Consider the following 72089-nt stretch of genomic DNA (forward strand, 5'->3'; position numbering starts at 1 on the left):
TGTAACCCAATTTGAAATAATAAGAACGTATTATTTGAGTATTATGTGTTTCATGCTTAATTGCTTAATTATGTGATATGATTAATTAAGAATAAAATGAGCGCCAAAATTTAAGTGTAAAATAAACTCGATATCTTTGGATAATGTTGTAGTAGTTGTAACGAGGTTTCCGAATATATATAGAACGCCCAAATCTGACTTCGTATGAGGAAGTTATGATTTTCTGAAGTTTCGACTTGGCAGTATGCAGCCCGAATACTCGATTTGAGATTGAGCGGTTTTTAGCGGAAACAATCTAAACGAGAATCGAAGCTGTCGTTGTTAGTAGCGAAACGATGAAAAGTTAGGCGAGAACGGACGTCGGACGAAGAAGTTATGAATTTATAACGAAGTTTTTCTGTCCAGGCCTCCTAAAAATAAATAATAAAAATAAATTCAAAATTAGTCGACAGAGTCTAAACGAAAGTTGTAGAGCGTAGTCTTACCTACGTGTGGATATAAAGAATGTCAAAAAATGAGTTCGTATGAAGAAGATATGAATGTTCAAAGTTTATTAAATAATTAATATTTAAATTTATTTATTATAAGCGATATTATCCGAAGGGGAGTCACCAGACTCATCCGAAGTACGCCCAGTGTACCACTCGAGTGTTCGGAGTTTGTATGCGATGACGAAGAGGGTCGATGATGCAAGCACTGATGATCCGAGGCGTATGCCCCATGTAGCCCCGTACGCCCAGCGTACGTGCGAGGCTCAGCCTCTATAAAAGGCATGCGAGGGCATCCGACTTCTTTTGCAAAATTCTCTCCTCTTTCCCCCGTTTTGCATCGATTTACGTGCAAGAAATATGTCAAAGCCCCAGTATCAACCCCGAGCCTCGAAGAAAGTTCCGAAGCCCCGAAGATCCCGAGAAGTGCGATTCCCGAGCCGAAGCTCTGCCCGCGAGGAGTTTGATTTTTGTGGAGATCTTCCAGATCTACTGAAGAATACTATTTCAACAAATCGTAGTGCTGCCCGATCATCTTCTGATCAAGTGAGTGTGTAGTTACTTTCTTTTAACGCATAATTATGAAGTATTTTATACGAAATACGTGTTATGTGTATAATTTTGTGGTTATGTGTGTGAATGTGTATTCAATTTCTTCTATCTCGTAGATATGATTTATTCTCTATAAAATACGTGTTATGTGGGTGTGCCTCATCTGTTAGGTGGAATATGTATTGAATGAGAATGCTATACAGGTTTTAAACTATGTATAAAAATATATATATTTTTATATACTAATATGTTTGGTCGAACATGGGTAGATAGTTGGTGTGTGATAAACAGATGAGAGGCCTCAATGTTGTTATTGTTGACTTAGTTATTCAGCGGAGTATGGATAGCGACCACAGACTCCTTCTAGATAGTCTTGTGGAACGCTAGTAGGTTCATAACCTGTAGGTGTTGTGAACGATGTGTTCACCGGTGTACTCTATCCCCTACATGGTTGCCTTTAGGATATCTATTGTTGAGGAAACCGCTTAGCAGTAATGTCCGTCCCGATGAAAATCCTAGATTAGGTCCTTTGAGATAGACGTTGTTTTAGGGACATAAAGTGAGGATAACGGGAATGGGTAATCGGGTTATTGTTGGTTGGTGAAATTAAATATCATTTATTTATTGTGGGTTGAAAACCCTATATGCTCACCAGACTCCCAAGCCTGACCCACTCAGTTTTATTTGTATTACAGGAAGTGGCGCAAGGGCATTAGATGGATGAATCATCGGGTTGTTTTGTTTACAAGTCTGTATATGTATATATTTGTTGAATTACTTGTAATGTTATCATTTATGCTTTATGGTCTGTATCGGAACATGACATCCCGAGTTTTGATTATATAATGAAAAAGCATCTCTTGATGAAATGCTTTGATAAATATCATTTTATCATATTTTGTTTTTGGGAACAAATTCCGCAACTCTTTTAAATAAAAAGGATTTACTCTGAAATTATTTTAAAAGCATAAATGAAACCGGTCTTTTCTAGCAGTGATTTTGTGGATGGCACTGAAACCCCAACAACCTTCCCTGTCTCTGCTTTCGTCTTCCTGAGGAGCTCTAAATCCATCTCCCTCTCCCCCTCCCTAGCAATCATGGAATGTAGGGTCGGGCAAGCAGAATAGCTGACATGCTCCCGAATGTCAGCCCTCCACATATCATGATAGCGGGTCTTTCGCATCTCCTTATTTCCTTCATATTGAGGTACCAATAAGGCCATCTCCAGGAACTTGGCAACGATCTCCGCCAGAGTCTCAGTAGTCTGCCTCATATCAAGAAACTCCCTAGTCAGCTGCTGAAGCTCCACAACTAGCGCAAACTCATCCTTGAACCTGGTCACAAATTCTGACCAATTCATAGCCTCAATGGCTGGGGCCCCAAGTGAATAACCCACTAACTCCCACCAATCTCTGGCTCGATCCCTCAAACAACCCGCAACAAAGCATACCTTCGACCCCTCTGGGTAGAAGCTTGTCAACTATGTAGACTCAATGTCTAGAATCCATCTCCTAGCTGCAATCGGGTCCTTCATCCCGAGAAAGACTGGAGCACCACTACCCATGAAGTCGTTAATGGACACTGTGCGCGAACCCAACTGGCTGGACGACAAGTCACTCTTGAATGTCTGGAGGCGGTCCACCATCAGCTCCATAATCTCCTCCTTGATCGACCTGAAAATGACCAGGGTCGCCTCAAGATACCTCTTGTGATCTTATACACGATGAACTCATGTAGCTTGTCATCAACCTGCTCGGATCTTGCACCTGAACCCCCTACTCCATGTTGTGTAACCACCATACTGAAATAAACACATAAACGTGATGGTCATTCATACTATTGAGAGGTCCCACACACTCTCTAAGTTTCCTAGTTCTATTTTATCCTTTTTTGAATCAATTATGGATCCTCTGCTTCCAGTAGTAGAAGCCCATACTACCTTCCACATCTATCCGTACTTTCCTCAAGGATTGCTACGACCTAACCAACTGCCTTCTACTAATATAGCTTTCCAGACTAATCTCATCCTAGGCTTGTCCTAGGGCACTCTCCGGTCTACTCTCCGCCATCAGCTGCACTAAGAGTCCCTACCATCTTTCCCAAACTCGCTTGTAGATACTGTTACATATCCTCTTACTAGTTAGTTAAAGCTAGCTGGAACCCCTATCAGCACAAAGCAAGCAACATTTGTGTAGTGAGTAACCATTACCAAGCATAACCTAAGTAGGCTACTATACTGCTGACTAACAGGCCCTAGATATAGCTCAATAAACTCATACAATAGTAATATAAGGCAACGTTCCTAGATCCTTAGCCCTAATCTAGTATACATTTCTCATAATCATATTATTTAACATAGCATAGCATGTATGGGTATCTTGGGGAAAACTTACTTGAGCTCGACCGGTCGTACGCATCACACACCTTATTCTTTCCCCAGCTCCTTATTTTTAAATTTTAGAAAACTATTTTTCTTGTAAAAATCCATCAAGCCCTCGGTTTGAGTCCATACACCCCTGATGGTGTACCCGAATCACTCAAACCAAGGATCTAATACCAACTTGTAACATCCTAAAATCGAGACCCTAAATATTTTGTTTTAAAGTATATTACTTGTAAAATAGTTAACGGAAAATAGCATTTAAAATCCTTTCAAACATAAAGTTACAAATCACAAGTCTCAAAACCATATTAGTAAATATTATAATATCAAGGTACAATCCTAGGTTTCTCAAATATGGAATATCATGTGTGAACGTGTGATGCGCTGCTACCTCGCCGGCTCCTTCCCTTTAGATGAAGAGGTGCCTGAAACCAAAAATAAAAACCGTAAGCACAAAGCTTAGTGAGTTCCCCCATCATACTCATACCAAATAATGCATACTCCTCAGTATCTTTCAACCGGTAACTGTCGGGCATAACCAGGAGCCGGGGTCCTACTTGGTATCTTTCAATGGGTAACTAGGAACTAACCTCCCCTTCGGTATCTTTCAACTGGTAGCTGGAAGCCACCCTCCTGTTCTGTATCTTTCAACTGGTAACCGGGGACTATTCACCTCTACTACTGCTAACACATATCAAGCATAATAAGCATATCAAGCACAATAATCATATTGGGCACAATAATCACATCTCATATCAATACTAGATAATTATCAAAAATAGAATCATCTACCCAACACTCTTACTTGTGGGCTGGCATTGTGATCGTAGACCCAATCCTACTATGAGAAAACTCACCTCAAAGTCATGTAGTGTTTGCACCGATCTTGGTATGAAAAACAAATCTCCTTAAATCCTTAATCCCTACACAACAACTTTTCTAACTTATCAATTCATACCCGTAACCCTTACAAGGGTGAACTCAAGTCTAAGACAAAGTTAAGATCAACACTTTGGTCAATGGTCAATCATCTGGTCAAAGTCAACATCTGGTTGACGCTCCACCAACTCGTCGAGTCCCCATATCCATAAAATGACATAATCCCGTCCCTACTCGTCGAGTGTACCAAGAGCTCGATGAGTTCGCCTTCAACAAGACATCGGACTATGTTCAACCGACTCGCCAAGTTTTTCCTTGAACTCATCGAGTTCATCTTCATCCATAAAAAAGTTGTTTAGTCTATGACTCATCAAGTTCCCCTTGAACTCACTGAATCTGTCTTCATGTGGTGGGGACATTTCCTTGAACTAGCCGAGTTTGTTCATCCACTCATCAAAATCTATGATTTCTAGGTCCCTAGTGATCCTAAACAACTAAGGGACCTTCGATGTTAACATATGTTCCATCAACAGAAAGGATTTGGTGGAAAATTTGCCCCGACTCGCCGAGTCGCACGAACGACTCGCCGAGTCCCTCTTTGTGCAAAACTATACAGTCGATTATAAAAGGTCTTAATGAATCAAAACCATAGATCTGGCCTCCAAGGGTCCATTTTATACGTAAAGCTACAAACTTGATGTCCATGCATGGTGCCTTTGGCTCAGAAAGCCATAAAAAGAGGTCTACAAGATGCATGGGTCTCCCATGGCCATAAAGTTTTCACATTTATGTCATGGGAACCCTCAATGGTTCCAGATCTGAAGCACAAACCCACTTCTACACCCAATCTTGAATATAACCTCACTAAGGGTTAGAAAAATGTAGAAAATAGCCCGAAATCAAGATCTAAGTAATGAATAGCCAATGTTTCAGCTTTATACCTCAAATAAGCTAGAAATGTGCCCAAAACTCTGGATATTCTTACTTTTTCTTGATCGCACAAGCTTTCTTCCCCTCCACAAACTTCAACCACACAAAAATGTCACCACAAAGCTCGAGAACACTCAATAAATGGCTACGTTTCAAGTTAGGGTTTTCACTGGGTTGGGAGGGACGATGTGAAAGACCCCAACTTTCATATTTTTGAAAGACCCAAACTTTCATACTTCACAATATTATTACTCTAAAACATGCTACTTGCATATTCATAAAAGCAATATATCAGATTGATAAAGAGATTACAAACTACTGGATACAAACCGACTATTACAATTTGTTATATATTACATTACTACCCAGGGTATTGTAATTTATACAAACATAAACTGATGTACACAAGTACTATTACAAACTAATCTAAATCTTTCAACAGTATAAGATCATACCGGTTACTTATCACCTGCAATTGTTAAATACAGATAGGGTAAGCGGTGATGCTTAGTGAGTTCACTAATAGATACAATATAACGTTATGCCATATATATACATCAATATGGCAGAAGCAAAGAGGAACAACAAAGACATATGTGAAATCATGTGACAAGCGTTCATATCAATCAAAGACTTTATTCAAAGATATACTTTTCAATGCTTGATATACATCAATAAAAATTTGGCCCAAATGGCATAGAATGGAAGTCATTCTCTTACGGAGAGATGCTCTACATGGCCAGAGGCTACGTACCAGTACCAATGTGAATCTAAGTGCTTTCACTGATCACATGGTCAAAGGTATTATATTTGCTATAAAAATAGCGAATAAAATAACACGGGAAAATAACCCGGAATAATAACACTGAAAAGCACATAGCACATATAACACATAACATACAATTGTTCCTATATATTGAACTCACCTGGAATTAACCGGGGGTAAAAATAGTAATTTGGCAGCACTTCGGCTTTAAATATGACTTTCTATGTTGATAACCGGGGGCTTAATTGAAAACCGGGCTCTGCGAAGGTAGAGCTTCAAAACCACAGAGAAATTTTTTTTGGGCTTCTCGGGAGCTTCGGGACGTGTTTCAGGTGCTAAAATTGATACCGGGGCTTCGGGGAACGTCAAAATAGTGAATATATGGAATTAGGGTGAAAAAGTGTCAAAAATTAAAAGATACCCGGGAAGACTCGCAACCTCCCTTTATATAGGGTGCAAGAGTTTGAACCTTGTGGCTGAGAAGGGTCCACGTCGCATCTGCGAGGCTCGGTCCGGAGGGAGAGGCGTGGCTCATGCGAGCTTCGGACACACGGCAGGAGAAGCGAAGTTCGGAGGCCAGACGTCGCACATGCGAGGCGGCCAGGTGCGAGGATCGCAGGGGTGATACGCTTCAGATGCGAGACTCGGACAGGTGTCCGACACGCTTTGCTCCTCGGACGCACCACGACTTCGATGACACAGCTACTTCATGCGAAGGGCGTGGCCGGATCCAGACCACTCATGCAAGATTTTTTTGGAGATTGAGCCCCGAACTTCTAAATTCCATAACTTTCGCATACTCCATTTTTGACGTTCTTTATTTACACGCGTAGCTAAAATTATGCTCTACAACTTTTGTTTAGACTTCATCGGGTAATTTTGAATTTATTTTTAATATTATTGTTTTTAACAGACCAGGATAGGAAAATCCGTTAAAAATTCATAACTTCTTCATCCGATATCCGTTCTCGTCAGACTTTTTACCATTGTACCTCTAATGACAAGACCTTCAATTCTCATTTAGGTTGTGTCGGCTAAAAATCACTCGATCTAAAATTCCAGTTTTTAGCTGTCTACTGCTAAGCTGAAACTTCGAAAAAACATAACATTCTCATACGAAGTCAGATTTTGGCATTCTTATTATCGAACTTCTCGGATTAAAGAATACTATGACTTTCATTTAGATTAATAAGGCTAAAAGTAGTTTATCAAAAACTCACTTTTTACGTCATTCGGCGCCGTGTCGGTTTTATCGCGGATCTTCGATTGATCATAACTTCTTCGTTATAACTCGGATTTCAACGAGGTTTTCGCCTACAAGTTTCTAACGAGATTATTTACAACTTTCAATAATAAAATTTTACTTATTTAAAATTTTATATTTTCACTAAATTTCACTATTTGGCTTTTAATTGGAATCTCATAAGATTTCCAATATTTTCTGAGTGATTCTAAACATAGTTTTACTTCATTTCTAGTAATAACCATCTGTTAGAACTCAACACTGAATTTCACATAGTATTTCACAATTTTATTCATTACAAAACACGATTTCAAAATGTGGATGTTACCAATACCTCATCCTTTTGAGGATTTCGTCCCCGAAATTACATCAATTAAAATAAATGGGGATATTTTGCTTTTATCTCATTCTTATTCTCAGAAGTATAGTTTGGGCCTCGATGGTGTTTCCACTTGACAAGCACCAATTCTACTTCTTTATTGCGTAGCTTAGTTGTTCTTTCATTTACGATCTCTTTAGGCTCTTCAATATATCTTAACTTATTATCCAATTTCACATCAGATAACTGGACCGTCTCATCATAGATGCTTAAGCATTTGTGCAGATAACTCACATGAAACACATAATGAATACCTATCAAATCTTCAGGCAATTCTAAGCGGTATGCTTGCTTTCCAATTCTCTGGATGATTTTTAAAGGACCAACAAATCTAGGACACAACTTTCCTTTCTTCCCAAATCGCATAAGGCCTTTCCATGGGGATACCTTCAACATCACGAAATCAACCACTTGGAATTCTATAGGACATCTTCTCTTTTCTGTATAGGACTTCTGTTGATCCTTGGACACTTTCATTCTTTCTCATACAATTTGAATCTTGTCGGTGGTGTCCTGAATCATTTCAGGGCCTCCAAGGATCTTCTGTCCTACATAACGCCAACATAATGGCGTACGACATTTGCGGCCATATAATGCTTCATATGGTGGCATTTTTATTGAAGTGTGGTAACTGTTATTATATGAAAATTCGACAAGTGGTAAGTATTTATCCCAGTTACCACCGAAATCCAAGACACATGCACAAAGCATATCTTCTACTGTTTGGATTGTTCTCTCCATCTAACCATTTGTCTGGGGATGATAAGCAGTGCTAAGAGCAACTTGAGATCCTAATTCACATTACATACTCGCCCAAAAGTGAGAAGTGAAGCGAGTATCGCGATCGGAAATGATATTTAGTGGCACACCATGTCTTGCAACAATTTCATCCAAGTATACTTGTGCGCATTTCTCCATTGGAGCCGTTTCACGCATGGAGAGAAAATGTGCACTCTTAGTCAGGTGGTCGACGATTACCCAAATGCTATCATGCTGTCTAGCAGTCTTTGGCAATTTGGTAGTAAAATCCATGGACAGCTCTTCCCACTTCCATACAGGAACAGTAAGGCGTTATGGAGTTCCGTAAGGTTTTTGGTGCTCTGTTTTGACTTGTAAGCATACCAAGCATTCCTGCACATATCACCCAATGTCCCTCTTTAATCCATGCCACCAATAATTAGCTTATACATCATAGTACATTTTACTTGTACCAGGATGTATTGCCAGCTTAGACTTATGAGCTTCATCTAAAATCTTCTATCTTTATCCACCAATCTTTGGAATCCATAGCCGATTCTAAAATACTTTTAATCCTCGTGGATCATCAAGTAAAATATCAGCATAATGTATCATTCCTTCCTTCTTCACATTTTCTAGCATTAAGGCCTCAACTTGCCACTTCTCTAGTTCATCAAGAATACTGAACTTCACCGTAGTGTGAGTAATAGTATAACACATACTATTACGATAAACCTTCCTGCTAAGTGCATCTGCAACTACATTAGCATTTCTAGGATGGTATAGGATTTCGCACTCATAGTCTTTGATTAGCTCCATGGCTCATTGCCGTCTCATATTCAGAGTTTGCTGACTGAATATATACTTGATACACTTGTGGTCGGTAAACGATTGGAATTTCGTACCAAAAAGATAATGTCTCGAAAGTTTTAGGGCAAAAACCACTGCAACGAGTGCGACATCATGGGTGGGATAATTCTTTTCATAATCTTTCAGTTGTCTTGAGTGTAACGACCAAAAATTTCAACAAATTTTAAACTTTTCAAAGCATCCGAATTTCTTTAAGTTTTTACAAAAAAGCTTTCAATACATTTATTATCAGAGTATTCCCAGAACCATAACATAAATTATAAACACGAGGAGCGGTACGATCACACCTTTGCCTTGCCACGGTCTCCTGAAGAACCTGAAAAACATTAAACCACAACTGTAAGCCATAAAACTTAGTGAGATATCCCCAAAATACAAACCACATATACCATACACATACCATGCTATATCATAACAAATCACAAAATAGCCATGCATATCGGGTCTACTGTGTGACTGATTCGCCATGATGGGCCTTCAGTCCACCTGGTCCGGCCTCCGAGTCTAGTCATGTCCTTTAAGTCTACAGTGTGGTTGGTCCGCCGACACCGGGCCTTCAACCCACCTGGTCCACTCTCTGAGTCTACAGTATAACTGGTCCACCCGCATCAAGCCTTCAGTCGGCCTGGTCCACTCTCTGAGCCTCGGCACGTCTCGTCCGCCGTCGTGGGGCCTACAGCCTATCCGGACCGCTTGCTGGGCCTTCGGAATAACCAGTCCGCCTTGGGTATGTTGGCCTACAGCACAAAGCAGGTCCCGCCTCAACCGAACCCCAGTCAAACAACCATGTGCACATAAACATACAATCATATAACAATTCACATTCAATCAAACCGATCTAGCAGATCACGTAACACGACATACTCTAAGCAGGATACCGACCTAATCTGTCACTAGCACAGCATTACCCTATATACCAGGATACCGACCTTAACCAGGTCTCTAACATATACCATCCTAACTACCAGGATGCAAACAAAGTAAAACAACAGCATAACAACAATACCCGGATTACAATCCGATAAAGGGCCGGCCTTGGTGCCTTAGACCCCGTTGATATAGTGAGGATAACTCACCTTGAAACTGCTGACTGAAAAGATAAGATCACGCTGCTCCAACCTCCGACACGAACTCCACCCCTGATAAAGTCGAAAGACTAAACCCAATAAATACCACAAAATACCAAAATGCCCTTAGAAGTCAACTGGTCAACTCTTGATCAAAGTCAAAGTCAAAGTCAACACTAAAAAGACCCATCTCAACTCACCGAGTCATCCCTTGACTCACCGATTCATAGCTTAACCAGGAAAGGCTAACACCTCAAGACCAGACTCGCCGAGTCCAAGAACAGTCTCGCCGAGTCCAAGGATATCTTTAACCAACTCGCTGAGTTGTTCTTCCAACTCGTCGAGTTCCTACCCACCTTCAAGCAACTCGCCGAGTACACCCTTGTAACTCACCGAGTACCACTAGCTCTTAACCCATACAGAAGCCTTCCAGGCCATGCAGTCGATCCAAAATGTAGATCTACCCTTCTATAACCCATCCATCACGTAAAGTGGCAAACTTTACGTGAATCCAAAGAGATCTAGGCATTTTACACTCTAGGGCTAGGGTTTGGGACAAGATGGCTTCACCAAACATGCAATAACAGGGACTTTAATGCACTCTAGACCTTCTCCATACCAGATCTGAGGTAGCAACCTCTGATCTAACCTTCAAACTCAAAATACCACAAGCTAAACTTTCCACACATTCCAAGATGATGAATCTAGATGAATAACAACCCTAGAAATGAAGTAATACCTCAAAAGGAAGCCCCAACAGGAGAGAAATCCGATTCTTAGCAAAGCCCCTTGCTCCAAGCCACATATCTCTCCAAGATCTCCTCCATAATCTCTTCTCCAAGGTTTAAATGCACTCAAATCACTCACAAACACACCTTAGGGTTTTTTGGACTTCAAGAGAGGGTAAAGAGGCTGGGGAGAGGGTATAATGTCCTTTATATAGGGCTCATCCCCCGAAAGTAGGGTTTTCTTCACTCAGCGCCTACTCGCCAAGTCCAGCTTCCGACTCGTCGAGTTGGCCACTTAACACGCGACCTGAGTCACGACCCTACTCGCCGAGTCCACCCATGGACTCGCCAAGTTTCCCTTTCATATTTAGACTTTGAACCCTGAACTTGCACTACTGGACTTGGGATGTTACATTGAGGCATACACTATCACTTTACCACGCTGCATCAACACACAACCGAGTCCCAATCTTGAAACATCGCTATACACGGAGAGATCATCATCACCTTCTGGGAGTGATAAGATTGGAGCATGAGTCAAAAGATCTTTTAGAGTTGAGAAAGCTTTTTTTTGGGCTTAACCCCATTCGAACTTCACTTCCTTTTGTGTAAGACTCATTAGAGGTACGACTATACGAGAAAAGTCTTTAATGAATCTCTGGTAATATCCCGCGAGACCTAAGAAACTTTGAATTTCAGAAGCATTATGGGGAACTTCCCAATTTTGAATGGCTTCGATTTTGATAGGAATCACGGATACACCATCACTAGAAATAACATGGCCGAGAAATTGAACTTGGCGAAGCCAAAATTCGCATTTCGAGAATTTAGCATAAAGTTTCTCTTTTCGAAGAAGTTCTAAGATTTCACGAATATGAACGACATGATCAGCTTCAGACTGAGAATAAATTAGAATATCATCGATGAATATGATGACATACTTATTGAGCATTGGGCGGCATACTCGATTCATCATATCCATGAATATAGCAGGAGCATTTGTCAAACAGAATGGCATTACAAGGAATTCGAAATGCCCATAATGAGTACGGAAAGCAGTCTTCGGTACATCTTGCTCTTGTACTTTCAACTGATGATAACCAGATCTCAAATCAATCTTTGAGAAATAGCTAACACCCTAAAGTTGATCAAACAAATCGTTGATGCGAGGTAGCGGGTACTTGTTCTTGATAGTCACCTTATTCAGCTCACGATAATCAAGGTACATTCGCATCGATCCGTCCTTCTTCTTGACAAACAATACTGGAGCACCCCAGGGAGAGGTACTTGGTCGAATAAAGCCTTTGTCATGTAATTCGTGTAGTTGGATCATCATTTCTTTCATTATGGTTGGCACAAGACGATAAGGAGTCTTTGCAATCGGAGCAGCACCAGGCACAAGGTCAATTCGGAATTCTACTTGTCTGTCCGAAGGAAGTCCGGGCAGATCATCAGGGAAAATATCAGGATATTCATTAACGATGGGAATATCATTTACAGTTTTATTCTCCTTTCTTGAGATGCCAACTATATAGGCCAGATAGATAGGACAACCTTTCGATATAAATTTACGAGCTTTGAGGAAAGATATTATTTTTAAGATCCTTTGTTCACCATATACATGAATAGAATCTTACCCTTCAACAGGAATGCGTACCATCTTTTCGTAACACAAGAGTTCTTCATGTTTCTTTGCCAGCCAATCCATGCCAAGAATACTATCGAAGTTGCGCAAAGAGATAGGGATTAGGTTAGCAAGAAAATTATAGCCTTCAATTTCTATGACACAATCCTTATAGATTTTATCAGCAAGTAATGATATACTTCCCGCAGTATCTATGTGAAATGGTTGCGCGAGTTCATAACAAGCAGTTTGAAAAGAATGCGCAAATTGATAAGATACGAAAGAATCTGAGGCACCAGAATCAAATAAGATGTGAGCATGTCTAGATTTGACAAGAAATGTACCCGTCACAACATTCGGGTCCTCACGTGCTTCCTCTGTGGTAATTTGGAATGCATGACCCTTAGCTTTTGGCACCTCCTCCTTTTTAGCTGGAGTATTCTTTGGTTGTTGGATAGGGACTTGACTTCTCGCCAGTTGTTGAACAGAAGCTTGACTTCCCATCACTTGGCTGGTAAGAGTAGGGCACAAAAGCTTCTTGTGGCTAGTAATACCACATGCATAACAGCTCACATCTTTCCTTGGGCAAGCTGGCTTTATATGACCCGTTTCTCCACACCCATAACAAACAATTGATTCCTTGTCTATTTTGCATTGACCCGGATGATTCCTTCCACAAACGCGACATGAAGGCGATTGAATAGAAAAAGATTGTGACCTACCGCGGCCACGAAAAGCACTTTGTGATTGCGGTTGCTTGCTATGATTAGTTCGAACAGTTTGAGCTGGTGGAATAGTGGAAACAGGAGTAGTTCTTTCAGTACATGGATGCTTTGGAACAGTAAGAGTGGCACCACGTATCTCTAAGTCATGCTCATGCCTTCGAGCATACTCAACAACTTTATCAAATGAGAGAACATCCCGATTGGCTACAAAATCGTGGATTTCATGTCGTAATCCGTCTAAGAATAACTGAATTTTCTCATCTTCAGTTGGGATATACTTTGTAGCAAACCGTTCTTTTTGATTGAACTGAGTTTCATACTCATTCACAGTCATTCCTACTTGTTTAAGCTCCAGGAATTCCTTCTCCAATCTTCTCCTCATATCTAGAGGAGAATACTTCTCTAGCACACGATTTTTGAACAACTCTTAGGATAAGTTCTCCTGGTCACATCCGTTGAGAGATTCATATGTTGCTTCCCACCAGACCAGGGCTTCTCCGATCAGCATTGCAGAAGCATAGATAGCCTTGTCTTCATCATCCACATGAGAGAAACGAAATACTTTATCGTTGTTCTGAATCCAAATTAGAACAACTATAGGATTAAGGACACCAGAAAACTCCGTAGCACCACTACTCTTGAAATCTTTGAACGAGGGACGCTTCACCTTTCCGCTTGAAGATTCTCCAGTGGCTTTCTCTTTTACTTTATCACCATTCTTTTTGAGTTATTCGAGAGTCTATCGAATAACAGCGATAAGTTTACCCAAGAGTCGCTCCTCACGAGGAGATACTGAAGTATTCACTTCCTCGGGTGAGGATCTCCACCAACCTCAGGGGTATGGCTACTTACTTGTTTAGCTATCAATCTGAAATACGGAGTAACATTGTATTTTAGAATATTAGGATTTATTATTTCCTATAACTTTTACTAATATATTTCCTATGGTTTGTAACCCTATACTTACAACGATTAAGTTCACATATTGAACTTTCAATAGTTTAAGTCTAAATACCAATCTGTGGCATTTACTTCACTCAAACTACTGCTCTGATACCATGGTTGAAAGACCCCAACTTTCGTATTTTTTAAAGACCCAAACTTTCAGAGTTCACAATATTATTACTCTAAAACATGCTACTTGCATATTCATAAAACCAATATATCAGATTGATAAAGAGATTACAAACTACTGGATACAAACCGACTATTACAATTTGTTATATATTACATTACTACCCAGGATACTGTAATTTATACAAACATAAACTGATGTACACAAGTACTATTACAAACTATTCTAAATCTTCCAACAATATAAGATCATACCGGTTATTTATCACCTGCAATTGTTAAATACAGATAGCGTAAGCGGTGACGCTTAGTGAGTTCAATAATAGATACAATATAACGGTATGCCATATATATACATCAATATGGCAGAAGCAAAGAGGAACAACAAAGACATATGTGAAATCATGTGACAAGCGTTCATATCAATCAAAGACTTTATTCAAAGATATACTTTTCAATGCTTGATATACATCAATAAAAATTTGGCCCAAATGGCATAGAAGACATACAATTTCTGATTAATATCTTGTTAGATTTCAGGCTTATAGTCCTGTCTAACCATTTGACAATGCCATAGAATAGAAGTCATTCTCTTATGGAGACATGCTCTACATGGCCAGAGGTTACGTACCAGTACCAGTGTGAATCTAAGTCGTTTCACTGATCACATGGTCAAAGGTATTACATTTGCTATAAAAATAGCGAATAAAATAACAAGGGAAAATAACACGGAATAATAACACTGAAAAGCACATAGCACATATAACACATAACATACAACTTTTCCTATATATTGAACTCACCTTGAATTAAACGGGGGTAAAAATAGTAATTTGGGCAGCACTTCGGCTTTAAATATGACTTTTTATGCTGAAAACCAGGCTCTGCGAAGGTAGAGCTTCAAAACCGAAAAGAAAAAAAAATTGGGCTTCTTGGGAGCTTCGGGACGTGTTGCGGGTGCTAAAATTGATACCGGGGCTTCGGGGAACATCAAAATAGTGAATATGTGGAATTAGGTTGAAAAAGTGTCAAAAATTCAAAGCTACCCGGGAAGACTCGCAGCCTCCCTTTATATACGGTGCGAGAGTTCGAACCTTGTGGCTGAGAAGGGTCTACGTCGCATCTGCGAGGCTCGGTCCGAAGGGAGAGGCGTGGCTCATGCGAGCTTCGGACACGTGGCTGGAGAAGCGAAGTTCGGAGGCCAGACGTCGCACATGCGAGGCGGCCAGTTGCGAGGATCGAAGGGGTGACACGCTTCAGATGCGAGACTCGGACAAGTGTCCGACACGCGTCGCTCCTCGGACGCACCATGAATCGGATGACGTAGCTACTTCTTGCGAAGGACGTGGCCGAATCCGAACCACTCATGCGAGATTTTTCGGAGATTGAGCCCCGAACTTCTAAATTCCATAACATTTGCATACGAGCTCCGTTTTTGACGTTCTTTATATGCACGTGTAGCTAAAATTATCACAACCCGAAACCGAAGGCGGAAACGTCTCGGGGCGGAGGTGACTTCATGTGAATATCATAACCAATGTACGTAGTAAGCGAAGTAAAACACAAAACATTAGATTACATAGATTTTATTACATCAGTTGAAAAGTAAAGTGTTACAAGTTTTCATAGATACATAAACTTAAACAAAAGAAAGACGTGACTTCCATTCGCTCCGTCTTCTGCAAAAGGATGCGGGTACCTGTCTAAGTAGAACCTGAGAATACAAGCATTTTAAAAATCAGCATAATGCTGGTGAGTTCATAAGCAGTTTGTTTTTATGAAAACGTACAAGATTCCTTTAGATTTCTGAAAATGTTACAACCCAAGGAAAATCCCAAATTTTCGTAATGTGAAAGGTGTATACTGAAAGTAAAGGTTAGTTGTTCTGTTATGTTACATTGTTCGGGTTATGAATTGTGATTACCCATGAAAATCCTATATTTTCCTAATGTGAAAGATGTATATTGAAAGCCTGGTTACCCTTGTAAAGTGTGTGTTAGTTTACAGACCCGAAAAATAATGTAAAAGATGTATGCTAAAAATGTATTAGTTTTAACACGTTTATAAAACTAATATATATTCCAAGTAAACTGGTTACTTCACCCATTATTACTATAAAGTAAATCTTTGTTATCCAAATTGCGAGTTCTATAACCATACTAAAGACTAAATATGGCAAAGGAAGGCCAATATCACTATGACTTTTGTCACCCTTGAACCTTTCGGTTCGGCTGTAGCTAGCTGCCAGGTGCAGGATAGTCAGTCCCGTATAGATCTATACACTCAAGTCACGCTCTCCTCTGATAAGAAATTCTGGTTACAGGGGTGGTCCTCCACTCGCTTATCTCTGTGGAGTGTTCTCCGAGGACGTGTATCCAATTTATTAGAATAACAAATCTAAAAGATGATCCTCCACTCGCGTATCTCTGTGGAGTGTTACCGAGGACAAAATGATATACTAAGTTTCTAGTTCAATGATCAAAGATTATGTTTTTAACTATTATAATGTCGAAAACCATTTGTTAAAATATAAGGTACAACATTATATAACGTTTTTCACAAATAATAAGATAATGTGATCTGCAAGTTCAAACGGTTATCTGATATGATTAACAGTGTTAAAAACATATGTAGTATGAAACACAACACATATAAAATAAGTTTTGAGTACAAGTATTACTTGTACTTTGCTTGTATTCCCCCCTGAAAACAGTGAAAAACATTGAAAAAGGGTAGGGGTATGAACTCACCGGACGAGAAATGTGTCGACGGGGAAGCCAAACGTTGGAGCAAGGCTTGAAAACATGCGAGGTTCCTATGTAATGTTACATGATACATGAATGCATCTAATTATCCCTTAAAACACTAATAAGATACAGTTATTCACTCCAAGACGTGAAAACACCTCAAAATAAGTGTTTGGAGTGACCCGGGTGACTTTTCAGGACATGAATGGCTAAGGTATGGAGTTTACTCTTCAAGAGTAAACTCTAGGGAGTGTTCACGGCCCTAAACACCTCATCCCCATGAGTTTATGTCCGTAAACTCATGGTGGGGTGTTTTATGTGCTAAATGGCCTTAAATTAAATGAGGGGTGTTGCTAGGTTTGGTTCTAGAGCATTATCAAGGAATTAAATCAACCATATGGACCAATTTATGAGTTTATGGCAGTAAACTAAGTGTTTATGGCTGTAAATGCTCACCCACATCATTCTTAATTGTTTTGAAGGTCATTGATTTATTCCAAGTGATTCTACTCAAGTTTACTAGCCAATGGGTGAGTTAAAGGCATCATTTGATATGCTTTTTAGGAGTTTACGGCCCATGACTACCCTCATGGCTGTGAACTCCTTAGAGGGGTGATTTCTTTATGTTTTAGGCCTCTAATTTGTTCATGCTTTCTTCTAGATTTTATTCTAGTGCTTATGAGGTGTGTAAGTTGCGTTTTAACACCCAAAAAGGAGTTTACTCTCCATGAAATGGTGTTTATGGTCCAAGCTTGTTCTTGGGAAGTAAACTCATGTTTACTCCCCAAATGTTGAGTTTAAGGTGTCCTAAGTCCAATCCAGTAAGTCCTTAAGCCATATCTAAGCTCTAATGGTGATTTGGAAGGGTTTTGAGGCTCAAAAACACCACTTATGTGTGTTCACGGCCCAAGAGTGTTCCAGGGCCGTAAAGACATGTTTTGAGGTCCAAAATAATGAATTAAACTCGAATTTGAAGGCTAAGTATGTTGTACAAGAAGCTAGGATGTTTACCTTGGTTTTTTGAAGCTTGAAATGGATGATTTTTGGACCAAATTCTTGAGTTGAGGAGAGAGGTTAGAGAGAGAGTGAGAAGGCTCCAAATGAGTCTTAATTTACTTTAAATATGGTTTGAATTTGATACACAGTGGAATTTTACCCGATACTGATGTTAACCGAGGCTTTTGGTCGCACCCGATTAAGTTGTCGCTACCCGATATGGTCGAAACTAAATTTTTTGTAATTACTAGTTTGGGATGTTTTCACATGTTTCCAACATGTTTGGATTCTTACAAGGTCAAATAAAAGTCTTAACTTAATTGACCTAATCCAAAAACGAAATCGGAACAATTCGCTTAAAACGAGTTTTACGGATGAAATGGGCTGCGGCGATGGAAAAACTTCGGGTTGTCACATTATCCCCCCGTTAGAGGGAATTTTGTCCCGAAATTCAAAGATTAAGATACAGGTTATGGAAAAGGATGTGGATGTGTCTGCTGTATCGGGTCTTCGCACTGCCAAGTGAATTCAAGTTCTCGTTTGGAAGTCCAGCTAACCTTCACTAACGGGATATGGCTTTGTTTCGTACGTTTTGATCTCTCGGTTTATGGTCTCGATTTGTTCAAGAGGAATTACTAAGGTTTCATTGGACAAGTATTTATAAAGATTCGGAACGTGGGAGACAGGATGGATATTTCTAAGTTCTGAAGGTACTCGGAGTTCGAAGGCTACGGGTTTGATCCAAATGAGGATCTCAAATGGTCTAATGTACCACGAGTTAAACTTTCTGTGCTTTCCATAGTGTGTCATGTCTTTCCAGGGCGAGACCATTAGCAGGACACGATCTCCAACCTGGAATTCTAGAGGTTTCCATTGTACATTGGTGTAACTCTTATGTCGATCTCGGGAAGTTTTCAATTGTTCTCGGGTCTGGATGATCTTCTAGACGGTTCCGCGGATGGTTTCAGAACCAATGTGGGTACTACCGGGGGAATTGACTCTAGGTTAGTTGCGTGTCTCCCATCTTAACCTAACACAAAGAAATCTGTACTTTTGACTGTAGAGGGTTCCAAATGGTGTAGTCTGGATACTGGTGTGATAACTGTTATTTTACGAGGTCTCGATCAAAGGTAAAGGGGTATCCCAAGTTGCTTACTAATTTATGACACATGCTCCCAGCATGTATTCCATGACCTGAATAACTCTCTCACTCTGTCCAATTGTCTGAGGATGATAAGTTATACTCATGTCTCGCTTGGTTTCGTGAGTTTTCGAAAGGAATCTGCCTAAATCTTGAGGTAAACTTGCTATCTCAACCAAAGATAATGGATGCAGGTATACTATGCAGTCAGACTACTTCTTGGATGTGGGTTCGAGTGAGTCTTTCCATATTGGATGATTCTCTGATCGGAGGGAAGTGAACGGATTTTATCAAAGGATCGACCATTCCCAAATGGTATCATAATCACTCGGGATAATTGTATAAATTGATTGGGAAGTCCATGTTGATTATTTACTATTTCTATTCGGGTATCTAGGTTGTTGGGACAGTCTCGAGGGTTTCTGACTAGGCTTCTCAGGTCTGAGCGAGTAAACGGGTCTAGATGGTCATTGTTAATGTCTTATTCTTGCTGTCTAAGCTTTCCTTTTCGGTTAAGGGCGCCTCATGTTTATGTCTTTCTGATCGAAGCTATGTTGTAGTCTCTCAAGGTTAGTGAAATTCGTGTACTTGGTTCCATTGAGATCATGTCTCACATTCTTTAGTGCAGGGACTGCTGCTCCAAATTTTAAGTCGTGAGTTGTATAGTTAACTTCGTGTGCCTTTTGTTTGTCTCAAGGCGTGAACGACAACTTTTCCTTCTTGCCTAAGCACATAATCTAAACTCTGATTGGATGTACTGCAAAGGACAATGAAGTCCTTTGTTTCTTCTGGCAGGGAAAGGTTAGGTGTGATGTATAAGTTTTACTTCAATGCTTGGAATGATGTATCTCACCCTTTTACTACAATTCAAAGGGTACACCTTTCTGTGTCGGAGTGGTTAGGGGTTTGGTGATTCTGGAAGAATTTTCTGAATGGGTCTGCAATACTAGCCGGCGAAACCCAAGAATTGACAGGTTTTCTATGTGTGTCTTCGGTGCCGACCAATTCTCTATTGCTTCGATCTTATGAGGATCTACGCGTATGTCTTCATCACTCACTATGTGATCAAGGGAAAATGGTTTGACCGAAGGATATCAATACGAACTCTTAGTGATCCTATCGAGTCCTGAATACTGTCTTGGAAGCATTATCCTCACGAACTCGTAGCTGATGGTGTCTTGATCTAGGGTCTATCTTCGAGGAGTAACCAACTCCTAGATATTATCGAAGAAGTCATCTATTCGGGAAAGAGGATATCGGTTTTGACGGTCAACTCATTAAGTCGACTGGATAACTCCTGCATTTCTGTTGGGGCAAAAATGGTACGGAGATTTGGCTGCGAAGGTAGTTCCAGGGATTAAGTCGATACAAGACTCGACTTGACGTTCGGGAGGAAGTCTCGGGAGCTCTTCGGGAATATATCAGTAATACTACAGTTTTCGGGGATGCTCTAGAGGTCTTTAACTTCTTGTTTCTTGCTGATTGTATGGACTAGGAATACCCGACACTCCTTTGCAGACATTTTCGAACTTTAATACAGGGAATGATGCGAAAATTTGAGCTAAGCTTGACATCATATATCATGAGGGTCCAGTCAGAGGGGAGATTGAGATGAATTTTATAACAAAGTGTATCAGTATGATTAGAACTCAACTAATACATGCCAAAGATAACATCAAAGCTCTTTATTGAACTGACATCAACTGAATGAGGAAGGAATGATTACTCAATGTAAGGATACAACTTGCGGATAAGTTGTTAGTGCACTCATTCTTACTGGTAACCATATTGACGGTAAATGTTTCGGTTATTAGACGAGGGCTATGTTTACGAAGATATTTGAATGAATGACTAATAAAACTTTCTTGACATTAAATTCGAAAAGGATGCGAGCATAAGAATTGTCGAAAAGAAGTATACCCGCGGCGGTCGTGGGATCAGTGGCTGCCTCCTCATCTTGCTTCATGGCTAAAACCATCTCGGTGTTGTTGACGTTGTTGGTGGTTGTTGCTTTTGGACAGTTTTGCTTGAAATGCCCGGTCTCTCGACAACCATACCAGGCTCGAACAGTACTCGATCCGGAAGCTTGATTGATTAGATGAACTGGTGTTCTGCAGGTTCGAGCGGAGTGGCCCTTTTTGCCACATCTTTTGCAGATCAACTCACGACATGGGCCAGGGATACGATGGTGATAACTGCAACTGTTGCACCAAGGGTGATTGCCAGCATACCCAGTGATAGGTTCTTGAGTTGTAGGCGCAACAACTGGAGTAGTGGTAGCTTGAACTATAGACACAGCAACAGGAGTAGCGGCAGCTTGAACTGCCATAAATTCATGCCTCTTGGAGGGTCCTTGTGAACTCTGATCCTTTCGCTTTTTCCAGAAAGCCTTCTTACTCTTTTTACGCTCGTTCTGATGCTCCTGAACATTTTCATGGTTTTGGGGGTTGGTGATACTTCCTGGTCCGCTGAACCGGTTAGAGCACAAATATGTTAATAGGGTAGTCACTGTGGCAGAAATAGCCAACTGGAACACGACTAGGTCAACTCGAGAAGGAGGTGGCAATGGAGGGTTGTTGTTACTTGAATTGGATCCTTCCATTGAAGACATTTTGATCTAAAGTGATTAGGAAAAAGAGGATGGTAAGTCCTTTGCATTAAATCAAGAGATATGATAGAAGGGATATCTCCTTAAGACAAACATATAATTCTATTAAGTGGTAGAATTTTCAAGGCAGATAAACTATCGGTAAAGGAATGATCGAGGGGCAACGCTTGAATGAGAATTTTCTACAACAAAGTTGGATCTAGAAATACTCCCATAGTATTTCATGATTCGCTGCGACGACGACTCATTGTTTGGGGTATTTGGGTAAGTTTTAGGCATGTCGAACACCACTGTCACTCTCGGACACATGTTGGCCGTGTCTCGAATGAGTATAGTTCATCAGGATATATTGACCCTAGACACGACTACATAACTACCCAGGTTTAACCGCGACGTACAACACCCATTTATTTATGTTTTGTTGTACTTGTAGTTACGGATCTCGACGGTTAGGTATACTTGTATGTTTTTAAAAATACTTATATTTTGAAATATACTTTTAGTTCAGAGCACTTAGGCCCCTTAATGTTTATAGTCTTATACCATGTAAGGTTTGGTATACTCAGTTCACTATAAACAAGGGCTCTGATACCAATCTGTTACACCCCGAAACCGAAGGCGGAAACGTCTCGGGGCGGAGGTGACTTCATGTGAATATCATAACCAATGTACATAGTAAGCGAAGTAAAACACAATACATTACATTACATATATTTTATTACATCAGTTGAAAAGTAAAGTGTTACAAGTTTTCATAGATACATAAACTTAAACAAAAGAAAGATGTGACTTCCATTCGCTCCGTCTTCTACAAAAGGATGCGGGTACCTATCTAAGTAGAACCTGAGAATACAAGCATTTTAAAAATCAGCATAATGCTGGTGAGTTCATAAGCAGTTTGTTTTTATGAAAACGTACAAGATTCCTTTAGATTTCTGAAAATGTTACAACCCAAGGAAAATCCCAAATTTTCGTAATGTGAAAGGTGTATACTGAAAGTAAAGGTTAGTTGTTCTGTTATGTTACATTGTTCGGGTTATGAATTGTGATTACCCATGAAAATCCTATATTTTCCTAATGTGAAAGATGTATATTGAAAGCCTGGTTACCCTTGTAAAGTGTGTGTTAGTTTACAGACCCGAAAAATAATGTAAAAGATGTATGCTAAAAATGTATTAGTTTTAACACGTTTATAAAACTAATATATATTCCAAGTAAACTGGTTACTTCACCCATTATTACTATAAAGTAAATCTTTGTTATCCAAATTGCGAGTTCTATAACCATACTAAAGACTACATATGGCAAAGGAAGGCCAATATCACTATGAATTTTGTCACCCTTGAACCTTTCGGTTCGACTGTAGCTAGAAGCCAGGTGCGGGATAGTCAGTCCCGTATAGATCTATACACTCAAGTCACGCTCTCCTCTGATCAGAAATTCTGGTTACAGGGGCGGTCCTCCACTCGCGTATCTCTGTGGAGTGTTCTCCGAGGACGTGTCTCCAATTTATAGGAATAACAAATCTAAAAGACGATCCTCCACTCGCGTATCTCTGTGGAGTGTTACCGAGGACAAAATGATATACTAAGTTACTAGTTCAATGATCAAAGATTATGTTTTTAACTATTATAATGTCGAAAACCATTTGTGAAAATATAAGGTACAACAATGTATAACGTTTTTCACAAATAATAAGATAATGTGATCTGCAAGTTCAAACGGTTATCTGATATGATTAACAGTGTTAAAAACATATGTAGTATGAAACACAACACATATAAAATAAGTTTTGAGTACAAGTATTACTTGTACTTTGCTTGTATTCCCCCCTGAAAACAGTGAAAAACATTGAAAGAGGGTAGGGGTATGAACTCACCGGACGAGAAATGTGTCGACGGGGAAGCCAAACGTCGGATCAAGGCTTGAAAACATGTGAGATTCCTATGTAATGCTACATGATACACGAATGCATCTAATTATCCCTTAAAACACTAATAAGATACGGTTATTCACTCCAAGATGTGAAAACACTTCAAAATAAGTGTTTGGAGTGACCCGGGTGACTTTTCAGGACATGAATGGCTAAGGTATGGAGTTCACTCTTCAAGAGTAAACTCTAGGGAGTGTTCACGGCCCTAAACACCTCATCCCCATGAGTTTACGTCCGTAAACTCATGGTGGGGTGTTTTATGTGCTAAATGGCCTTAAATTAAATGAGGGGTGTTGCTAGGTTTGGTTCTACGGCATTATCAAGGAATTAAATCAACCATATGGACCAATTTATGAGTTTACGGTAGTAAACTAAGTGTTTATGGCTGTAAATGCTCACCCACATCATTCTTAGTTGTTTTGAAGGTCATTGATTTATTCCAAGTGATTCTACTCAAGTTTACTAGCCAATGGGTGAGTTAAAGGCATCATTTGACATGCTTTTTAGGAGTTTATGGCCCATGACTACCCTCATGGCCGTGAACTCCTTAGAGGGGTGATTTCTTTATGTTTTAGGCCTCTAATTTGTTCATGCTTTCTTCTAGATTTTATTCTAGGGCTTATGAGGTGTGTAAGTTGCGTTTTAACACCCAAAAAGGAGTTTACTCTCCATGAAATGGTGTTTACGGCCCAAGCTTGTTCTTGGGCAGTAAACTTATGTTTACTCCCCAAATGTTGAGTTTAAGGTGTCCTAAGTCCAATCCAATAAGTCCTTAAGCAATATCTAAGCTCTAATGGTGATTTGGTAGGGTTTTGAGGCTCAAAAACACCACTTATGTGTGTTCATAGCCCAAGAGTGTTCCAGGCCCATAAACACATGTTTTGACGTCCAAAATAATGAATTAAACTCGAATTTGAAGGTTAAGTATGTTGTACAAGAAGCTAGGATGTTTACCTTGGTGTTTTGAAGCTTGAAATGGATGATTTTTGGACCAAATTCTTGAGTTGAGGAGAGAGGTTAGAGAGAGAGTGAAAAAGCTCCAAATGAGTCTTAATTCACTTTAAATATGGTTTGAATTTGATACACGGTAGAATTCTACCCGATACTGATGTTAACCGAGGCTTTTGGTCGCACCCGATAAAGTTGTCGCTACCCGATATGGTCGAAACTAAATTTTTTGTAATTACTAGTTTGGGATGTTTTCACATGTTCCCAACATGTTTGGATACTTACAAGGTCAAATAAAAGTCTTAACTTAATTGACCTAATCCAAAAACGAAATCGGAACAATTCGCTTAAAACGAGTTTTACGGATCAAAATGGGCTGCGGCGATGGAAAAACTTCGGGTTGTCACAAAAATTATGTTCTACAACTTCGTTTAGACTTCGTCGGCTAATTTTGAATTTTTTTTTAATATTATTATTTTTAACAGACCGGGACAGGAAAATCCATTAAAAATTCATAACTTCTTCATCCGACATCTGTTTTCGTCAGAATTGTTACCGTTGTACTACTAATGACAAGACGTTCAATTCTCGTTTAGGTTGTGTCCGCTAAAAAGCACTCGATCTAAAATTCGAGTTTTTAGCTGTCTACTGCTAAGCTGAAACTTCGAAAAAACATAACTTTCTCATACGAAGTCAGATTTTGGCATTCTTTTTATCGAACTTCTTGGTTTAACGAATACTACGACTTTCATTTAGATTACTAAGCTAAAAAATAGATTATAAAAAACTCACGTTTTACGTCATTCAGTGTCGTGTCGATTTTATCGCGGATCTTCGATTCGTCATAACTTCTTCGTTATAACTCGGATTTCGACGAGGTTTTCGCCTACAAGTTTCTAACGAGATTATTTACAATTTTAAATAATATAATTTTACTTATTTAAAATTTTATATTTTCGCTAAATTTCACTATTTGGCTTTTAATTGGAATCTCATAAGACTTCCAATATTTTCTGAGTGATTCTAAAGATAGTTTTACTTCATTTCTAGTAAAAACCATCTGTTAGAACTCAACACTCAATTTCACATAGTATTTTACAATTTTATCCATTACAAAACAGGATTTCAAAACGTGTATGTTACACGATGGGGGTTGGGTTTGGGTGTTATAAGGTGTTTAAATTGGTTGCAAACCTAAATATTAGGGTTTCATACAGACAGTACTACTCGTCAAGTCGGTCTGCCGACTCGTACAGTAGGTCACTTAACCCCCGGATCAAAAGTCGAGTCTACTCGACGAGTTGGGCCTCTAACTCGCCGAGTCTCAGAATAAATTAAAAAATTACTTGAATTTAATACGTAGTAGGAATCGGGTATTACAGTTAGTGTGTCGGTAAACCACACAAGCTCCACTAATGACATAGCAAGGTGCAAAGTGTAATTTCATAGGTTAGCATCAATTTCACATTTTCCTAAAGTATCTAAGATTGGGAATTTATAAAAGGTTTAGTTACTTTATAATTATCAGTATACTTAATGAGAATGAGTGTCCTATCCTACCCGTTCGGCTAACGACCCTCCACCAGTCAAGGAAGCGGTGGGGAGAGTGCACACCCATTAAGTTGTCATTTTATAGGCAACAACCTTATACCCCCTTATGGACCGGCTTTGTGAATGCGGTCTACTAACGATAAGACTGACTTATTATTATTATTATTATTATTATTATTATTATTATTATTATATATATGTATATATATCTATATCTATATATATATATATATAATTATTAGACTTTTAATGATATAACAGTATAAGGGTTGAATTTTAAACTTCTAAAATTCTATGGTTTGGAATTAAAGTATTCTAAATTGACTTTCCAAATTCCAAAACTTGGGGGAATGTTTTGAAACTATTCAAAACCTTTCATTTCTATAACTTATGAGTTTTAATGATTTTAATGGAAAAAACACTTGGAATTCCGTAACTTGAGGACAAGTTATGGACTCCATTAAAAACTATTTAGATCAACAATTAAACTAAGAAGCATGTCAAATAATTTCTATGATATCAACAATTTTCATCTCAATAATTATCAAGAATCATATAAACTTAATATAAAAATTTAAACTTTGACATTTATCTTTGAAATTGGATAAGCACAATCATTACCACATCAAAAACAATTTGAACAATCTAAAAACAGTTTAAGGTAATGATCCTAGTTTCAATTCCAGCATTCAAACCCGAAATTCTACACTCATGGCCTCCAACTCATCGAGTGCATGGAACAACTCGATGAATTGGATGATTTTCAACATGGACTCGTCGAGTCCCCTAATGGACTCAGCGAGTTCACTAAACAGTGAGCAAAACAAGCCTAGGCTTTGATACCATTGTTGGGTTTTGAGCATTCAAACAATCCTATTGTGTACATACAGCCCTAAAAACCATGGATCTATGTTTTCTGTATTATATGTGCAAACTTTCATTTTGCAAGGTTTCATCTTAACTAGCATATCATGGGGTATATGTAATACAAAATTCTAGTAGAATGGCATACCTTTCTTGTAGCTCTGATTCCGTCAGAGTTTGTGAGCCTAGCGCCCAAAATGTGATGCATGAAATGCTTCACACAACACCACCAACAAATGAAATAAATTAAGAGAAGAACACCTGCTTCACAAATTGGCTAGCCCTCACTTCTTATCACTTAAAGGTACCATTTCATGAACTATGAGGCTTCTTATATGGTGTGCACATTAGGGTTACACTATGTAACTCATGACTTTCCACATTCCTCATTATCCATGGGTTTTAACCTCCATGGAGTATCCATGGGTCACCATATGGGTTAAGCCCAACACGAAGAACTATGGATCATAAGCCTAATTTATAAGAATGAATGATTTACGAAACCAATCCCCATTTATTTAATTAGTCTCTTTTGATCAAAAAATTATTTCCAAACTAATTATTGATCAATACTAATTAAATAATATGATTTCATATTAATATATTAGAACTTATAATATATTAATAAATCATAAATATCCTCTTCTCACAAAATTCATGTCATGCAACCCAAATGGACCATGCTAAATCGGGTCAAGTACATACCAAATATAGTTATAAACTTAGACACCTTATCCAACACTTTTGGATGTAAATTCCGGACTTTTTGTTGATGGGTATTCCTGATATAAATGTTTTGAGTACTGCTATGCACGATTTAGTAATGTTCCTGGTTAAAGAATCGGGGTAAGGATAACGAGTGGATGATCATCAACCATAATGTTTGTCCCTAGAGTTTAGGTTGATAGATTCCTGAATTTGTAAGGTATGAGTAGGTTCTGTTGCAGCTTCGAGATTATCCCTATTTGTGTAGTTCACTTTGTATGGGGTCGGACCGTTCGGGAAGAGAGGATATTTGTTGCAGATGAATGATTTGAAGCGTTTGGATTTATGTTGGCATCAGTTGGGTTCTGCATGGTGTCTGAAGTTTTTAGTTTAGATGAGTTGATAATATGAAGTGATGGGAAAGACAATGTGAAATGGTGCTAGTACAGTTTCTAGAAATTCTATCCAAGTCAGATTTCATGGACGAAATGCAGTTTAAGTGGTGAAGAATTGTAACACCTACATTTCATGATGTTCTAATTTCAGTACTTCGGGTCAAAATTTGCTTGAGTAAAGGTCTTAGGCTTCAAGGAAATAAATCTTAGACCTTATTGAATGTTGATAATGGTAGTTCTTAGATATAATCCTTTGATTTGGGTGTTGGAACCAAAGAGGTTAAATGGGAAAAGTTGTATCTTAGTCTGCTTAAACAAATTAAATATTTATACTTTGATACTCTTCTAGTCAAAAGTAAGTAAATAGAATTGTGGGGATTGTCAATACCTTTCCTTATATATAAAGAATTCTGAAAACGAAGTTGAAACAAAGAAGCTATGGCCATTTGAAGTTGAACTAGAAAATGGTAATTTTGCGCTACATTGGGTGTAGGAAAGCCCCTACACTAGGCATAGCTGCTGAACTCTGATAATGAGTTTAATGAACTACCTGGCCGTAGGTTGTGATACACATGTCCTAGCTGCTATAGACCAAAACCCTGACCCTCATGTTTTGAGCCATATTTAAGGACTCTAAATCCTGGAGATCACTCCCCATGATCAACCTCCACCCTCCTAAAATGTTCCTTTTAGACGTTGGTCACTGATTGTGAGTTTTGAAACTTTGAGAGAGATTTGTGTTCTCTTTATAGGAAGAAGGTGTTTGTAGAACCAAGTGGAAAGCTTGAAGGTGTGTAGATATGGGATTTGCAAGCCACCGTGTACCTAAGGAAGGTATAAAGTTTCTGCCTTGATGATGTTTCATGATACATCTAGTTATTCTTGAGAATTCCAAGGTTTGTCCTCCTAACCTTCGTTTATATGAGTATGAGCTACTCCAGACCATTTATGTCACACCCCAAAACCTGAATGGCGGAATCGTTCGGGGGTGGAGGACGTCATGTATAGTATCACAACAATGAATAGTAGTAAACAAGAAAAAACATCATCCATTGCATTAATAATATAATTTCATACATGTGTGTTCTGTCAAGGTTATAGACACCAAAAATATACATATCCAAATAAAAGATGCGTCTTGAACGAACTCCATCTTCTCAAAATCCCATCACATGTACCTGTCTAGTGGTTACCTGAGAATACAAGTTATTTTGAAAGCGAGTATCAGCTTAATGATGGTGAGATCATAAGTATATTAGTGTCTGCGTTCGTATGAAAGCATTTGTAAGATGTTTATAAGATGTACTGTATAAGTTTTGTAAAGTTTGTATTTGTTTGAACTATCCCAGAAAAACCTATGTTTCCTACTAAAACTATCCTTCTACCAAGGCATCTAGTAACTGTGTGTGTCTCTTGTAAGAGTGTGTATTTTCCCAAATCCGACATCATTAACCAAAAATATAGTTTCTACATTACTGTGCATCGTGTGAATGTTCACGAAGTGAATGTAATAGGAAAATATTATAGTACTGTAGTGTTGTATTAAGTAACTATTGTTGTACTAACTACCTTAAACCAATTGTTATTTAAAGTACCATGTGATCGGCCTGTACCCTGCTACCGACTCAATAGTAAAACGACGATGTAAGACGCCGTAAGCAATGACATTTGGCACCCGTAGACTTGCAAGTCCCACTGTAGCGAGCAACAAGGTGTATGACAGTCAATCCAGTATAGATCTATACGCAAACTCATACGCTCCACAATTAAGGAGATTCTGGATACAAAAACGGTCATGGCAGGTAGTGCCATGACCCATTGGATGGCTCGCATAACTGAATGTAATGTATATGTAATGTATGTGCCAGCTGTAATGTGTGGTCTTTCTCTCTCTGCCCGCACGTATGTTTCTCACCACTATGTATTATGTTTGTTTCTCATCACTATGTATTAAGTTTGTTTCTCATCACTATGTATTAAGTTTGTTTCTCATCACTATGTATTATTTTTGTTTCTCATCACTATGTATTAAGTTTGTTTCTCATCACTCTGTTCTATGTTTGTTTATCATCACTATAAGTTATGACTCATTTATGAACCGACTCTTTGTATGAATTATTGTTCTAGTATTAGTATTAGTAAAACCCTAAACTACGCCTATTGTAGTTTACTAGTAATATAACTTGTACGTATGAACATGGGAGTATCCCTTGCTACCCAAGGGTACTGAATGAACTGGAAGAACCTTTATGACTATATATGTACACATGATATAGAACTAATATTTAAATGACATTCGGACGGATACCCGATATCCCACCAGACCACATCTCAAGCATGAAAAGGAAATAGGGCGGGCAAGCCTTCCTAAACCTTTTAAACATTTCTTATATAACTATACATACATAGACATGCAATTGATAATATAAAAGTATAAAAGAAGTTTCATAAAAGCATTTGATATGTAAAAGAGTTTTTAAGACAATTTGAAGTAAAACAGTTTGAAAGAAAGAGATTCACTTGTCGATATTTATTAATCACATGTGATTGAGATAATAACTATTGTAACTTTACTTGTATTCCCCCCATAAAATTATTTATAAACATTTGAAAACATTTAAAAGATTAATTTAGGGGTATGAACTCACCTGTAGTGAGTGGTTCTGATGAAAATGTTGGATCAGTTGCTAAGTGCCAAGTGGTGACTTGAGTACACACGCAAACCCTTTTTAACATATATTGATACATATATGAATATAATTAGTGTTATGAATAACTAATTAATGAATTGGGACCACTTTAGGGACTGGTAAACACTTAGATTGATGTGTTACAACCATATATGATTGTACGAAGGGTTATAAGGCTATACAAGAGAGTGTATGGCCAAAATACACACAATATGTGTGTGTGCACTGAGGTGTGTTGTCAGCACGTGTGTGTGGCCAAATGTGCGGCCAGAAGGTGCGTGCAGCCAGAACATATGGTGTTCTTGCTGTTCTTGGTGAAATATGTTACCTTTCCTGATGATACTTGAGAGGATTTTTGAGTCCTAGCTTTGTAGAAGTGTAAGAAATGATCAAAATAACCAAGGATATTATATATATATATATATATATATATATATATATATATATATATATATATAAAGGAGGGTGTGTGCGGCTGGAGGGGTGTGTGGTTGGCCTGTGTGCGGCCGTACACACCTGGTTTGGTGTGTTTGGTCCGATTTTTCGATGCTACACTCAATCTAACTCATGCTACAACACGTATATCAATTTTACTAAGCTTTAAGCACTCTTTTAGATCCAAAACTTCATCATAAAATAGCAAAACGAAGCTAACTTTGATAAAAATGAAGAATGTAAGCTAGAAATTTCGGGTTGTCACATCATCCCCTACATAGAAGGAATTTCGTCCCGAAATTAGAAATTAAGCAAATAAGTAATTACAAGTAACTAAGTAAAAAGATGAGGGTATTTCAGTTTCATCTGATCCTCTTGTTCCCAAGTGAATTCAGGTCCTCACTTGGCGTTCCAGCGAACCTTCACTATCGGGATACGGCTTGGTTTCGTTTGCTTGACCTCTTGGTCCATGATCTCTACTGGTTCTTCCACGAAGTTAAGGCTCTCGTTGATCCCGATGTCATCGAGTGGGATAACAAGAGTCTCTTCGGACAGACACTTTTTCAAGTTAGATATGTAGAATGTAGAATGTACGTTACTGGGTTCACGCGGTAAGTTAAGTTTGTAAGCTAGAGGGTCGATTCTTGTGAGAATCCCAAAAGTTCTTGTACAATCTCCCTAATGTAAGTTCTTGTAAGCTTTTTCATCTTGTCTGTTTCTTTGATCGGTAGGAAGTGTGCAGACTTGGTCAATTTATCGACGATGACTCATATGGTATCAAGTCCACTCGTTGTCTTGGGCAACTTGGTTATGAAATCCATAGTAATCCGCTCCCACTTCCATTCCGGTATCTCCTGCTATTGTACTAGACCGGAGGGTTTCTGGTATTAGACCTTGACCTTGGTGCAAGTAAGGAATTTACTCATGAAGGTAGCAATTTCTAATGAAATTCTTGACAGAGTCCTCGATAGCCGAGGTACATATGATGCCTTCCATCTACTTCTGGAAGAATAAGACCGGAGCTCTCCAGGGTGAGAAGCTTGGTCTCCCGATTCTATGGCTGAGTAGTTCACTAAGTTGTCCAGACTGTTTCTTGTATCTCCGTAGGTGTTTAGACTGTAGGGCGATCTGGTTACAGGAGTCATACTGGACTCTAAGTTTGTTCGCACGACAATGCGATTACTCGTAGTCTTGGGTAGTTCTTCGTCCTCAAGTTCATATTAGAATTCATACATGGTTCAACAGTCACCATCTCGTGTATACGAGTCATATATAATTAAGATTTAAAAGATAGTCGAATTACTTGTTCTTCTTTAAGCTCACATCCTATCGAGGAAAAAGAAGTTAAAGTGGAATCATCAATTCTGAACCTGTAGAACCTTGATTATATATCACCCTTATGTATACATTCTTCAGCGACAGATCAACAGTATGGATCTTTGGATTGAACTTGATGTACTATACGAGTGGTACTTCGGTTATTTCTTCGGAAAGGAAAACAACTATAAGGTACTCCATGCATGAGTACTTCGGTGTTCTGATATGACAGCTTCGTTGGAAGGTGATTTCGAAGAAAGAGATGTACGTATGAAGCTGGTTTTGTGCAGATCAGATTGAATCTAGTTGTATGATAATGTTGGAATCGTAAGCAAAATTAAAGACATTAGATTCGAATATAAGGCATTACAGAAAAAACACAACCGTGCAACCATCAACAAAGTTACAGTACTTTACACTTGCTACAAGACTATTGCTGCGAATAAGGTATAATACAAACGACAAGTATACACAGCATGAGCACCCCTTTACTGACGGGATCTCGCAAAAGATAAGACTCTAGTTGCACTAGTTTTGGATGGTTTATAATTCTGTTACAACGAAACGCCTTAATTACATTAACGTGGGTCCGGAGTAGTCTCCATGCGACAGTGATCCTTAGAATTCTGCCGTCCGCACCGAAGTTCTTTGTTATAGGACAATCCTTCTTGAAGTGCCCTATCTCACCGCATTGGTGGCATGACTGGCTAACCCTAGCGTTGGTGGTGGGGTGAGGTGTTTAGCCAGAGTTACGTGGACGCGAGTGCCTTCCTTATTACTCCATTTTGGAAATTTCCTCCTAAAGCGTTCTGCAGGAGTTGCCACTTGCTGCTGTGGCATGGAAAGTCTTTGGGATCTCTTGCGCTCCTTTTGGGCTTGACAATATCGTCTCTCCTTTTCGGTCTTACGGCTTTGGAAGTCCATGACTATTGCCATTTGTTGGTTTCCCGGTTTGGTACTACCATAGGAACTCTAGACTCCTTTTTCAGTCTTGCTTGTGTTTCCTGAGTTGATGTGTGTAAGGAAAGTTGTCACAATAGCTGCTACTGCAGCTTGTAATGTAGTGGCGTCGATATGGAGGATAGGGGTTTTCTTGCTCGGCTGATTGTTTCTGGATGACGACATGATTCTGTAACACGAAAGATAAGGATTTTGTGAGCGATTCCGGTTGACCCTAGTTGTACTTTGCTTGTTCAAACGAAGAGTAAGAGTATGTTCTCGAAAGTTTGACCTACATCCCTATGATGCAGTCCTAGTAAGGAATAGAAGTATGTTCGCAAAGGTTCGATCTACATCCCTATGATGCAATCCTAGTAATGAGTGGAAGTAAGTTTGTAGAATGTTCTCAAGATGCTTGTCGTTCAAGCTGAGGTATTGTTGGTTAGTGAATAACATGATCCAACCACTAAAAGAGACTTGGAAATGTCTCCGAAGTTAAATTGCTATAGTTTAATGTCTTGACTAAAGCATGTTTCAGATAGACTCCAATGAAAGTATGATGAGAGTAATTAAATAAAGAATGACACAGAAGTTAGCCGACTGTCAATATCTTTGATATTCACGACGTAGAAGTTCGGGAAAATGACCTTGTAACAGGTCTTACATCATATCCAGAGGTGATAGTCCTTGACAGAATAAAGGCCTAACTAAAGTATTTAAAGTACAAGATGGTTTCATAGAAAATGTCACATAGGGCTTAGACAGAAAAACGATTCTGTTTGATTCAAGGAACATAAAGTAAAGCATCTACTATTGGCGACAGTCATCCCTCTGGTGAACTCTCAGTTCAGCCAGTTGACGTTCCATATCAAGCAGGTATCTTTCGTATAACCTCTAACGTACTCGAAGCTCTATGACTTCGGCTCGGGTTTCAGCTAGTGCTTGTAGCAGGGTTTCGTGGTCTCTCTTAGATCTCTCATGAGCATGTTCAAGGCTGTTGGTGCGAAGGATATGCATCCCACCATTAGTATAAACTTCTGCAATACGACGTAGAGCAGTCCTGCCCTGAATTTCGTTTCGGGCAACTCTATGGATCAGGATTGGTAGAACTCTGTCTGCTGTGCTCCCTTCATTTACGTTGTAGAAGCTTCGGTCTCCATTAAACGGCATAGGTTGATGTTGATCTTTGCTCCATGCTTCCAAACATTCGACCCATGGAGGTGTCGGGCCATGAAAAGCCAGACGAGGGTTAGGATTTGGAATGGGAGCTACCGGGGGTAGGTTCTCAACCTCGGGTTCGGAGTTACCATCATCTGCGAGGTCTTCATCGTGGTGATCATTCATAGGGATAGGATGATCATTCTCTGGTTCTTCTCCAAACCATCCAGCAATGACTTCGTTCGGAAGGTACTGGTTGCCGTGGGGATGGAGTCCAGCCATGTTATATATGCGAGAATTGGGGTAAGAAAATAATTATTAGACGAACTTTCTAGATAATTATTTAGAAAATCTTCATTAGTTACATCACTATTTGTGAAGTGTATACCAGTTATATGTAATCGAAACAGGATAGGCCTTCGAATAAGTAACCTTAACACCAAATTCACAAAGAATAGGGGTAAAGCAAAATTTTCACAGATTCTAAGTCTATAATATCCTAGTTACATATAACTTTAGTGTATCCACTTAGCAACTATCAACTTAGTAATGAAGCTCCCTTTTAGTTCTCAAGTATAAAGTACCTATAGTAACACCAAATACTCCTATAGTATTTTAAGTTTAATGTTATGTTCTACTGTTCTTATTGTGGTGGTGTTGGTAAGTTTTTAGACTTGTTGCAACCTCACAACCATCCTTAGGAACATGCTAGTCACTCCTCGAATAATGTAGTTGATCAAGCTACATCATTCCATGGTTGACCATATGTCTCTAAGTCTACTTGTGTTGTCCAACAATCGTAATACTTTTGTTCTGTCCTAGTGACACTGATTTTAGTATGAATGCAGGTATGTATACTTGGTTAAATATTATATTATTTAAAAGTATAAACTCTTTATCAGAGTATTTTAATCCCGCTTGTCTTTATAGTTCGTATATCATTTATGGGTTGATACACTCGATTCACTATAAACAATGCTCTGATACCAATCTGTCACACCCCAAAACCTGAACGGCAGAATCGTTTGTGGGTGGAGGACGTCATGTACAGTATCACAACAATGAATAGTAGTAAACAAGAAACAACATCATCCATTGAATTAATAATATAATTTCATACATGTGTGTTCTGTCAAGGTTATAGACACCAAAAATATACATATCAAAATAAAAGATGCATCTTGAATGAACTCCATCTTCTCAAAAGCCCATCACCTGTACCTGTCTAGTGGTGACCTGAGAATACAAGTTATTTTGAAAGCGAGTATCAGCTTAATGCTGCTGAGATCATAAGTATATTAGTGTCTGTGTTTGTATGAAAGCATTTGTAAGATGTTTATAAGATGTAATGTATAAGTTTTGTAAAGTTTGTATTTGTTTGAACTATCCTAGAAAACCCTATGTTTCCTTCTAAAAATAGCCTTCTACCAAGGCATCTAGTAACTGTGTGTGTGTCTCTTGTAAGAGTGTGTATTTTCCCAAATTCGATTATCATTAACCAAAAATATAGTTTCTACATTACTGTGCATCGTGTGAATGTTCACGCAGTGAATGTAATAGGAAAATATTATAGTACTGTAGTGTTGTATTAACTAACTACTGTTGTACTAACTACCTTAAGTCAATTGTTATTTAAAGTACCCTGCTACCGACTCAATAGTAAAACGACGATGTAAGACGCCGTAAGCAATGACATTTGGCACCCGTAGACTTACAAGTCCCACTGTAGCGAGCAACAAGGTGTAGGATAGTCAATCCATTATAGATCTATACACAAACTCATACTCTCCCCAATTAACGAGATTATGGATACAAAAACAGCCATGGCAGGTAGTGCCATGACCCATTTAATGGCTCACATAACTGAATGTAATGTATATGTAATGTATGTGCTAGTTGTATTGTTTGTTCTTTCTCTATCTAGCATGTATGTTTGTTTCTCATCACTATGTATTATGTTTGTTTCTCATCACTATGTATTAAGTTTGTTTCTCATCACTATGTATTAAGTTTGTTTCTCATCACTATGTATTATGTTTGTTTCTCTTCACTATGTATTAAGTTTGTTTCTCATCACTCTGTTCTATGTTTGTTTATCATCACTATAATTTATGACTCATGTATGAACTGACTCTTTGTATGATTCATTTTTCTAGTAATAGTATTAGTAAAACCATAAACTACGCCTATTGTAGTTTACTAGTAATATAACTTGTACGTATGAACATGGGAGTATACCCTTGCTACCCAAGGGTACTGAATGAATTGGAAGAACCTTTATGACTATATATGTACACATGATATATAACTAATATTTAAACGACCTTCGGACGGGTACCCGATATCCCACCAGACCACATCTCAAGCGCGAAAAGGAAATAGGGCGGGCAGGCCTTCCTAAGCCTTTTAAACATTGCTTATATAACTATAGATACATAGACATGCAATTGATAATATAAAAGTATAAAAGAAGTTTCATAAAAGCATTTGATATGTAAAAGAGTTTTTAAGACAATTTGAAGTAAAACACTTTGAAAGTAAGAGATTCACTTGTAGATAGTTAGTAATCACATGTGAATGAGATAATAACTCTCGTAATTTTACTTGTTTCCCCCCCCCCCCCCCCCCATAAAAGTATTTATAAACATTTGAAAACATTTAAAAGATTAATTTAGGGGTATGAACGCACCTGTAGTGAGTGATTCTAATGAAAATGTTGGATCAGTTGCTAAGTGACAAGTGGTGACTTGAGTACACACGCGAATCCTACTTAACATATATTGATACATATATGAATATAATTAGTGTTATGAACAACTAATTAATGAATTAGGACCACTTTAAGGACTGGTAACACTTATATTGATGTGTTACAACCATATATGATTGTACGGAGGGTTATACGGCTATACAAGAGAGTGTATGGCCAAAATACACACTATATTTGTGTGTGCGGCCAGGTGTGCGCCCATGTGTGCTGCAAGCACGTATGTGCGGTTATATATGCGGCCAGAAGGCGTGCGCTGCCAGAACATATGGTGTTCTTGGTGAAAGATGTTACCTTTCCGGATGATACTTTAGAGGATTTTCGGGTCCTAGCTTTCTAAAAGTGTAAGAAATGATCAAAATGACCAAGGATAGTATATATATAGGAGGGTGTGTGCGGTTGGAGGGGTGTGTGGTTGGCCTGTGTGCGGTTGGCTGGCCGCACACACCTGTTTTGGTGTGTTTGGCCCGATTTTTCGATGCTACACTCAATCTAACTCATCCTCCGACACGTATCTCAATTATACTAAGCTTTAAGCACTCTTTTAGACCCAAAACTTCATCATAAAATAGGAAAACGAAGCTAACTTTGATAAAAATGAAGAATGTAAGCTAGAAATTTCGGGTTGTCACAATTTAAGTATCATTTCCAGGTGTTTTTAGGGTTGCTAAGTCATAAAAATGAGAGTTTGGTCACTCTCATTAATCCATACATGAGTTCTTGACCAATATATAACTTTATGGACCTAGGTTTGGTTTTGTGCTCTTCGTGACCATGCAAATGGATAAAGTTAGAGACTTTATCCATTAAGACATTTATTTACATCAGATCCAGGATTTTGAGAGTTTGGCTTGTTGTATTCAGAACTTAATAGAAGTTTTTGGGATTAGGGGCTCTATGTTGGGCGTAACTCTCTCTACATTGGAGGTAGGTTATGCTACGTTGAGCGTAAGTCAACTGAGGATTAACTATTGACTAGTTTGACTTTTTGTCAACCATGTTGGGACTTACTCTTAGAAGGGTAAAATGGTATTTTTCTAGAAGGAGGTTTGATTATGAGCCTAGACTTTTGAGTGTTGGTTATTACCTAAATTATCAATTAGGCTTTTATTTTGTATATGCTCAGCAAGAGGAAACTTGATATTGTTGATTGAAGTGTGTGGTTTAGCTCATCTTCAGGATTGAGGTGACTTTTTCACTATACTCGTGGGTTGAAGACACCAATATCGGGCCATTAGATTGTGTTACGTATCCTTCTGTATAGGATTTGCTATGCTATAGTAATTTGTTAGGTTCATAGATTTGTATGATCACCTGTATTTCTAGTTATTGCTTATCCATTGCATATATCGACGTAGTACGATTGGGTTGAGGTGGTACGGGTTTGTGTTGTAGGCCAACAAACCCATTGCAATCCAGTTCTATGAATGCGGGCTGATGTAATGCAGTCTGATAACTATGGATACAATTTGTATTTATTGTTGTGTGAGGTATTTTAGGAAAACTCATTAAACTTTGCCTTATAGTTATAGATTCATATGTTTTCAAGTACTTAATGAATTACAAAGGCAGTACTCTCCACACATACATCAACGATTTTATTATTCGAGAATCCACATTATTTTATTTATAAGTCTAATTTTGAATTATAGTTTTTGAACAAATGGTTTAATTTAATGTAGTCTAATAAAAATGAGTGTTTGTTCTATTTTAAAAATGAAAGATCTTGTTTTGAAATTTAGAATGTTACACATAAGAGAAACGTCGCCTAAAACTAGTAAAAAGTTAGAGGTGCCGAAACATTTGCTGTAATTTTCCTTGACCGAAACTGCTAAGATTTTCCATTCTCGAAATAATCATCATCCTCGTTTCTAGCTTTCGGACAATGTTGATCCTGATTAATAACATTAAGATTTTTGTCAATCATTGATAATGTTTTCTTGTCTGAACCCATGTAAATCACTAGACTATTTTGCCTTATGTATCTTTCGTTTTAATGTAATTGATCTTAAGTTCATGTACTAAGGGTTAGAAGATTGTGACTTGTAGAAGTAAATTATTGAAGTATATATGTTGGAATTCGTTAGCAAAATGTGTGCTTTTCTATGGGTGTTTTTAATTATCAGGAATAACACCTGTATCGATGTCTTCTAAAATAAATATAAATTATTTTTGTGGTACAATTTACCGATAAACAATGACATTATGTCATAAACGTTTTACAAACGGTACTATTTAGTAATTTAAAATTTTGGTTGTTACACGAAGTGTTGAACCATTAACATGCCTGAACCATTAAGAAATCCAATTTATTTCCATGATATTGCTCAACAAAAAATTAACATTTACCTTTTTAATAAAACAACTTCACCACTACCACTAATAATATGTACATCATAACGAAAACAATAACAAAAAATGTAGTTAACCTTTAACAAACAAAAAAAAAAAAAAAAAAAAAAAAAAAAAAAAAAAAAAAAAAACCTTATATATAATCCATTAATTTGTTAACACCTAACTAAAACTCCTTGTTCCTAACCAAATCAATATTTATAATAACTAGGGGTGTGCATCAAACCGCATAAACCGCTCACACCGCACCAAACCGCACCGCATAATGCGGTTTAGATCTTTTGTGGTGCGGTTTGCGGTTCGTAATTTCGATAAACCGCACTATATGGTGCGGTTAGCGGTTTTTAGTTTCAAAACTACGGTTCAAACCGCACCGCATATATATATATATATATATATATATATATATATATATATATATATATATATATATATATATATATCGATAACAGTTCGATTTTATCAATAAACCTTATGTAATAGTAAGATTATGCGAGTAACTAAACTGTAGTAGTTCATTAAACGTGGATTCTTCAACAAACCACAATTTACATTAGCTCTTGGTAAATTACATTAGCGTTTACAAAGAAATTATGTTATAACTTCACCTCATGAATAAATATATTAGTTGTAAGATGTTGCGATATAATATGTTGAATAAGATGTATAAAGATTTGACAGTATTAAGCAATGACCATAGATATATATGTTCAAAAATATTACAATATAGTATATCTTTAATAAAATATAAAATTTTAATTTAGATCAAACGTTTGAAAATAGATTCAAAGTTTAACAACAAATCAAATTGCAAAAACCGCACTGAAACCGCAAAACCGCCCGCAACAAACCGCACCGCAAACCACGGTTTACACCTTTCGCGGTGCGGTTCGTGGTTTCCAAAAATCTCAAACCGCATATGAGGTGCGGTCTGCGGTTTTGACTGTAAACCGCACCAAACCGCACCGCGAACACCCGTAGTTTTAATAACCATATTATATAACATCTTTTTCTTTGTGTTATGATCTACCAAAATTAAAACATACACACTAAAAACAGAGCATAAAACGATATAATAAGGCTATGAACTAAAGAAATAATTAAAACATAGCTAAATATTTCAATCAATTGAACTAATTAAGAAAAAAACAATATACTTTGTTATTTTTTTTTAGTTTAACCATAGAATTTTCATTTGTGTTAACAAACCACTTATTTTGGGATAAAAGTTCTTTGGTGACCACTAAAACATAGATTTTGGCTAAAAAAATCATCCATTTTCATTAGTTATATTAAAAATCATCCATAAATTTGTGGTTAAACTTTCAAAAAAATAAATTGGTTTTTTCGTAATTAATTCAACACGTACTGAACTATCACTTTGACCAAAATTTGGTAGTTTTTTTATGAACTTATTAACTCCTAAATTTATACATTTTATATCTATAATTATTCCTAACCATTAAAATTATGATAAATCACAATTAAATAAAATTTAATTTGATGTATTATTAATATAGTTTTAATTTATCTTTTACAAATTAATGGTTAGAACCAACATTAGAAAAAATATTATGTTTTTTTTTTTTTTTCTTTTTGTAATTATTCCTTTAACATTTTATCTTAAACTCTAAACTGAAATGACGTACCACCAAAAAATAAAGTTACAAGAATTATAATATAAGTAGAATTGAAATAATTTTGAATCTAAGTATAATGCAAATAAATCTTACAACCAATTTCGAGTTATCCCTTTTATGTTTACCTAAAGACGAGATCTAAGAAAAACAACAAAAAAACACGGAGCTTTAGAAACTACTTTCTTGAAAACATATTAATGTCGTTGGCAAGTTTCTCAATGTTCAAATATGATGAGCCTTTAGGACCCGTTGCAATTTCAATCTTTTTCTTCCACTCGATAGCCTTGCTCCTCATTCGTTTACCCTTCTCTCCTCCAATCAACTCCCTCGTGAGCCTCTCGACTTGATCCCTGTTCACGTTACTATCGATCTCGATTCCAACTTCCCATTCCTTGCACATTTGCCTACAATTAGTTGGTTGGTCCCATAGATATGGCCAACATAGCATGGGGACCCCAGCGGATAAGCTCTCAATAGTCGAACCCCACCCACAGTGAGTCAAGAACCCACCAACTGAAGGGTGCTTCAACACTTCTTCTTGCGAACACCAACTTGCGATAAAGCCTCTCTCATTAATCATCTTTTTAAGTTCTGGAGGAAAAGCAGCAGACTCTCCGATAACCAAATCAGGCCTGATGATCCAAAGAAAGTAATGGTTACTATTAGCTAGTCCCCAACCAAACTCTAGAACCTGTTCTAAAGAAAATGATATTAAGCTTCCAAAATTGACATAAATCACGGAATGTGGTTCCTTTGATTCAAGCCATTTAAGGCACCCATCTTCTTCTTTCCACAGACTGTAGCCCTTAATATCTAACTTCTTTGTTTCTTGTTCAAGTTGTATCGGATTTAGAAGCAACTCCAATGGCCCGATCGTGTAGACACGAGGAATCATTAGTTGGATGGCTTTGACGACGGTTGACTCTAACTCCTCAAATGTGTGGAGAATTATGTTTGGGACTTTCCTAGTTGCCTTGATGGACTGAATGACATAATCATAGTCCGCATCATTTGGGTAACGTGTTGGTCTAATATAAGCTGGAATGTCCTTTAAACGGAAGCCTTCTAATCCCGGAATGCAATCTATTACTGTGTCAAGATACCCATTGGTCATGCAACTTTCATCTGAAACATTAGCAAAACTTAGTTATCATAATTGACAAATTAAGTAAACCTTTTCCAAAAGATTAATCCAAATTCTTTCATTCACGGCGTACATGATAAATGTGTTGGGTTTTGGGATAATTTGAGTCTTAATTTATCGCCTAATATGCATGGAAAAAATTGAAAAGAAAGTGCATGCATGTTATTTTAAAGTTTAAACAGTTCTTACTTCTACATTACCTTAATAATCATGTTTTTGGGGTCTATTGTTTTAAAGAAACTCATTTGTTAATTTCATAATGTGATTTTTTACTGTAAGCTAGAACTTTTGCTTCTTGGAATTCGTCTCTCACCACATCTGATTTTGAAAGCAAATTACGTCCACATCTGATTCTTCGCCCTTATTTTCATATACACACGTATGACGTATACATATCAACATCAATTTCAACATTCTTATTTGCTTCCAAAATGGAGGGAGTTAACAAGCTAACCTTTTAGTGGGATAAGCCCTTTCTCAATTAGAGTTGGAGCTTCGTAATACCCCATGAAAGCACAAGCAGAAAAAGTCCAAAAATGCATGATTGGGACTTTAAGCTTCTCAGCAGCGTCAACGGTGAAAGGCATCATCCCATCACCAATAATACAAGTAACTGGACTCTCTAACCTTCGCATAATGTCAAGAAAGGGATCCAAGAAGTTGATAAGAATAGAGGCACTAACTGCATACATAAAGTTAGGTGTTCCCTCGGGAACACCATCGGGAATAGTCTTGAACTGGAACCCGGGTTCGTCATCGAGAGAGTTTGCCCCTCCGGAGTTGAGTAACTGCTTTTGGTTAACCTCGGTGTTGACGAAGGTTATATGAAGGCCCTTGTGGTGCAGTAGCCTTGCTAGTTTTAGCATGCACTTGATGTGGCTTTGTGCGGGATATGGTACGAACACCACATGTGACTTTCTTTGAGTGTTCACTACTACAGTTCCCATCGTGTAAGTTTCTGTATGGATGTGAATGTTTTAGGATATGTTGAAGATATGAGTCTTGTTATATAGAGAGCGAGCAATGATTAGATGAAGATATTGTGTTTGTATGGATGGAGTAGAAATTCTTCACATCGAAGCACAGTAATATATGAAAAACGTTTTAATTTACAATAGTTTATAAACACGTTTTATATGATTATTGATTAATAACTACAAAATTTATATTTTAAGTATAAAAAAAGTTGCGTTATATTTTGCTGCCATCTGGAAAATTTTCCATAATAGGTAACACGTCATTTAGTATAAACTAATAACAATTATTATAGTACGGTTCATTTGAGTTGATATATATCTCTATCACACTCATTTAATCAGATCAGGCGCTACTTTTTTTTTTTTTTTTTTTTTTTTTTTTTTTTTTTTTTTTTTTTTTTGAGTCTTTTGGAATTTTTTTTAGGAATAAGTGAAGTTTTGATGGGAAGTTGGGAACCCCTAGATGTTGATGTGCACGTTGCCCATAGTTGATAAAAATATATATCTAAATTTACCGAAATTGAGACTCCTAATTAGTTATAAACAAATATTATAAAAACAGATTTCAGAACGTAACCTAAAAGTATACAATTATTTTTTGTTGGGTTTATATTAGGTTGTACCAAGGTTCTAAAAAGCTCGTCATGGCTCCGCTATGGCGCGCCACAACTCCAAGGCTTGCACCTGCCGCCAAGCTTTGCCAAAACGCCACCTTAACTCATATATATGTATAAAACTGAATAATAGCTGAAAATACATATAAAAATATTAATTATATAGAAAATTGCCGCCTAGGTCACGCCTTACAAACATCATGACTCACCAAGGATCGAAAAAGCTTGAGGCTTGACATTGCCGCCAAGTCACGCCTTACGTTATTTAGAACATTGGGTTGTATAGACAATTTGAGTATATTGACCTTGGTGGGATGATTTTAGACCCCTCGTTAGGTCCAGTGAGATCATGTAAAATCTATCATCAATAAAAATCACAAAGATGAAACCGTGATGGCACCATGTGCTTTGAGAGACAAGATTGTTATTACAGAAGTACACAATCAACAAAGTAATTGAAATAAAACGAACTAAATTCAGATATATTCAATATATAAGAATCAAATTTACATAAAACGTACTTGTTTGATGATTACACAGAAATATAACCACGAAATTGTAGAGATTGAGGCCTGCTTTTGCAGTGTCCTAAGACAGAAATTTCCCTGGAATGGGTCTGTCTTGAGGATACAACAATCCAATTCAAGAACAGATCTTGAATCTATCGAAATTCACCATGATCCCTTTGGAAAGATAAACGATTTTTGAGAGAAAGATTGTGTGTATCATTAGCCTTCAAATTCTGTCCAGATTCCTTCATTTATAGGCTTCTAATGGTGGTTGTAAACCACCAACCGAAATTAACTGTCAAAAACTGTCTGCAGTTAATCCTTTATTTAACATAATTTGTTTTGCACTAAATTAATAAAAAGATTAATTATGGAATAATTAATTTCGGATTATATATTAAAAAATATTATTTAGTGAAGAAGAGCCCAAGAGCCCCAAGGCCCAATGCCCTATCTTTGACCATTAATATTTAATAATCCAAGCGTACTACTAGCTCAATTAAACTAGTCCAACACCACAACCCAAACCCAATTTGCTTAACCCATTAATTCGCCCATTTGAATAAATGAGTGGGATAAACCTTATAAGTTGGGAAAAGGTTTCCTCTTCCACCAATGTGGGATAAGTCCCATATTGTAATTTTATAGAACAAAGTTCCAATAATACCCCACATTTTCTATTCAAACTTCACAAATACCCCACATTTGAATAGAAAATAAGTGAACTTTGATATTCAAATAAGGGAAATAAGATATGACATGCATCTGAATAGGTGTTGGAAAATTTGAACATTTCATAGTGAGTACTACTTGGATCTACTTTGTGGGTAGTGAACTGGAGTCTTGAACTAACCACCTTTTATAGTAGAATAAAAAACAAGAAGTATCACACATATCATATCTAAGCATGGTTCATTTCTTACCGGTGTGTTCTTTTCGGTCGTGAACACTCCTTTCTTCATGAGACTTTTGGAGAGCATAGCCATATCAGCTCCCTAAGATGCAACCTCACATCCATCTCACATAGGTAATGCTAATCTAGAACAATCTATACTATTCTACTATAGAAGCTGTCATCATTATTAAGAATAAAGAATTCATCCTTATATCGTCAACGGAAAAACACAAAATAGATATCATAGGAGTGAGCATACCTTGGTGTTGGTGGTTCTTTGAGTCTTCCCCAACTAGTTGTCCTATTGAACCTAGACCATGGGATCTCCAATATTTCTAGGTTAGGTTTCCACCAGGTGGTGACTCATTGTGTTGGCTTTAAGCCCATTCCCCTCGATGTGAAGAGAACTTGCTCTTTACTAAGGCTTTTTGTCAATGGATCAATTATATTTTCCTTTGACTTTATGTAACTAATGGAAATGATTCCATTCTTCAGCAAGTCTCTTATTATAATATGTTTGCGCCTAATGTGTATGGACTTGCCATTATATATATGACTTTGTGCTCTAGTATGAGCAGCCATACTATCACAATAGATGGCAATAGCAGTAACAGGTTGAGTCCACAGAGGAATACCCTCTAGGAAGCTTTTAAGCCATTCAACATCTTCAGCAGGTTTGTCTAAAGCAATGAACACTGCTTCCATTGTAGAACGAGTATTCACAGTTTACTTAGATGATTTCCAAGAGATAGCAGCTCCACCAAGAGTGAACACATATCCACTTGTGGATTTTTCCTCTGAAGTATTGGAAATCTAATTTGCATCACAATACCCTTCAAGAGCAGGAGGATATTTCATGTAATGCAGTCTATAATTCATTGTATGCTTTAAATATCTAAGCACTCTCACTAATGCATACCAATGATCTTTTCCAGGATTATGGGAGTCACGACTCAATCTACTTACACTATAAGCCAAGTCCGGTCTAGTACAATTCATAATATACATTAAGCTACCAAGAACTTGAGTATATTCTAACTGAGCTACATTATCACCTTTATTCTTCTTAAGATGACTTGAAGGATCAAAAGGGGTGACTACCGGCTTGTCATCATAGTTTCCAAACTTCTTAAGTACACTTTCAATATAATGGGACTGAGTTAGAGTATAACCATCAGATCTTCTTTGAACTCTTACACCAAGGATCACATCTACTACTCCCAAGTCCTTCATGGAAAAGGAGGAGTGTAGCATTTTCTTGGTTTAGTTGATCACATCCAAATTAGTACCTATTATAATCATATCATCCACATACAAGCATATGATGACACAAACATTCTTGTATTGTTTGACATAAACACATTTATCACATTCATTAATTCTAAATCCATTAGAGAATAATGTGTTGTCAAACTTCTCATGTCATTTCTTTGGAGCCTGTTTTAGTCCATAAAGTGATTTAACTAACTTACAAACTTTGTTTTCTTGACCCTTAACCATAAATCCTTCAGGTTGGTTCATATATATCTCTTCATCTAGTTCACCATAGAAGAAGGCAGTTTTCACATCCATTTGGTGTATTTCCAAATTGTGAATGGATGCAATTGCTACTAATGTGCAAATTGATGTAATTCGTGTAACAGTTGAATAAATGTCAAAGAAGTCTTGAACATCTTTTTGACCCTTTAGCTACTAAACGAGCTTTGTACTTCTTAATGGTACCATCAGGTCTAAACTTCTTCTTGAATATCCATTTGTGCCCAATTGGTTTTTTCTGAGGTGGCAAATCTACCAATTTCCAAGTGTTATTCTGCATAATGGAATCAATCTCACTTTTGATTGCCTGTTTCCAAAAGGGAGCTTCAGACGAATCCATAGCATCCTTGTAGGTTTGTGGTTCCCTATTTACTACATAGGTCATGTAATCAGGTCCAAAATCTTTGGCTATTTTGCCCCATTTGCTTCTTCTGGGTTCTAAGTTCTCTTCGTGAACCTTATAAGAGCTCTCTTCATTTGATTGTAAACTAGGTCCAAAATCTTTGGCTATTTTTCCCCATTTGCTTCTTCTGGGTTCTAAGTTCTCTTCGTGAACCTTATAAGAGTTTTCTTCATTTGATTGTAAACTTTTTTCTGAAATGGTATCATTTAGTCCATCATCTAGAGGTCTTTTCCTAGAGCAGGTAACCTCTTTCTCTTTATCCTTAAAAGGAAAAATATTTTCAAGGAATTCAGCCTCTGCTGATTCCATGATGGTTTGGTTATGGATATCATCAACATGTGATTTAAACACAAGAAGCCTATAGGCTACACTATTCATGGTAGGGTCAAGATAGATGCAATCTATGGTTTTTGGTCCAAGTTTAGTCCTCTTAGGAAGAGGTACGTGTACCTTAGCAAGGCAACCCCACACTTTCATCCTTTTATAAGAGGGTAACCTCCCTTTCCACAGATGATAGGGTGATTTATCACTCTTTTTATGAGGAATTCTATTAAGTATTGAATTTGATGCAAGATGTGCTTCTCCCCACATATTATATGGTGCTCCAGAAGTAATTAACATTGAATTAATCATGTTTTTCAATGTTCTATTCATTCTTTCTGCCACTTCGTTTTGTTGGGGAGTATATGGAGCAGTTATTTGATGTATAATACCATTTAAAGAACAAAATTCAGCAAAGTCTTTGGATTCATATTCTCCTCCTCGATCAGACCTTAGAATTTTGATCTTTTTGAAAAGTTGATTTTCAACTTCAGCCTTGTAATTCTTAAAATAATTCAAGGCTTCATCGTTGGTATTTAACAAATAAATATAACAATACTTGTTGCAATCATCAATAAAGGATATATAATAATTATTTCCTCCTCTTGTAGGTGTTGCTCTAAAATCAAATAAATCAGAGTGGATTCAGCTAACTATTTCATTAGATTTTTCAACTGATTTGTGAGGATGTTGTGAAAATTTTGATTCTACACAAACCTCACATTTTAAGTTTTTATCGAATGAACATTTTGGTAACATGCCATGTTTTTCCATTCTTTGAATAAAACAAAAATTAACATATCCCAAACGAGAATGCCACAAAATTGAAGGATCATGCATATACATAGAAGAGGGGCTAGTAGTGCCTATTATTGCATTAACATTAACATTGATTACATCATTGTTTGGTGTTTCAACACCATAGTACAAAGGTAATACACTGACTTTGAAGAAACCCTCACTAAGGTATCCCTTTCCAACATACACCCTACCCTTGGTGAGAACAAACTTATCAGACTCCAAAACAAGTTTGAAACCTTTGTTACTAAGAATAGGACCAGAAATCAAATTCTTTGTAATATCAGGAACATGCAAAACATCACTTAAAATGAGTTTTTTTCAGAAGTTAGTTGCAGCTTCACTTTTCCCTTTCCTTCAACTTTTACAGTAGAGCCATTCCCCATAAACATTGCTTCAGAATCCGAGACTTTCTGGTATGTAGAAAACATGGTTCGGGAGTTGCAAATGTGCCTTATGGCTCTATTATCAATCCACCAATCCACACAATTGCTAACCATATTAGTATGAATCACAGCAACAAACTGATTTGGTGATTCAACCATGTTGGTTTGACCAAAATTTCCTCCAACTGATTGTCACCATTGTTTCTATTGTTCCCTCCATTGTTCCTTCCATTATTTCCTCCATTGTTTCCTCCTTGACCCCTCCTGAATCTGCAATCTTTTGCCTTGTGTCCAATATTGCCATAAACATAACATGGACCAGAATTCTTCTTGAATTTCTTCTTGTTGGGGCCATGACTAACTGAGCTAGCTCAGAAAGTTGGTCTTCTATGTATGGAATATTCATTTCTGTGCGACACTTTTTTTCTGCTTTTTTTTTTTTTCTATTTTTTTTATAGAGATGTACATGCTCACAAAAATCTAGGCATAAACAATTAGTATCACCGTGTCCCCGGCAACGACGCCAATTTGTTAGGCGTGTCAAACCCAACAAATAAAGGGGTACAAAATGACTCCAAAACACTGTTACTTTGCACTAAAAATATAATACAAGGTAAGCAGGGTCGATCCATAGAGACACAGGACAAGTTCTTATACCTTTTGCAGAAGGTACAATAATGGTCACATAAATGGGGGCTTGGTATGCAATGATTTAAACAAAAGAATAAAGCAATAAGACCAGTCATGTGTCCCAAAGAATTGACTCATACCTACTGTTATGCTCAAATGTTGACAATCTTCTCATTTTCTGTTTTGCACAAGTAGCTTCGGGAGATGTGCTTGTGTGTGATTAAATTGCTTTCAATTTTTCAATAAAAAGAGCAGGTTAAATCTCAAGGCACACAACTCACTTACCATCTCAACTGTTTTGAGAAGATTTGGTTGCTTGGGATTGGATCACAAATATATATATATATATATATATATATATATATATATATATATATATATATATATATATATATATATATATATTGAATGTAATGCAAAAATTTAGATGAAAATTGCAAAAGTATAATAAAAATAGAGTAGAAAGAAAATCTTTTTGGATTTTGAAAAATTTTCTAATAATGATAACGAAAAATAAAAATGAAAAGAAAAATAATGAAATGTAATACAATATATACAAAATTACATGCAGCCTACCTGCAACGGGATAATTCATGGATGGATGCCCCTCCACAAGCTTAAAATAAGCATCGTAATCGATGCTTGGAGAGAGGCATAGCCAACCTATTGAGAGTCGGATGGTGGAGGATGGTAGATGGGTTGGGAATGGGTCCAAAACAGTCACAAATGCACATTAATTGAATTTTGAGTAAAATATGAACGATTAAAGATATCGAAAGAATTTACCGAATCGTTCTTGGAGCCTCGCAATTATGGTGTGAACCTCCTCTTCATCCTCCCCAAGCTATCCGTGAAGTACTTTTGGAGCCGGAGATTCATTTTCTAGGCATAAAAAATCAGTTAAAACCATTTGGGACAAAAAGAAATTGAAATTTACCAAAGACTAAATTTTTTTTAAAGAAAGGACAAAAATAACCTTGGGTTTCCTCCCGGTTAGCCGCCCTTTTTTAAAGTCGTTAGCTCGACAGGACCCTTGAATATGCATTAATCTAAGTATGTGGGGCTCTCCAATACATCACCCTTCTCGCCACTTCTTTCAATGGAACACTTATCTTGTACTTGACTTTCTTTTTGTATGGGAACCATGCTGGACTTAGACCCTTAATGACAACAATCGTCCAACCGATCCCTTTCTTGTACTTGTATAGTAATGTGATCAAACCTTCTTTCTGTGATAGGGTGGTCGATTTGATGACCGGTTGGGTGTCTTCCTTCTCGGCATACATATCCTTTGAAGGGTTTGGCAGATTTTTCATTTCCGGCTCTTGTGGTTGCTCTACCAGTGAAAGAACTTTCTCATTGGTAGTGGGTGGGTCAACCTCTTTTTTGTCAAACTCTAACACCTCCTCTACTACTTCCATATCAACTTTCTTAATTTCTACTTCTTCCTTGACAACCTTCACGACTTCTACTTCTCCCTCCTTTAGAACTCAAATTATTGCTTGTTACCTAGTGTGTGAAAAGATTTACACTAAATTCATTTAATAGAAATCAAATTAGTGCTTGTTACCTAGTCCAATTTACAAAACAATTACGGATTTTGCAATTACATAACTTGAGTGATCTAACCCTAATTCAAATGGCCAATAATAATCACAATTAGAATCAAACATTCGATTGAGACAAAATCAAATTCACTAGATAGAAAATTGAAAGCAAACATCAAGTCATATGCTTGAAATCACATCCAAATGCCAAGATATAAAGTTGGAGAATCTAGGGTTTTAGCCACTCATGACTAGAACAAAATCACAAATGTAGAAAATGAAATTAAAGTTCTTACAAAATGAAATCAAATGTTCCCAAGTGTTTTCAAGCAACAATTTCCTTCATAAATGCTCCCCAAAATCGCCTCTAGAACTCACTAAATCGACCCCGTTTTTAGAGGGACATTGGATGTGAAGCTGCCCTGACTACCTAAGAAATCTAAGAGATGGTAAGGTCAAAGTGTTCTCTACTTAAGATAAGTCCACTATATAACTCTATTAAGTTCCTATTTGGATATTCTTAGTACATGACGTAATGTAATTACATTTTGATGTTTTGTAGAATCAAAGGAAGCCTAAAGGAAAAGTATGTTGAGTCTGATCTCGAAGAGATGGATTTCGATCGCATGTTTTGATGATAAGATTTGTAAGTTGCTACTTAAGAGTTATGATAGATTGCTTAGGAATAGATAAAAACATAGTTTCACTTGTATTTGCATTGCAAGGACAAGTTTTCCACACTTTTACAAATAAAGAAAAAAAATAGTTTTTTATCATATTGGAAATTTTCTTACAATGGAATTTGTGAAAATTTGTTTCTTATATGTTTCCATTGATCGAAATATTGAAAAAATTATTTGATTCTTTCATTTGTGGTAGTGTCATAATTTACCAAATATGGAAACATTCTCATCGCCCAAGTTTCACATGGATTGAAACATGGAATCATGCAACTTGTATTGTGTGATGAACGAGAATTTTCATCTTTGGGGAATTAAGACTAATTCCTTGTTCACATGTATATTTGAGTCAAGTAAAGGACTATGGGATCTGGTACACTTGGTAGTGCATTGGACAGGTCCACCACAAAGAACGATAAGACTATTTGTTATGATTTACTACAAGTTTAGTAAACATTGTTATACTTACAAGATTAAGTGCAATTCTGAATCATTGGAAAAGTTTCAATGTACAACAGAATGAATAAGAAGAATCAAATAAGACAGAAAGATAAAAGTTTCTCCAATCTGAAAAGAAGGGAGAGTACTTGAGTATCATGTTTGATGATTATCTTAGAGATTATGAATCCATATCACAATTGATTCTCTAAGAATATCTTATTGCATTTTTATGGCTAAGAAAAGGAATCGTGTTAATCACTAGCTTACGACATGAGGTTTATAACATATCGTGTTGACATATTCTAGTTTCTGTGGCCATTCTAGTTAAAGTTGACTATGCATGTGAGTTCTATGAGTTCTCAATTGTTTTCATAACAACCTAGAAGCCATGGCAAGCCCTTGTGCTGCCAGGTGGCATGAAATTAATATTGAATAAGTTCAGTCCATATGAGTTTGGATTTGTCCCTAACCTTTTCTTGTGATTATGGTTATGACAAATTCACATGGATAGGAACATGTACACCATAATATCTAAGTTTCATAAGGTTTCTCTCCAACTCATTAAAATGATTATTAGGAAACGCTTTTAATAAGTAGATTTTAAAGGATCAGGGTCTGTACTTGTGATAATTGTGTTCTCAAATTTGAGTATGATTATGGCATCCCTTTTCATAATTCGAATTGTGAGAAATTGGCAAATAGTTTGAACATTCGGGACTTATTAGTTTATGTTCAGAAGGTGTAGTAACATAAAGAACATGGTTTGGCATGTGGAATTAAAGATTGCACAATGAACATGGTGATTTGGGTGTTTAATAGATGTTTTGAATATGTATGGTGTTACAAAAAGGGACATAGATCTCCATCTAGATAAATAGCACACTTACACACTCACTTTTACACTTCTCAAGCACACCTCTACAAGTGGAATAAACCCACCTTATATAGAGGTGTTTACATGTCTCTCTCTCACTCTTTCTAACTCATGAACCAAAAGGCCAATGCACCACATGCAAGTGGATTTTACAAAAGTGAACAAATTACAAAGTCAAACATGATTAACTTTGCATCCTAACATTCTCCCCCTCAAAGTTAGGAAAGGATGACCCACTTCAAATCTTTCAAAATCGAGCAACTACGCAATCCGAGCCTCAAAGGTGACACATGTCGAAACGAACTTCAAACCTTCAATTCATCCATGATTCTTCAATTTGGGCTCTAGGATGTGAGACCATACAAACAGAGCATCAACGAATGATCATGAGCTTCTCAAACTCCAAATCAATCACCAAAAGTTCAAGGTCACTTCGGTCTTCAAGTTCAAGCATAAAAACACAACCAAAAAATCTTCAATAAAACTAAACTCATTTAAAAAATAAATCACTTCTGAACTTCCAAATGCATCATTTCGTAAGCTTAGAAAGTTCAAGGTCACTTCGGTCTTCAAATCAACGTAATATGAAAAATTCGAGTTCGAATTTCCATATAAAACTCTCCCCCCCCCCCCCCCCCCCCTTTATAATCGAAATTTGATTATAAAACCTTCATGGAAAGATAACATGCTCTATTTGGAATTTTTCGTGCCAAACTCCCCTTAACATGTGGTATAAACTTTGTGTTTTAATCTGGAAAACCCAAAAATATCTTCATTTTATAGCTTCGTTCACAGATCCCCTTTGACAAAATTTCTCAAAACATGGGTGGAAAACTCTTGCCGTTTTCCGAAGCTAGGTAGAAAGTGTCAATTCTGCAGTGACCCGTTGCGCCTAAAATAACCAAAAATGCAAAACTCTTACCCTTTTCCGAAGCTGGGTAGAAAGTGTCAATTTGCATAGATTGTAGGGGCCTGAAATGCATATTCTGTAGTTTTTCAGCAAAATTAGTCATTTTTCGAAATTGGGTATGAACTGCCAAATGTTCGCAACCTCAGGGAATAATTTCGAATTGTCCAATCTAAGGAAAATATTGTTAAAGATGTCAAACTTTTGAAAGTTCAGGGGTCATTTCGAATATTTTGTCCAATCATACGAATCCAACTATAACCAAATTTTGTTCTTCATCCCTTCGTTAATATTCATTACCCCCTCGTAAAAAATCATCTGCCCATTTTCTCTCTCCCCTTCGTTCAATTAGAGAATAAAAACTGTAACCCATGTTAACGAAAACGAAGGCATTCGAAGCCTCTGAATCAAGTATGAATCATTCAATTCCTCACTGAATCAAAAATTTGTTCTTACAGTTCTACCTAAAACGAAACTTCAACTAAAACATTGAACTCCAACTATCGAATTCCTTCTACGGGTAACAAATACCCTTCATCAGTCGATATCCTTCCAGTTCGTTAACAAAACAGCAAGCTTTCGCGTTTTGATTCAAGAACCCAACATCGCGAAATCGTTACTTCAAAATCGATCCATCCATTCTCTTTTTGACAAACCATCGACTATAAAATCATGGCTTCAAACATTGACTCTACAAACCATCGATTTCAAATGCGAAACATCAACCCAATTAACAAATCTATGTTTTCCTTTGCATCCCAAAACAACCTATTCATCAATCAACTCTAACTGTCGCTTTTTCAAAAATCAAAGTTTTTGACCATTTGATTCATTCTCAACCAATAAACCAACAAATAATCGATTTCCTTTTTCATTCATCTCTCTTTGCTTTTGTGTAACCCAACACAACTTCGATTATTAAACAATCTTCCATTGAAAACAAATCCAACATCCATCGACACCACCGACTGATTTCAACTTCAAGCAACAACTTTTGAAAAACGAAATTAAACCTTCAACATTAACAATCAATTCGTCAATCATAAGTGTAGTTTGGAAATCAAATACAAATTAGGTTTATCTTCCTTTTTAATCAACTCTAGTTCTAATTTCTCAAGAACTTGGATTTTAACTACAAAAGGTCAACACAAACCAAATCAACCATATCGATCCCAGATTTGATTTCAATCACGAGCTTTGTTCATGGGAATCAAATAATCAATTATTAAAACAACTCAATGAAATCGATAGACCAAAAAGAAATTGATTATACACATATGTGTAATTGAAAAAACGATAAAGAACACAATTGTACAACCAGATAAAGCTGGTGTACAAGTCAACTAATGAACAACACATACGTCAATTGAATAAGGTTTCGACTTTGAAGAAATCAGATAAAAAAAGTTATTAAATGAGCAGTATACAAATTTGCAAAATTGGGCTCATTTAACAATAATATCAATATTTGGATTTGGGCTTTCAATCGAATAATATGAAAAGTAATATGATCACAATTTTATGGAATTAATATAAAGAACGAACAGTAATGGATTTAGAATATTTTTGGGCTAAATATGATTCAAACAAACCAATATGAAATTAGATCGGGCTTTGATCCAAAAAAAAAAAATTGGATCACAACAAAAGGTTTTTTTAAAAAAATTTGATCTAACGAGTCAAATGATCACAAATCAAAAAGTCAACACATGAATTCAATGAAATTGAGACAGTTCATAGAGAGAAACTCACCAAAAATGCTTCAATTGTGACAAACGTTGCCAAACCGAGAATCGTTCTTCAACAAATCACTTTGATCATTGAAGACCTGCTCTGATACCAATTGTAGTGACATAAAGAACATTGTTTGGCATGCGGAATTAAAGCTTGCACAATGAACATGGTGATTTGGGTGTTTAAGAGATGTATTGATTATGTATGGTGTTACAAAAAGGGACATAGATCTACATCCACATAAATAACACATACTTAAACACTCACTTTTACACATCTCAAGCACACCTCTATAAGTGGACTAAACCCACCTTATATAGAGTTGTTTACATGTCTCTCTCTCACTCTATGTAACTCATGAGTCAAAAGGCTAATGAACCACATGCAAGTGGGTTTTACAAAAGTCAACACATTACAAAGTCAAACATGAATAAGTTTGAACCCTAACAGAAAGGTTCAAAAAACACTTGTAATATTTAATCTAAAAGGTGTATGAGTTTGAGAAGCGTAGATAAAGTCTTATTGAAGCATCTCGTATAAAAAATCCGAACTTTAGTAAGAAAGTCAATGACTATTAATTTCTAGAAGTCCAACTGATTTCTGGGTACATATCAAAGCTAGTGGGAGCGTAAGTGTTTAAGCTAGTAAGATAATAATTACTATGTTAGTGGGAGCATAATTATTATGGTAAGTGTTGCAAGTTAGCAATGTTAATTGTAGAAAACAAAAGTTTCAAATCGCAAAGTTGTAGGGTTTGAAAAGTTGTTTTGCTATAATTAAGGGAGAGAAATTCATACTTCATTTCAACTCTAAAAGCTTAGATTGAGATTTTAATCAAGTTAATCAAAATTATATATGAATGTTATGTTGAAAAGATTCGATATAAGGAAATTCTATATATGGAAATATTATTGCAAGAGACTGGTAAAGTTTCACGTCTTTATGTGAGACATTATGGATCGTATCCCATATGATTTGGGTATAGGGGCGATTACATATGCTATAATATTTATATGTTCTGAGTTTTCCAAATGCATTGGCCATTAAGAGGGAAAATAGACCAAAACTTGATATGACTAAAATGTTTAAGCAACTTTCGAGGACAATCTGAGGTTTACCAAAGATTGGTTGCTTATGGATAGTTGGAAGTATGGTGTAAATTTTGGAAGGACCATGTTCGCGTACTCTGAGAAGAGGTAACTCTTATTCAAAAGTAATTGTCAAAATGGGAATATGGATATGTTTCCATAAGTGGAAGTTATTCTTTAAATATGTGTAAGATTATAAAACTTAATGCAAGAAGTATGTTCAAAGGAATTTACTTTGAATGTGAGACTTCGTTTCCATAGAATTGCTTACCATTGGAATAATTTGTAACACCTATTTCCAAGTCGTTGTGACTTTTGTTCATAGTCATTACAAGAGGATCATTGCATATAAGTTTGGAATCTAAAAGATTATAGTAAATGGCAAGAATTTGGTATTCTTAAATTTACGATAAGGATTTGGAATTGTGAAGTGATTTTCATTGAAGATGTGTTCAATTGATCCATTTCACAAAGTAAGGACCATATATAAGCATCGTGTGCATGCTTGGAGCATGGTTTAACTATTTTTTTAAATTCAAGTATTAAGTTGATAAATCAAAACATTATACAATGAATAATGTGTAATCAATATGGTGATTAAATAAAAGGTGTTTTATTTATATTCATAAGTTATGACACCATATTGGATTCCATTATTCTTGTGTTTCACTTTGAATGTTTTAACTTCCGAAATAGTAAGATTATTTAAACTATCCATAGTCGATCACTCTTTGGAAGTAGGTATTGAGGCTAGACTGTCATGAATTTGGATTGTAGATTGTCTAAAGTGCTTAGACATAGCAAAATTTTTCTACAACATTCATGAGTGCTCATAAGGTTTGAGTATTGGATTAAACCCACACTCATCTAAATCACTTCGTGGATTTTATCACGAGTGATTAGTGAGACGATAATATCTTATATTCTTGAAACGGAGAGATATGAGGTGCAGTTTTTAAGTCATTTGCACATTGACAATATGTAAACAGACCAGTAAGTTAGTGTTATAAAACAAATTGATGTGTGTGATTTGATGAATAGATAGGGCAAGCATATGAGTCGAAGTTTATCCATTCCTTTTACCCTTAGATGGATAAAAAGCAATATTTGTGGGCCCCTCGATGATTAAGTGATGACAACCCTAAGCGCTTGGCCAAGCCTGGACTGATTGTATTTGTTCAATTAGTCGGTCATCTTAAATAAGATATCAGGAAACAACTGATGGATAGAGAGAATGATTATAATGCATGTCTCATGTCTATACAATATCTAGAATGGAGGAATATATAATCCTTTATCTAATGGATGCGTCATTGATTAGGTCAGAGTTCGACTGTGGCTTTTAAGAGGTATGATTGCTTGTCATGATTTTGGAGTCGTACTTGCAATAATAATTGTTTGAATTATCCAAGTGGGAGAATATTGGATTAGGTGTCTAAGCTGATAACTATAATCAGTATGTACTTGAACCGAGAGTAGCATGGTCTATTTCAGGTTTGCATATCACCAGGACAATTTGATAGGATGAATATTTGAGTAAGAGGTTATTCATGATTTATTAATATATTACAAGTATAATATTAATATAAAATCATATTATTTAATTAGTATTTATCATGAATTAATTTGGAATTAATTTAGTTATCAAAAGAGACTAATTAAATTAATGGGGACTAATTACGGTAATTAGTGAAACATATGGATTAGGCTATTGATCCATGTTGGACTAAGTTTATGTAAGGATCCATAAAGAGTTAGGCCACATGAACCATGGATCATAAAGCCATGTGTATGGATCAGGGTTTACCCATAACCCTTAGAATCCTACACTATATATATATATATATATATATATATATATATATATATATATACATATATATATGTTTCTCCATACCCTAAAATGGGTTACAAGTGTTCTTAGAGTTCATAGGAGCCGATTATGAATGCTAGGAATCTCTCTCTCAAGTTCTCCTTTGTTCAAGGAAGGTTGTGAACCATTTGAGGCATCTCACTTGAGGTGCTATGTTCTTAAAGGCCAAACACAATAAGTTATAACAAGAGGTAATTTTATAACTCATTTTTTATGTTGTTTATGCCAATTATAAGCTAGTTACAGACTTCATGCTTTGGAAACAACATTGTATGTATAATTAGAGAAAACATAGATCGAAAACTTTTAGGGTTGTATGTGAAACATAGGATGATTTAGTATACAAAAACCCAATAATGATAGCCTATACATTGAGGCAGTTGAAGCCGCGCAAGACGAGATACCCTACTCATGATTTCGAGTTGGGAGCAGTGGTATTTGCTCTCAAGATTTGGAGAAGTTACCTCTATTGGGTCCATTGTAGCATATACACAGACCATAAGAGTTTGAGAGACATTATGGATCAGCCATACCTGAATATGAGACAGCACAGGTAGCTAGATGTAGTCAACGACAACGACTGTGAGATAGTTTACCACCCTGGTAAAGCAAACGTGGATGCGGACGCTCAGAGTCACAAGTCAACTGGGTCTTCTACTCCAGTGACATGTATGAGGATGTAGGTGGATTCTTCACTTGTGAGTTTGATCAGAGAAGCTCAAGATAATGGTATGTGTCATGAGAATTGGAAGCTTGAGAAGATTATGGGTGAGAACACCTGGTTTGTGCAGGATAGCAGGGGACTATTGACCCGCTAAGGTCGAGTATGGATTCCAATGTCTGGTAGGGTCAGATAGATTGATTTGGAGGAGGCTCGTAAGTCTCACTTCTATATCCACTCAGGGGCCACCAAGATGTATCATAATTTACGTTTGAGTTACTGGTAGTCAGGCATGAAGAAGGAGATTGTATGGTATGTTGCGAGGTGCTTGGCCTGTCAGTTGGTCAACGTTGAGCATCAAAGGCCGCATGGTCAGCTACAACCCTTGGAGATTCCCATGTGGAAGTGGGAACAGATCATGATGGATTTCATCACCAAATTGTCGAGGACGGTGAAGGGATTCGACACTATTTGGGTCATCGTGGAACGAATTAACAAGACTGCCCACTTTTAGCGATATAGGAGACTTCATAAGTCGAGAAGTTGGAAAACTTGTATATCTGTGATATCGTTGCTCGCCATGGGGTGCCGATCTGAGCTAGAGTTCCAGGTGGGTGACATGGTACACCTGAAGGTCTCACCCTGGAAAGGTGTGATTCGCTTTAGGAAGAAGGGGAAGTTAGGTCCTCGATACATCGGGCCATTCAGGATCATTTACATGGTTGGCAAGGTGGCTTATAGATTAGATCTCCCAGAGGATCTTAGCTAGATCCACAACATTTTCCATGTTTCACAGCTACGGAAGTGCATTCCGGACGAGGTGGTAGTAATGTCATTAGATGAAATTCAAGTCGATGAACTCCGTAATTATGTGGAGAGGCTGGTGGTAGTTCTTAAGAGGATTATGAAAGCTTTATGAAACTATAAAATACCTTTATAAAAGGTAGAGTGGGAGCACATGAGGGGATTTGAGTGGACGTGGGAGCCGAAGGTAGAGATGCAGGAGCACTACCGAGACTTGCTCGTCGTAGCAGACTTCGAGGACGAAGTCTAGTTCAAGTGGGGGAGAATTGTAACACCCCAACAACTAACTACAATCTAAAAGCATTAGATGCATATTAATGAATCTACACGATGAGTTGGTTGCCCCCAATTCATCGTGTAGAGGTGGGTTAGCCTGCATGGATCATTGGATCTACTTTACGAGTCGGAGGACTCCGACTCGACGAGTAGGAGCTGGGAGATGAAACCCTAATTTTTAGGGTTTGCACCCTATTTAATGGACCTTAAGTCCCTTCCTCCAAACCTTTACCACTCCCTTGATAGCTAAGAAAAGCCCTGTTCTTGAGTGATTTAGAGGCTTAAAGAGTGATTTTGGTGTTTTGTGTGAAGAAGATGTGAAGTATAAGAAGCTTGGAGCAAAAACAAGCTTGTGGATCTAACTCTACTTCGTCTTGGCATCATTTTGAAGGTAGCAAGTTGCTGCCTTTGTTTATCTCTAGCTAATTCTCTTTATGTTTGGGTTTAGGGCCCTCTTTAGCACAATTGGGAGTCATTTCGAGTATTGGGGCAAGATATGAATTTGTGACTTCAGATTTGGACTTCCCTTGGTCGCTATAGCTATATAATTATGAGATTTGGCAAGCATGGACCTTTCCCTTTTAGTTAACCTTTCCCTTAGTCTATTTTTGACATTTAGGACCATTCATGCACGTAAGTTTGCAACTTTACATGTAAACCATGTCCTAGGAGGTTGGATCTGCAATATGGAGCTTTTGGGTGTTTTGAAAAATCTGTATAAGTAATGGATTGCATAAACTCGATGAGTCTCTTAGCCAACTCGGCGAGTCGGTTAAGGGTTTCTTGTATTGATTATGCATGAACTCGGCGAGTCACTAAGAGGACTCAACGATTCAGTTTGGGTTTTCCCCGAAATCTGGATACACATGGACTTGATGAGTTGGTTGGAAACTCGGCGAGTCAATTAGGGTTTTAGGAGACTTCTGAGTTCTTAAGGAACATGACGAGTTGCTACCTGCTCTCGATGATTCGAGTCAACACGGGCTATTGAATTTTACCATTGACTTTGACTTTGACCAAGTGTTGACCAGTTGACTTTTGGGGTTATTTTGGTTATTTGGGAAACTATGGAATTGGATCATTGGTGGATATATGTGTTGGTGTTGCAGTCGTTTTTTCTATGAGATTGATACTATCATTCCGAGCTACTTGAGAGGTGAGTTGCCCTCACTATACGAACAGCGTCGAGGGCACCAATGTCGTCCCTTTTTGGTTTTTTTATCCGAGTTATTTCCTGATATGCTTATTGATTTACATCCTGGTAGCTAGGATGGTGATATGCTTAGTGACCTGGTTAGGTCATTATTTTGGTATATAGGGTGATGCTATGTTAGTGACCAGTTAGGTCCGTATCATGGTTAAAGGATGTTGCTATGATTAGTGATTTGTTAGATTGGTTTGACTGTTATATATGCTAGCGTATGATACTTATGTGAACATGTTTTTTTGGTTGGTGGTTGGGTTGAGGCGGTCTTGCATTATGCTGAAAGCCGACATACCCAAGGCGGTCCGGATAAACTAAAGGCTTGCAAAGAGGTCAGTTAGGCCGAAGGCCCAGTGAGCGGTACATATAGGTTGTAGGTCCTGCAAGGCAATCTAGATGTGTCGAAGACACGGAGAGCGGTCCAGATAGGCCGAAGGTCTGTGAGGCGGTTCAGACATGCTGAAGGCTCATTATGCACGTTGTTTGCTTATATGTTATTGATATGTTTTATGGCTTTTGTATTTTGGGGGTAGATGATGTGACAACCCGATATTTCGAGGCAATATGATGGAACGCAAGTCAAATTTATGTCAAAATTTAACTTTCCTAAAACCTTATTTGGGTTAAATAAAGTAGTAGGAATCGTATCAAGGTTTTCATACATATAAAGAACCCAAAAATCCGAGTTATAACGAAGAAGTTATGACCAACCGAAGATTCTCGGCAAAATCAGCAATACTGATAGACATAAAATGCGAAGTTTCAATACAATAGTTTTTGGCCTTAGGTATCTAAATGATAGTTTTAGATATCATCAAACCGTAAACGTACATAAAAAGAACGTCCAAATCTGACGTCGTATGAGGAAGTTGTGATTTTTCTAAGTTACAGATATAACAGTAGCCAACTAAAAACTCGAAATAGAGATCGAGAGACTTTTAGCCGACACAATCTAAATGAGAATCGAAGGGCTCAACCATACTAGCGCAACGGTAAAAAGTCTGACGAAAACGGACGTCAGATGAAGAAGTTATGGAACTTTAACGGACTTTTCCTGTTCCGACCTATTAAAAATATAATATTAAAAATAAATTCAAAACTAGCCGACGGAGTCTAAACCAAAGTTGTAGATCGTAGTCTCACCTTCGCGTGGATATAAAGAACGTCGAAAACGGAGTTCGTATGAGAAAGATATGAATTTTTTAAGTTTGCTAATTAATTAAAATATAAACTTAATTAAAATCCGATATTATCCGAAGGAGGAGTCATTGGACCAATCCAGGTTACGCCCCGCATACGCTCGTACGACCAGCGTACTCGGATGCTAGGCTACGGTTCGTCCACGTTGCTCCGATGTTTCGACCGAGGATGCGCTCATGCATTACGCATGAGTACGCAGTGCGTACTCTCGTACGTCCCGCGTAACGAGGTCCTCCAGCCCCTATATAAAGGGTGCGAGGGTGCCGGCCATATCTGCGTTTCAACCCTCGGAGTCATCCTAAAGGCCCGATTTTCATATCCAAGGTGGGAAGAAACTTTTACACTCCCGAGACTCCCGAGATTTCCCAAGAATCTGGAGAGATCCGCTTTCTCGAGTAGAAGTTCTACTCGGTTTTCGTCACGCTTTCTTCAATCAATCAAGTGAGTTCATACCCCTATAAACTACACTTTTAAATGTTTTATAAATTCTTTTATATGATTTTAAGGGGGGGGGGGGGGGGGAATACAAGTTAAATACTCGATTATTGTCGTGTGTTATATAATAAAGTTCATTATACGCTTTTCATCAACAGAATCATATGTGATTTATAACAATTATAGGGAAACTTTCGTATAAAAAATATATCACGATAACATCATAACTTTTGAAATGAAAAGTGTTGTTATATATATAAATCAAACACTCTGCTTATATAGTATGTATATGTGTCCATCTTTGGTACTACAAACATACGATTATTTTCGCATGAAAAACATCAATATTTTGGGATACTTGTTGTTAATAAATCAATCATATGGGATTTATAACTAGTATACAAATGGATTTACTACAAGTTTAGCAGTTTTACTAAACATATTACTTCAAATGACTTTCTTAAACATTTTTACATGATTAAATCTCTTTATCAAACTGTCTTACACAATGTAAGCTTCTTTTCAAACTCGGTTACAAAGGTGTTTTCAAACAGTGGTTTTCCGTGTACTTAAATTGTCTTATCAAACAAAATACTTTCAATCGTTTTATAAACTGACATCAAGTCACAAATTCTTTATTAGACTTTTCAACGGTTTTACAAAACCTTTTTATGCTTTTATATTATAAAGTGCATGCCTCTATATGTATAGTTATATAAGAAATGTTTAAAAGACTTAGGAAGGCTATCCACCCTATTTCCTTTTCCTCGATTTGGATGTGGTCTGGTGGGATATTGGGTACCCGTCCGAAGGTTGTTTAAATATTAGTTATATATAATGTGTACATATATAGTCATATATGTTCCATCAGCTAATTATGTTTAGACGCTCTTGGGTAGCAAGGGTGTATAAATCTACTTGGACACTCATCAATTACTACTTTACATTGTTGTGATACATTACATGACGTCCTCCGCCCCAAAACGTTTCCGCCGTTCTTGGTTTTGGGGTGTGAAAGATTGGTATCAGAGCATTGTTTATAGTGAATTGAGTATTTCAACTCGTAAAAGATATACTAACTATAAATACAATGGGATTAAAAATACTCTGACTTAGAGTTTATACTTTTAAATAATAAAATCTCTAATTAAGTATACATGCCTGCATTCATACTAAAATCAGTGTCACAATGACAAGAACAAAAGTATTACGATTGTTGAATATCACAAGTAAGCTTGGGGATGTATGGTCAGTCCTGGGAATGGCATAGCCTGATCAACTATGCTGGTCCGAGGAGTGATTAGCATATGCCCAAGAATGGTTGTGATGTGGCAACAAGTCTAAAAACTTACCAACACTACCACAATGAGAACATTATAACAGAACCTAAGTCTAAAATACTATAGGAGTGTTATGTGTTACCATAATTACTTACTTGAGAACTAAAAAGGATCTTCAGTACTAAGTTGATAGTTGCTAAGTGGATACGCTAAGGCTATATGTAACTAGGATGTTATAGACTTAGAATCAGTGAAGTCTTGCTTTACCCTTATTCCTTGTGAATTTGGAGTTAAGGTCTCTTATTCAAAAGCCTATCCTGTGTTGATTACATATGACTGGTATGCACTTTACAAATAGCGATGTAACTAATGAAGATTCTCTAATAATTATCTAGATATTTCATCTAATAATTATTTCCTTACCCTAATTCTCGCGTAGATAACATGCCTGGACTCCATCCCCACAACAACTCGTACTCCCCGAACAAAGGCAGTGCTGGATGGTTCAGAGAAGAACCAGAGAATGATCATCCACTCCCTTTTTAATGATCACCATGCTGAAGACCTTTCGGATGATGATAACTCCGAACTCGAGGATGAGTACCTACCCCCAGTAGCTCCCTATTCAAACCCTAACCCTCGTCCAACTCATCATGGCCCGACGCCTCCTTGGGTAGAACGCTTGGAAACATGGAGCGAAGAGCAATATCAACCTATGTCGTTTAATGGATACCGAAGCTTCTACCACTCAAGTAAAGGAATCTAAGCAGATAGAGTCCTACAATCATAATCCGTAGAGTTTCCCAAAACATAATTCAGGGCAGGACGAATTTTCAACGTATCGAAGAGGTTAAAGCCAATGCAAGAATGCATACCATTCGCACCAATCACCTTGATCACCAGTGAGAGATCTGAGAGAAACCATGAGACCCTGCTGCAAGCACTAGCTGTAACCCGAGCCGAAGTCATAGAGCTCCAAGTACGCCAGAGGGTGTATGAGAGATACCTACTTGATATGAAACGTCAACTAAGGGTTCACCATAAGGGTGACCATCGCCAGTAGGAGATACCTTACTTCCTTCTTTGTTTTAAAGAACCATGTTCCTGTCTATGTGTTGTGTAGTACTTTCTATGTGACTACCTTCTACTGTAAGTACTTTTAGTAAAATCTTTATGCTGTCAAGGACTTTTCTACTCCGAATATGATGTATGACCTTCAACAAGGTCAATTTCCCCAAACCTATTACATCTTAAGCATTAATGATATCGAAAGTCGGCTAACTCCCGTGTTACTCTTTATTAAAATACCATCATTATACTATCATTGGAGTCTATCTAAAACCCCACCTAATCAAGTTATTGGACTATGGTAATTTAACTCCGAAATCATTTTCAAGCCTCTTTTAAAGGTTGGATCATATTATCCACCAACCTATAATACCTCAGCTTGAACGATAAACGTTTAAAGACCATTCTACAAACATACTTCTACTCTGAACTAGGACTGCATCATAGGGATGTAGGTCAAACTGTCATGAACATACTTCTAATATGTACTAGGACTGCATCATAGAGATGTAGGTCAAAACTTCAAGAACATACTTCTACTCTTTACTTAAGTGATCGAAGTACATCCAGGTTCAACCATTCTCACTCACAAATTCATTTTATTTCCATGCAACAGAATCATGTCGCCAAATAAAAACGATCAACCTATCAACCAAACACCAACTCTTCAGATTGATGCAACTACCTTTCAAGCTGCAATCTCGGCTGCCTTGTCAGCTGTTCTGACGCACCTTAATGCTAACAACGCGAATGTTAGTGGGATTCTTAACAATAACTCCAATCCAAGTAACAATCAAATACCTCAATGGGCAACAAACTACCACGAAACCCTGAATCCCAAGCCCAAGAATAACAAACGAAAGTTTTGGGCTAAAGCTAAAGGAAAATCACCCCAAGGGGCGAGCAAAAGACAACAACATGTGGCAACCTTCGCAGCCACGACATCTGTACCTCCTACTACCATCTCTTCTGGTATCCCAATTGTCCCTACACCAGCTTGGTAGTATGCCGAAAACCTACTGAAATGCAATAAGTGCAGCTTCCATCATCTGGGTGGTTTTCGTCCGTTACACTACTTTAAATGCAACAAGAATGGACATACTACAAATTGCTGCCGGACTCGGACCCAACACATTACTTCAAACACCAATGTCAAATTATCTCGAATATGCCATCTATGTGGCGTAATGGGACACTTCAAGAGGGACTGTCCAACTGAGAAGGACGACGGCGAATCCGGAGGAGCTTGACCTCAGAATGGAAAGAAGCAACGAAGGACCCTACTATAGTATAGGTTCACTTCCAATCGTCAGTATTATGTATGTCTTTTTAAAGCATGTCTAAAACTAGTGCAACTAGAGTCTTATTTTTTTCCGGATACGTCGGTATAGGGATGCTCGTGCTGCGTATACTTGCCTTTTAGTATACCCTATTCGCAGCAATAGTCTTGTAGTAGTCTAAAGTACTGTAACTCAATTGGTGGTTGCACAGTTGTGTTTTGTCTGTAAACGTCTTACGTTCAAACCTAATGTCTTTAAGTTTCCTTATGATTCCAACATTATCATACGACTTGATTCAATTTGATCCTCACAAAAACAACTTCATACGTACATCTCTTCCTCCGAAATCGTCTTTCCAGCGAAGCCGTCATTCTAGAACACCAAAGTACTCGTGCATAGAGCACCTCATGTTTCTCATCCTTTCCGAAGAAAAACTCAGCAAACCGCCCCGAAGTACCACTCGTGCAGTACGTCAAGTTCAATCCAAAGACCCACAGTTTCAAGCTTATTTATATACGACTCGTATACCCAAGACTGTGATTGATGAACCTGGTATGGGTTCTACTATGAACTTCAGGATGGAGACTGCCCAAGACTACGAGTGATCGTGCTTCCATGCGAATAAACTTAGAAGCCCAACACATGCCCTTTTTGTCGATTGGGACAAGAAAGACAGATAGAACAAAAGTACCTGTCCTTTTCCCTTAATTCACGAGTAACCATACTTTATTTTGGATCTTCACGACATCTAATCAACCACCAGGTTCTGACTTCATAATCAGTATGAATTAATTTTGTTCTTATGCAAGAGGAAAGGTCATTACCTATACCTCAAGACAGCTTAAGACGCAGAAAGTTAACTATACAACACATGATCTTGAGTCAGGGGCAGCGGTAATTTCTTTAAAGATCTAGAGACAATTCTCGTAAGGTATAAGATGTACTATTATCACAGTCCACAAAAACATTCCACATACGTTCGACCAAGAAGAGTTATCATGCTAGTAAAGTCAAACGAAAGAAGCAAAGTCGTGTACCGATAGTGAAGGATTCACTGGAATGCCAATTGAGGAACCGAGTTCACTTAAGAAACACGAGAAGCAAATAAAACTTCTATCCGTAGCATGTTTATCAATTCTGTTTAAACTCTAATTTCGGGACGAAATTCCCTCTAACGGGGGGATGATGTGACAACCCGATATTTCGAGGCAATATGATGGAACGCAAGTCAAATTTATGTCAAAATTTAACTTTACTAAAACCTTATTTGGGTTAAATAAAGTAGTAGGAATCGTATCAAGGTTTTCATACATATAAAGAACCCAAAAATCCGAGTTATAACGAAGAAGTTATGACCAACCGAAGATTCTCGGCAAAACCGACAATACTGATAGACGTAAAATGCGAAGTTTCAATACAATAGTTTTTGGCCTTAGGTATCTAAATGATAGTTTTAGATATCATCAAACAGTAAACGTACATAAAAAGAACGTCCAAATCTGACTTCGTATGAGGAAGTTGTGATTTTTCTAAGTTACAGATATAACAGTAGACAGCTAAAAACTCGAAATAGAGATCGAGAGACTTTTAGCCGACACAATCTAAATGAGACTTGAAGGGCTCAACAATACCAGTGCAATGGTAAAAAGTCTGACGAAAACGGACGTCGGATGAAGAAGTTATGGAACTTTAACGGACTTTTCCTTTTCCGACCTATTAAAAATATAATATTAAAAAGAAAGTCAAAACTAGCCGACAGAGTCTAAACGAAAGTTGTAGATCGTAGTCTCACCTTCGCGTGGATATAAAGAACGTTGAAAACGGAGTTCGTATGAGAAAGATATGAATTTTTGAAGTTTGCTAATTAATTAAAATATAAATTTAATTAAAATCCGATATTATCCGAAGGAGGAGTCATCGGACAAATCTAGGTTACGCCCCGCGTACCCTCGTACGCCCAACGTACTTGGATGCTAGGCTCTGGTTCATCCACGTCGCTTTGATGTTTCGACCGAGGATGTGCTCATGCATGACGCATGAGTACGCAGCGCATTCTCTCGTACGCCCTGCGTAACGAGGTCCTCCAGCCCCTATATAAAGGGTGCGGGGGTGATGGCCATATTTGCTAATTTCCTTCCTTTCTTGCGCCGAAGCTCTGCGTTTCAACCCTCGAAGTCATCCCAAAGGCCCGTTTTCATATCCAAGGTGGGAAGAAAGTTTTACACTCCCGAGACTCCCGAGATTTCCCGAGAATCTCGAGAGATCCTCTTTCTCGAGTAGAAGTTCTGCTCGGTTTTCGTCACGCTTTCTTCAATCAATCAAGGGAGTTCATACCCCTATAAAATACACTTTTAAATGTTTTATAAATACTTTTATATGCTTTTTAGGGGGGGGGGGGGGGAATACAAGTTAAATACTCGATTATTGTCGTGTGTTATATAATAAAGTTCATTATACGCTTTTCATCAACGGAATCATATGTGATTTATAACAATTATAGGGAAACTTTCGTATGAAAAATATATCACGATAACATCATAAATTTTGAAATGAAAAGTGTTGTTATATATATAAATCAAACACTCTGCTTATACAGTATGTATATGTGTCCATCTTTGGTACTACAAACATACGATTATTTTCGCACGAAAAACATCAATATTTTGGGATACTTGTTGTTAATAAATCAATCATATGGGATTTATAACTAGTATACAAATGGATTTACTACAAGTTTAGCAATTTTACTAAACATATTACTTCAAATGACTTTCTTAAACATTTTTACATGATTAAAGCTCTTTATCAAACTATCTTACACACTGTAAGCTTCCTTTCAAACTCGGTTACAAAGGTGTTTTCAAACAGTGGTTTTCCGTGTACTTAAACTGTCTTATCAAAAAAATACTTTCAATCGTTTTATAACCTGACAACAAGTCACAAATTCTTTATTAGACTTTTCAACGGTTTTACAAAACTTCTTTATGCTTTTATATTATAAATTGCATGCCTCTATATGTATAGTTATATAAGAAATGTTTAAAAGACTTAGGAAGGCTATCCACCCTATTTCCTTTTCCTCGATTTGGATGTGGTCTGTTGGGATATCGGGTACCCGTCCGAAGGTCGTTTAAATATTAGTTATATATCATGTGTACATATATAGTCATAAATGTTCCATCAGTTAATTCTGTTCTGACGCTCTTGGGTAGCAAGGGTGTATAAATCTACTTGGAAACTCATCAATTACATTCTAGTAAACTATTATAGGAATAGTTTAGGGGATACAAAACAGTATTCCTATTACAAGAAATTACACCAGAGTCAGTTCATTAATGAGTCTAGACTACATGCTATATGAAGGGATAGTCTTATAGAGATTCCTCTTACATGGATATATTTATAGGGATACGCTTACATAGATACGCTTACATGAGTACCTTTACATGAATACTCTTACATGAATACTTATACATGAATAATTTTACATAGACATTATATGGCAAATTACTATTACATATTATATGTCTAGATACTGTTATATAGTTCTCCTTTCTATCTTTACCTTGTGTTACAAACACATCATCGACGAGATAGATTGGACTTTATATCCTAGTACCAAAGGATACTTTACAAGATTAACCATTCCTAGAATCTCTATTAGCTACAGAGGTAAATGCACATCCACGGATGTCTTCGGTTGATACCATTACAGGTATACTTTAAGGGATTAACTATTCCTACACCCAGCTGTTAGCAACAGAGGTAAATGTACATCTATGGATGTCTAAAGTTAACATTGTTAGTTATCCTAGTATAAAGGGATAATATGTAAGTTAATTATCCTAGTATAGAGGGATAATACGTAAGTTAGTTATATTATTACCATTATCTTGTGACTCATCCACATAACCAATGAGGTGAAGTGTATTTGAGTATCCTAGTACCAAAGGATACAATTTCTTATATTAATAATAATTGTCAAACAGTCGGGTCTTGGTAGAAGACTACTTTCAAAACAACTAGGTCTTGGTAGAAGATTTCATCTATACTAATAGGAATCATAGGGATTTCTAGGGTTTACCAAACGGTTTCAATTATTTACAAACATTTCCACACTTATACAAACTTTCTTTCAGAACAATATCAAGTCTTTCATTACAAGTTTTACAAATCAAAAACACATTAATACTTATGAATTCACCAGCTTTTTGGCTGATACTCATTTTCAAAATAACTTGTATTCTCAGGTCGCAAATAGACAGGTACGATGACCAGGTTTTGTGAAGACGGAGCAATCCAGACTTGTCTTATTTTCTGATTATTCATTTTATTGTTGTATATTATGAAAGAACACACATGTACTTGAAACTTATACTATTAATGCAATGGATGATGTTGTTGGTTGTTTACTACTTTACATTGTTGTGATACATTACATGACGTCCTCCGCCCCAGAACGTTTCCACCATTCTCGGTTTTGGGGTGTGACAGTAACTCACTAAGCCTTCGAGCTTAAATTTATCGACTATTGTTTTAGGTACTTATGATGAGCGCGGGAAGGCAAAGGCATGATCATACAGTTCTTAATATTTAATGATTTTATGATTTGATTCTGGGATACTCTGAAATTATACTATTTTGGGTACAAGTTGTTTAATCATTGGTTTTAAAGTGTTTTAAAATTTTTAAATTTGTCATGATTTTTATGGATGTTAAACCTTTAATCATCAAACTGGTAAAAATGTAGAGGTATATGTTGATAACATGGTGATCAAAAGTCATAAATATAAAACATTACTCAAATACATAGAAGAAACACTCAAGTCTCTTGTGAAAGCACACATGAAGTTAAAGCCCGCAAAATGTAGCTTTGGTGTGTAGGAAGGAAA

At 37.2% G+C, this 72089-nt stretch overlaps 1 protein-coding gene across 1 annotated transcript; it reads right to left on the reverse strand.

The window, feature by feature from the left end:
- Window positions 1-41682: 41682 nt before the first annotated feature.
- Window positions 41683-43769, reverse strand: LOC145040889 (UDP-glycosyltransferase 85C2-like). The gene is made up of 2 exons (XM_078988778.1): window positions 43231-43769; window positions 41683-42757 (listed from the first exon to the last, which is right to left on the reverse strand). Exons 1-2 carry the CDS (start codon window positions 43721-43723, stop codon window positions 41808-41810), a joined length of 1443 nt encoding a protein of 480 aa, XP_078844904.1. The 5' UTR covers window positions 43724-43769; the 3' UTR covers window positions 41683-41807.
- Between the last annotated feature and the right edge of the window lie 28320 nt (window positions 43770-72089).

Source organism: Lactuca saligna, chromosome 1, assembly GCF_052625555.1.
Source record: "Lactuca saligna cultivar CGN05327 chromosome 1, ASM5262555v1, whole genome shotgun sequence".
NCBI lineage: Eukaryota > Viridiplantae > Streptophyta > Magnoliopsida > Asterales > Asteraceae > Lactuca > Lactuca saligna.

Excerpts from the sequence above, each read along its gene's own strand:
- LOC145040889 (XM_078988778.1), bottom strand. The coding sequence starts at position 43,723 with ATGGGAACTGTAGTAGTGAACACTCAAAGAAAGTCACATGTGGTGTTC. Across the intron at positions 42,758-43,230 it reads AGGGCTTATCCCACTAAAAG|ATGAAAGTTGCATGACCAAT; the intron begins GTTAGCTTGTTA and ends CTAATGTTTCAG.